The 72,089-nt window shown below is 34.2% G+C and overlaps 1 protein-coding gene across 1 annotated transcript; it reads left to right on the top strand.

Annotated features, from left to right (window-relative positions):
- The first annotated feature begins 47,651 nt into the window (after positions 1-47,651).
- Positions 47,652-51,757, top strand: LOC149167609 (aldehyde dehydrogenase family 2 member B4, mitochondrial-like). The gene is made up of 10 exons (XM_089431560.1): positions 47,652-47,754; positions 47,848-47,990; positions 48,198-48,351; positions 48,915-49,144; positions 49,362-49,451; positions 49,571-49,744; positions 49,834-49,971; positions 50,884-51,021; positions 51,139-51,200; positions 51,447-51,757. Exons 1-10 carry the CDS (start codon positions 47,652-47,654, stop codon positions 51,718-51,720), a joined length of 1,506 nt encoding a protein of 501 aa, XP_089287686.1. The 3' UTR covers positions 51,721-51,757.
- Positions 51,758-72,089: the final 20,332 nt, after the last annotated feature.

The following is a 72,089-nucleotide window of genomic DNA, read 5'->3' as shown; positions in this document are numbered from 1 at the left end:
AATAATAGATAGGATGTTCAATTCCATCGACTTCTTGAACTAAAACCATCGCAATGGTCGTATCCGCTGCAGCCAGATACAGGTTAAAATCTCTTTGATAGTCTGGGGCATACATTAATGATGCTTTTACTAGACAATATTTCAGAGCATCAAAGGAAGCTTGCGCCACCTGGTCCCAGACAAAAGGTATATCCTTTTTCAAAAGACGAGTATAACCCTTAGCAAGTTCTGCGTAATTTGGAATGAACCTCCTCAGAAAGTTTTCTTTCTCTTGGAGTTTCTGAATCTGAAGTAAATTTGAAGGTGGAGGAAAATTAATGATTGTCTGAACCTTACAGGGGTCGAGACGAATCCCATCTTTAGAGACTACAAAGCCAAGTAAACGACCAGAACCGATGCAAAACACACATTTGTGCGGATTGAGTCTTATCTTGTAGTGTCGGCAACGTAGAAATATCGCTCTTAAATGCTGCGGATGATCAGTCCGCTTTCGCGAATGAGCCGGAAGATTGTCGAGATAAGGTTGAACAATGTTCTTGATGTCATGGAAGGCATAATTCATCGCCTTCTGAAACGTCGCCCCTGCGTTCTTTAAACCAAAGGGTAATTTTTGATAAGCGAATGTGCCCCATGGACAAATAAATGCAGTCTTTGACTGGTCCTATGGGCGGATATTTATTTGATTATACCCAGAAAATCCATCCATAAATGAAAAGATTTCACATCCGGCGCATTCATCAATTATCTGGTCGATGAAGGGTGTAGGGTAGTTGTCCTTAGGACAAGCTTGGTTTACATCCCTATAATCGACACACACTCTAATCGTCCCTTGTTTCTTCATAACAGGGACAATATTCGATACCCAATCGGTTAGAGGAACCGGGTAGATGAATCCAGCATGGAGGAGTTTTTCAACTTCCGCCTTAATGGCAGCAACTTTTTTCGGGTGCACTTGCCGAAGTCGTTGCCTTACTGGTTTGACATCAGGAAACATTTTAATTTCATGTTCAACGATACTCGAGTCAATGCCTGGCATTTCATCATATGACCAAGCAAAGACATCTCTAAATTCGCGAAAAAGAGCGTTATATATTTCCAGTTCTGAAGGGGAACAACCTTTGCCGACATAAATATTCTCTACAACATCTGTTTTAGTCGAGATATTTATTGCTATAGTCTCTTCAATATTGGATAGGTTTCGCTCGGAATCCACCGTGTTTACAGTATTTGTTAGGAATTCGAATACTGAAGGGTGATAAAGGTCACTTTGAGTATCTTCGTCATATTCCGGAAGAAGGGAACGATGGTGGTGATCATTCCATGGTGCCTCCTCAATCATTGATTGTAAGATTCCTTCGTCAGTCCCATGTACTTTCGACCAAGGATCTAATGGGGTTCCATATTCTCTAGACCTATCTACCCAAACGCTTGACGAGCGTTGATTCGGGTTCGCCTCCCATGCTTGAAACATTGATTGCTACAATATTTCTAAAGGGCTTGGGGGCAAAACCATTGAATGATCCATGTTGACCTTCGTGGAAGATATCATGTTGCAAGTTGCTACAAACGGTACATTTCCTGTTGGAGGTGGTAGCGCGAAAGTTCCCATCAATGTGGGGTCTTTCAATAATCCTACTCCGATATCTTGAATTGAATGGTTGCTCTCATGGATCATGGGAATGCTTCCTGTAACTTGTGAACCATTAGGGAGGAAATTCTGTTGGTCGACGATCGTAATCCCTCCTTCAAACGGGAATGCGATCTTCCTAAAATAAGTCGACACGACAGCTGCCATGGCATAAATCCATGGTCTACCCAGTAGGATGTTATAGTCAAGATTTCCATCAATGACTTCCACATCAATTTCTACTGTTTTTCCTCCTAGTTCAACTTTCAAGTTATTAAGGATACCGTATGGGGTATAAGTCCTTCCGTCGAAAGCTTTTAATGTCGTCGAAGATCGTGACAAGGTTGGAGATCCTAAAGTTTTCCAGCAACTCATTGACATAATACATGTCGAGGCTCCCTCATCAATTATTGTTCTGTGAACAGTTTTGTTGAGTGCTTTCACTTGAATAAGGAAAGCTAGCTGAGCTGGTAACTGAGGATCATATCCCTTGTGATCAAAGGATACAAGATTGGAATCCTTGGGATCAACCCCACCAATTGCCGATAACAATGCCTGCCTTTGGGTTGGACAATTTTGTAGTACTTCAAGAGTCGACATAGTGGACGGCGATTGGGCCAAATCTTCCACTATGTTGTAATGTTGCGCCACTCTGGCGCGAGGATTAAATGTCGACTTGTGTACTACACCCTTTGGCGGTTTTATTGTTAATTCAGGGATGGTGGGTGTTACAACTTCTGTCGAAGTTGTTGTCGAACTACTTGGTTGATCTTTACCTTTTTTGTTCGACAGCTGAGGATTCCCATAATCTTTGTTCCTTGTCGAAATCAAAGCATCATTCTGCTGTTTCGAAACCGACAACATAAGGACTTGCGACGGGGAAGCATTTCCACTATCAACCAGATTTTGACCTGGGTTGGGAAATGGATCAGTTAACACAGCTAATGTTTGGGAACTTTTAAAGAACCTCTTTAACTCAGCTTTGAATGGGCAATTATTTGTGCCATGATCCTTATCATCACATATTAGACATGGATAATTTTGTTTCCCTTTCCCAGGAGGGTTTGAAGAATTTTTTCCAGGGGATGACTCACCCTGTTTCTTCTTCTTCCCTTTGTTTTGTTTCTTCTTGCTTCCTGGTTGATTGGTTTCTTTGCCTTTATCTTCTGATACGGCATTTACTTCCGAAGCAAGAATTTCTTCTTTTGCATTTTGATCCGAATTCTTACGGGCTTTCTTTGACAAAGCCTTTATCGATTTCGCGTTTGTTGTGCCAATCACGCCATCACCGGCATGAGAGTCACTATTTGATTTAGGAGGGGGAGGAATTGAAAATTCCGGTCTAGGGGCGTCAGGTATTTTGTCATAGAGCGTGCCAGACTGAGTATATAATAAGTCCAAATACTGCGCACGAGCAATACTTTGCTCCTCTGTTACGACTCCCCCCTTGGCCACATCTTCCGTAATAGCCGGAAGTAACGACTTTATAAACCATTCAGCTAATAGCTGATCGGGAACATATGTTTTCACCATCCTACGACGACGACGCCACTCATGTATATGATCAGATATATGGGTAGCAGTTGTCTGTTTGAAGTTGGTTAATATTTCTGTTCCCGTTTCATACCTTATTGGTAATTGAAAATGGGTTAAGAAAGTCGTGGCTAGGGAACTAAAATTGTCGAAAGAGGCTCTTGGCAATTCAATATACCATTTAGCCGCTGGACCTGTCAATGTCCTCTGAAAAAGGCGAAGCCTTATCGAGTCGTCGTTAAGGGTGTTCGACGAACACCACAGATGGAAAGTCATCACGTGATTCGACGGGTCTTCACCTGGATTTCCATTGAATTTAGGAATGTCAGATGGAAGTTTATGAGGAATCGCTGGCCACCAAGGGGCATAAGCAATCGGATCGTTCGTTAACCGATGTAAATCAGGTAACTCTAAAGTTGCCACAAATGGTAACTGTTGGTTCAGGTTAGGCGAAGCGTAACCAGGGTACGATGGAATCGCTTGAGCAGTGGGTCTTTGCATACCAGCATAATGTAATTGATGTTGGTATGACTGATACGGTTGGTGGACTTGACCACTGTAAAGTGGTTGGTTTTGACCGTTTTGGATATACGGTTGTCCACTGTTCACAAAGATCTGCTGCTCAGAACCTTGGTACACTTACTGGAATTGCGGTTGTTGGTATTGTACAAGCCATGGTTGTGACGCCATGTTCTGTTGCGCCATGCTAACCATTCGACCAAGGTGTGGGGTAATTGTACCCATTTGTACTTGTGTCGTCCCACCAGTTGGCGATTGTGGTTGTGACCCATGGTCAAGCGACTGTTGCATTACAACCTGAGAAATCTGAGGTTGACATGTAACAGGTATCTCTTGAACTTGCGACACGGTTACAATAGCTGGTGTGGTTGGGATGTTCGTCACAGGTACACACTGTTGCATAGAATATACAATCCTTGGTTGTTGAGGTAGCATACGTACCCAACTACTTGATGCAATTCCAGTATAACCTGAACATTGTTGTGAACTCACGTATGGGTACCCTCCCGGAGGGGGTAATGAAAGGGCATACTGCCCCCCATACGGTATCAATCTAGAACTCAAGGGGATTGATGGCCCAGATTGACCTCCAAATGGATCAATTTGGCCAGTTTCAACATAAGAATTACCGGGTATTACTCCGGATGAACAAACTGGAACAGACCATATTGTCGAAATAGTCCCTTGGTGGACTCCTTCTAGCGGTTGAGAGCTAGTTGGGACAGCTGGTATGCCGGCAAACATCGTCGGAATGACGGCAGGGACTTCTGTTGTTGCTGTGTCATTTGACACAGTCCTAGATGATGACGGTTGTTCAGACATCTTAAGTCTATCCAATAGATTGCCTAGCGATTCTACAGGAACTTCCACTTGTGGTGGATTAACTTCTGATGAAGGAAATAGAGTGACCCCGACTCCAAAATGAGTTGGAGTACTTGCTTGCGGATCCTCTGCAATTTCCTCTATCGCAATCAAACCTGGTGGAAGAGGAAGACCGTCAGGTCCATAAAATATTTCTGGTGCCGAAGAAGTGGTTGCTTCGACAGCGACAGTTGTTTGAGGAACAAAACTTTCTGGACCGGTTACAGATGGAACTGGTTCAGTTACACAAGTATTTGCCCCCAGACTAGGATCAGTATTACTGTCCTTCTGTGGCTGTTGAACTTCTTCTATAGAGGCAGGGTTTCCAGAAATGTTAGGAGTAACCGGAACCTCAGATGCAGTTGGAACACTTGTTCTAACTTTCAAAGGAGATTTTGAACCGGTTAAACGAGTTTGCTTTGCCCGTATTGTTTTCGATTCCGGAGACAAAGACGGTTGACTCGTAAGCCTCCGCGAACGACGGGGTTTCAATTGACTGTCTTCCACAATTGCGGATTACTCGATCAACTAAAATATTAAAAGGGGAAATTTGTGTTTCCGAATTGAATGAATTTTATTAAACGCTTTTAGACACAACTTGCTTTTTCACTTTTTAAGAGTCGAGAAAAAGCTAAAGATAACTCTAGTCTCCTTCGATGTATTAACGAGCCCGAAGTGACAAATGCTCGGTCAGAATTTTTTAGTTATAGAGTTTGAAAAAGGCCAAAAGAAACTGCTCTGGAGATCTAGGCAGAGGGTGTGCCAAACCTTTCGCAAAACCACAGAATACGTTTTACGGTAAGAGTGGTCGATCTTCGTGAATGCTGTGTTCACTGCATTGCAATCAGTAGGGCGGCCAACACGGCTTCGTATGGATAAAGGATTTATTCCTATAGGGGTCTCCCAATATATACGCGATGGTACGTGGGAGCACTATTCCGTATTAGTGCCACTGACTCTCAGGAGGAATCACCCACCTTCGTCGAGATCAACAGTCACTACGTTTAACGACGCCGGAACACGTCTCTAGCTTAGACCTCTAGATGTTTGCGTTATGTTTCAAAGCGTTGTTAGGTTCATTCAATATATTTTAAGTTGATCTTTTTAAAGTTTGCCTTTCAAGTTTCACCACGAGATGTATTGATACAAATTCCTAAATGCAGCCTAAGATGAGAAGCAAGCTTTTTCAATCTTTTCGACTTATGAAAATCTTAACTACTGAGGGAAAAGAGAGACAAAATCTTTTCACACAGATCAAAGAGCACTTGCTAATGCACTTTTTCCCTAAATCAACATACAAACTTATATGCAAAATGCAAAAATGCAGGTATTTCTTTTCTCTTTCTTAATGTTTGTGCGACACAAAAAGAAAGCTTTTGTATAATTTCGAATTCAATTTCAAGCGAAAGCAAACAAGCTAGTCCAAAATCAAAAGACACCTTAAGATTTACTTGTTTCGACACTAGAAATATATAAACTCAAACCATATGACGAAAGAAAAAGCTCAATCAGCTATGAACAGGAAACAAACTAACTCTTAAGATCAGAACGACACTTTATCACAGGTCTAGATCTAAGAGGCCACAACAAGACTAGTTCACTTTCGTTATGGGAAACTGTAAATGATGCAAGAAATACACAAACAACAAACACAGTTTCTTTATACAACCGAGGTGGAATAGTGGTAAGGAAAGTTGGTTTTAGATAGGCACATTGACTGGTAACAGGCAGCAAAAACAAGAGTGAAAACAGGGCAAGAAACAGCAGGAAACCCCAGTAGCACTAGGCAAGACTGGTCCAGCGCAGGTGGTACACAGGCAGTTTGACCTTCAGCACAGGTAGCCACTTCGGGAACTGCGCTGAAATGCAGACAGCCTTCACACAGCCTGCACTGAAGAACGAAACTTTCGTTTCTCTTGGTTTCCGGGTCACAGATTGCTCAAAAATTCATAGTTTTTGGCCAAATTAGAAGCTATCAGTCAAGGACACACTAAGGGATGACAAGGAGGATGAAAAGCTATCACTAAGAGCTTATTAGAGTCCTTGTGGATCAGCTCTTCAAATCATAAACTTGCCCAGAAACTGAGCTAGAGTAGCTGCCCTCTACTTTGCATTTGAAAGATTCAAATACAGTTCGATTCGGTACTCCCTTTGTTTATGAAATGAATAGCAAAAACACAAACAACCAACAAGATACGATCCCCAGTGGAGTCGGCAATTTGTTGTTGGGAAAAGTATACAATACGGAATGACCCTATCCCACTCTAAGGGTGATAGTACCTCAGCAACAACCGAATGCAAAGCTATTCAAGATTACTTCTTTATGAGATGTAAGAGAGAGGAGAAAGAGATCCACTAACTATTATCTTCCGCTAATGATTGATCCAATCTTCCCTCTTTGCTGCTTGCCCCCAGCTCCTTGCTCTTTCACTGGCCCAGCTACACAAAGATCCTGCAAAATCACAAGAAAAGGAAACTACAAGAAGCATACATCCATAATTGATTCAAGGATTAGAATAAATCAAATATACAAGCATCAATACGCCACAGAGACACATGCATATAGAAGAACCTCAAATGCTTTATTAATGGAAGAAGTAAAGTTCTGAGAGTGTTACAACCATAAGCGGCCCAATCCAGCAACACCTCCCAGCAGAAAGAAATCTCCTCTTCACCTCCTTCAAAGAAATCACCCAATAGTTCTATGCACAAACCAACAGCACCTCCTTACATTCACAAGATTCCAGCCTCCCTAGACCTCATGAGAGAGCTCTATATATAGGAGTTTTGGAGAAATGATGAGTCAGCTTGAGCTTGGCATGAAGCTGACTAGTGTCCTCTCCCACTTCAGTTATACTTCAGTTCTTGAGTCCACTTGGAGTTTCTTGCTTCCACTTGGAGATCTAGATCCTCTTACTCATCACAAGGCGAATTCCCTGATCCAAGTGTCATTTTGGAAGCTTCCTGGGCATTTGACACCTTGCAGAATGACTGTGCCACTTGGCCAATCTCGCCCAGCGCAGGTAGCCTTCATTAGATTTGACATTCAGCGCAGGTACAGAGTGGAGCAGTTGACATTCAGCGCAGATGCTCAGTGGAGCAGTTGACATGATCCAGAATTAGCTTGTTTTTGAGTGTTTTCAGGTGGAGAACTGACTTTCAGTGCTGTGGTTTGCTGACCTTGTTCCTCTAGGGGTAGGAACAACATGTTTAGGGACTTTGGATCCCTCAGATTATTGACATTTCATGCTTCATGCTGTAAGGCACAAAAATGTCTATAACATTGTGCTTTGAAAAAATTCACTAGGCCTTCCATTTATGAGGGGGGCAATCCATAGGGTAAAGATACATGCCTGAATGACTTCTATTATTTCTCTTGAGAATCCAAGTTTCTTGAGGACAACCATTAGATATGGATGTCTAACCCTGTCAAATGCATTTGCCATATCTAATTTGATTATGATGCCTTTTTCTTTCCTTAGTATACTAGAATGTACAACTTCGTGTACAATAATTACATTATTTATGATTTGTCTGTTGGGCACAAATCCTCCTTGATTTTCAGATATGATTACTGGAAGCACTTCCTTGATTCTATTTGCAATTATTTCTTTTTATGATCTTATATGAAGAATTGCAAAGAGAGAGGGGCTGAAACATATTGAAAGTGGAGGGATTTGACTCTTTTGGGACTAGAGCAAGGTAGGAGGATTTTGTATTGCTTCTTATCTTTTTTTTTTGAAGACATTCTTCACCATTCTTAAGAAATCCTTTCTAATCGTATACCAATAGAATCTATAGAATGCTATTGTAAAACCATCTGGCCCCGGGGCTTTATCTAGATGTAGGCTCCATATAGCCGCCACTACCTCTTCTTCTATGATTTCTTTGCACATTTATGCGTTTTGATCTCCTTTGATTTTTTTTTTTTTTTTGTGTGATATAGGAAATTTTCATATTCAACTGTTTCTTCTTTTGCTGAAAGTAAATTTTTGAAGTGCTTGTGGGCTGCTTTTTTTAATTGCTCCACACCTTTGACCTTTTGACCTTCGGCTTGTATTTTTTCTATATGGTTTCTTGCTCTTCTTATCTTCATAGTGTCGTGGAAAAATGATGTATTTTTATCTCCTACCTTGAGCCATAGACTTCTAGATTTCAGTTTGGCCTCTTCTTCTTCTTCCTGTTTTCCCTATATATTTCTAAAAAAAATTCCTTCTCTCTTAGATAATCTTGCTTTCCTTCTTCTTTTGATTCTTTTTCGATTTACATGCTATCCATTTTCTATTGTAACTCTTCTTTTTTCTTTCATTTACTCTTGCCCATTCCTCTAGCTTGGCTCTTACATTTTTTAATTTTGTCTCCCAAATATACTGTGGTGATCCTGATACTCTTGGCTCCCATGCTTCCTTGACTAATTCACTAGTTTCTATATTGTTGTCCCATATTGAGCTATATCTAAATGGGAGCGGTCCTTGATTTTCCATTTTGCCCGTGACTATTGCCACTGGTTTATGGTCAGATGTCAGGATGTGTATAATTTTTTATTTGATGGAGCTATGCACTACTGCTATGTTTTCTTGTATCGGGATTCTATCCAACCTTTCTTTAATGTTGCTTTTGCCCACTCTTTTATTGCCCCAGGTGTATTTCCCATTGTTTGGAGGGATGTCTATTAAGTTGTGTTGTTCCATTATTTCTTCTAAAGCATCCCTAGATGGGTCTGTGTGATATGTTCCTCCAAAATTTTCTTCTGTACTTCTTACCAAATTTAAATCTCCTCCTAAGATTATTTTCCCAGCTTGTGTTTCTTTTAATGCTTCTTTTATGGTGGCCCAACATTGCTCTTTTTCCTTGTAGTGATTGGGGGCTTATATGTTTATGACACTATAATTCTCTTTTGTACTTATTTGCATTAGATCCGTTTGTATCCAGTGCTGATCTTTTTTTTGTTGTATCAATTCCCAAATTCCCTTCTTCCATATTGTACAGATACCACATGATGCTCCTGTTGCTTGTATTGCTTCCCTTCCATAACTTTTTATTTATTTTTTGATATTTTCAATTTCCTAGCTATTTGTTTTGGTCTCCTGAATCATAAGAATGTCTGGGTTTTCTTTTGCCAGAATGTCTCTTGTGGCATTTTCTTTAAAGGATGATCCCATTCCTCGGCAATTCCAGGAGACCACTATCATGATTTGCTTGTTGGGTGGTGCAAGGGTCCTTTCCCTCTTTCCTAGATTTTTCTTTGTTTCCTGTGCTCCTTCCTAAGAAGGTTTCCATAGGTTGTTGCGTTCCTAATTCCATTTCCTTTGGTGCTGCTTCATCCCTCAGCTCTGTGTTTGACTTTCTTCCTGCATTTTTTTGGTATTCTACATTTGGGAGTGCTTCCTTTGACTAGTTTCTTGTTAGGATTATGTCTACTGGGGGGGTGGAGTATGGGTGTTTGAGACCAAAGGGGGTGAAGGGGGGTTGAGTGTATGGTGGGGGGATTTGGATCTGGGTTCGGGGGATCTAGTGGCTCAAAAGTATTAAGACTAGCAAGAGGATTGTTTTCTGCTTTTGGTGATAGAGGGTGGAGATCAGAGGATATGGTGGGCTGCGTAGAAGAATGAGTGGGTTGTTTATTGGTTGTCTTCTTTATTTTAACCTGTTCCCATTTTTTTCTAGATCTTCAATCTTTTCATTTTCATTTTCTTTTTTTTTGTACATCTATTAGCAAAATGGTCATATTCGTGACATAACTTGCATTTGAAGGGGATTTGTTCAATCTAGCTATTGTATATGCATCCACCGATCCACTTTGATTTTGATGGCTTCAGGAAGCCCTTTCCCTAGATCCACTTCTACATAGATTCTGGCGCATGCATGCATGTTTTCCTTTGGCTCACACCTGTCTATGTATTTCCCAACTGCATTTCCTATGGCATTAACTAAATCATATCCCCAGCAGTGGAGGGGAAGATGTGGCAACCTGACCCAAATGGGGACAACATTGGGTACATCCATTTCTGGATCAAAGTCTGGTGTCCATTTGTTTAAATATAGTCCCTTTGTATCCATAAAGTAAGGGCCATTTCTAAATATCAGATCTCGATCCTCGGTTTCAAAGTGAAAGGTGTAGTACCCTCTTCCACAAAACCTGATTGAAATTTCCCATTTATTGACACAATCTAGTTCCTTTATACCCATTTTAGACAGTTTTGGGCAACGGCCATAACCCAGTAAACTGCCCGACTAATCCGTGCTCCGCCAAGGATAGTGCTGCTTTACGATGAAGGATAGGAGGGAGTGAGATTTCAGGGATGTCTTCTAATCTTTTAACAAACTTGTTGACTGATGGTCAGTTCTTTGTCGGACACATTGTAGAAATGAGAGGCGCGAAAGCTTTTGCTATTCCTTCATTTTCTTGTTGGTGATCTGAGAGAGGATCTCCGTCTCTGATGAGTCCATGTTGCTCGATCCTCAGTAGTAGGAGGCTGCTGAGGGGAAGCTGTGTGATGTGTGTTGTGTTTTTTGGCTACCTTAGTGGCTGTAGCAGCATGACTTTTTTAATGGGTTCACTACTATTATTGGCTCATTGCACCCTCCCACTTCAAAGGGCATTCCAGGTGCTCTCTTACCAAGAGCCACCCTGAACACCCATCAATCACCTATGGTATTGTTGATCTAACCATTCCACAATTGAGATTTGTTTGCGTAAGATCTACGATATATAAACAAACTAGGGTTTGAGGATTTTTTATGACTACCCCACTTACCAAACCCTCATTCAACTCTTGTGACTATGTTCGCCACTTATGTTCAATTTTTATTAATTTTTATTATTATTAAAATTTATTTATTTGTAAGGTGATTGGTTGAGTGGTCTTATTATGGGTTATTTAGTAACTAACATTTGTATTAGTTACTATTTTTTTGTTTTTTGTTTTATTTCCTTTTTATTTAACTTTTTGATTTTTTTTTTCTATTTCTATTATTTCAATTTTCATCAATTATAATTTTTTTCACCATATTTTCAATTTAAGGTGATTTATTATTATATTAAAAACATATTTTAATAAATTTAATTATAGACAATTATATATATATTAATAAAAATAAAACACAGACACATATAGATATGGAGTTGTATTTAGTGCGACTTTTTTGACTTTCTGATGCTGAAATTCCGCGGAAAAAATTGAGGTGAAATCTTGATTTGTGTTATTTAAACTAGTTTTTTCACTGTATATATGGATTCAGCACCCAGGAAAACCCTTAGGGCACTTTGATTATGCAGGGGTTACCCATCAAGCTTTTGATTTCAATAAATTCCTACTGGATTTTAGAGAAATTAGATCGGAAAAAGCCACTAGAAAAGCTTCCAAAAAATCTCACTAAAAATGACTCGAATCAATTATAAATTCCCGTTGGATTTTAGAGAAATTAGACCTGAAAAGGCCATCAAAAAAACTTCCAAAAAATCTCACTAAAAACAACTTGAATATGCCATTAAATCTCGCACTTACAACAAGGCCCTATTATCTATATTTCCAATAAGAAACATTATCATTTTCGATTTAGATTTTTGTTTTCATCTATCTTTACAAAGCATTAGCGATATTATTGGCCTTATCCTATACATAATAAAAAATTAAGAAATAAATGAATCAATTGAAAAAATTATCTCTTTGTAAATTTCAACGAAATATTAAGCATCAAACGGAGAATATATCTTTAAAAATTAAACTTTATTTATTTATAAATTTAAATAAATTTCATTCGATAATAAAGCGTTCAATAATACAGAAATCAAATGAAATTACAATTAAATAGAAATTTGTCAATAAATCTATTCATACAATAATACAGAAATAAAATGAAAGTACAATCAAATAGAAATTTGTCCATAAATCTATTTATACGAGTCATTCCATAAAAAGGTATTAATGGATCATATCTAAATTATGATCGTTCATAAAGAAGTTGCAAGTGGGGCGTCCATCTAAGTTGTCCCAATTTTTTTTTGGATTTTAGCTTAAATTTCCATGTTTTCTTTTAATTGGGATGTACTCTAAAGTAAGTTGTGTATTTTAAAAGATATTTTATTGAATTAGATGTTATAGGGATGCATTAGATTTGCTGACTTAAAAGAATAACTATGTTTTGAATATTTATATAACAATCTAATTATTTTATAAATAATTTTTTATCACTATTATAAACCAAAAAATATAATTTTCCTGAAATTGATATTTTTTTATCTCTTTTTTTTCAAATTTTTTATATGAGATTCAATATATTTAACCAATGTCATTTTATTTTTTAATATATGTACATCTTTTGAATCTGGATGCATATGATATTGAAATATCTTTATTAAAAATTTTAATAACGTTCACAAAACATTGACTAGGTCATCATTATTTTTTTTTTCCAAAGAAAAAAGTGAACTTTTTATTAAAATAAAAAGTTACAAGCATATGCAAAAAGCATTCAGTTTAGCTGTGTGGGGAAAGGTCACACAGCCTGCAATATACAACACTGCCAAAAGGCAGGGAAAAAGAGAGCTGCTCCAATGCAGCCCAAAAAGAAAGCCCAGCTGGCCTAAGTCTTCCTGCCCTCCTTCTTCTCCACTTTTTGCCAACCATCCATGTTGGGAGGGGAGTAAAAAACGGCTAGCTGGTTTTCCATCGTACACATTGGTTGCTCCTTATCTGAATCTGATCCTTCAGGGCTGTGACTTCGTTTATTACCACCTGTTTCCTTCTAGGTCTCTTGTTCCTTTTCCTCATTAATCTCCTTATCCTTGTTGTCCTGATTTTTATCCTTTGCTGTATTTTGTTCTTCTTTCTTTGCTGTAGTTGCTTTCTTATATACTGCATCTATATTTTGCCATCCTTTCGGCTTCCTTTGTTGTTGCTTGCTCTTATTGTGGTTTGGACATGCATTGTACATATGACCTGTTTGTTGACATCCCCGACATCTGAAGGCAGTATTCTCATAGTCCAAGGGTTGTTTCCACTGAGTATTATTGAAATTTAGAATGATGCTCTCAGGTAGTCCTTAGCTGAGATCTACCTCAACGCATATTCTGGCAAAAGTAAATATTCCTTTTATGTATCGATCTCCGTCTATCTTTAACATTCTCCCCAAGGTATTTCCAATTGCTATTAGAACCTTTGAATGCCAAAAATGTAAAGGGAGATTATGCAACCTAACCCGTACTGGCATCCTTGATACCACCATGGTATTGGCATCGAAATCAGGAAACCAAGGGATAATAAAAAGTCCAGCACTGCCCCAGAACCATGGCCCTTGGTTGAGAACTGTTTCCTTTTCTTCTTCTGTCTCAAAGCATACTATAAAAAACCCTTTTGGGTATAGGTAGATTTGGCAGTTTTTTGTCCAAACCGAGTAGATCCATTGATACAATGCACCAGTTCTAGGCCAAAAACCATTAAATCTACAAATAACTGCTTTTTTCTGTAAATCTGAATGTATTTCTTTTACCTCTGGTATTTCGATGGAGATAACTGGGCTCTCCTATATTTGATCTACAATGTACTGCCCTGGAGGTTCAGAGACAACAGTGGGGTTTTTTCCTTTGCCCTTCACTGCTTCCTTAAAAGACCCTTTGTTTTGCGAGCTAGTTCCAACGCTTTCAGCTCCTCCTCTTAATCTCATATTGAGAATGATTGTGGAGCCAGGTTTGATGTTGTATTCTTGCATGGTTCTGCATTCCTGCAACGATCTGCCCTCATTTAACAGGTGTTGTTCCTCACGCGGGTAGCCAGTCTGATCGGCGATATTGTTCTTCAGATCTGAAACCCTGTCGCTGTCATAAGTCCAGATCACGCTTGTGGTTCCTTTTGGCATTTTTACAAAAATTTGAAATCCTGTCCTGGCAGTCTGGGATGGCTCGATCTTAGTCAGATCTGACTCATCCGGCTCCATATTCGAGAGATTGATTTCCGGATCGGGTAGATCCATGCCAGATCTGGGATTTTTGAATCTATTTCCAGTGGGGGGAAGTAGATCCGCTTCATGCAGCCCTCCTCCGTTTATTTCAGCACTGATTCCGATTGGAGATGATTCCTCTGCTTCAACAATGAAAGAAAGGCTGAGTCTGATCATTAGGACGCGGATATCGTGTTCATGCAGAGCCCCATCGTCGTCAATAAACCCTTCGCTCAGCATCGCCCTTTGCTCTGTATCCGTTAGGGAATCCAACCCTAACAGACCTGATTTTCCTTTCAGGCTCTCCAAGGTTATCAAACGCAGCTGGGGATCTGACGAAGGATGGAAGCTATTGCAGGGCTCCGCCATGAATTCGCGCTCTCCCAATTCCTCTGTCATCATTTCTTTCCAGATCCGCCAGGAATGTTGAGTAGCTAGTTCATTTCCTTCCCCTGCGGTAATGAAAACGGAGGAGGCCAGGTTCAAGGTCGACACAAGAGCTTTGGGCCTTCTGCGGCCCACATGCAGCGCAGAGAGCATGGACGCCGTGGAAGCCATGAAGCGGCAGGTTATCAGTTCAAATCCGAGTTGAGCCGCCCTCGGGAACTCTTGAACGACTATATGCCTAAGTCTCCTTATCTTCGACTAGGTCATCATTATGCAAATGTTTTCTATCCAAATAAAATAATCCCAACTTATTTTAAACTATTTAATAATCTATTCAACACCAAATATTCCAATAATCGTTATTAATATTTTGTAACTTCAATGACATACTATTTAAGCTTCTAACACATAAAATGTAAATTAATCTAAATTAATAGAAACATTTTATCAAAAAATATATATCTGTAAAATTTTATGGCTAAAATTATTTATTTATATATATATATATATATATATATATATATATATATATATATAATCACTTTTTAGTCAAAAATAGATTGAATTTTACTTAGTTGTTTCAAATATAAAAATTTTACTATGGTTTTATATAATTTTAGATGAAAACAAAACAAAAAAATTAATTTAAACTACGTGAACATTTAATTATACTCTTACTATTTAAAACTACCCTTTTTTTTTAAATCACATTTTAAATCTACAATTTTGTAGACAAGTAAATATACACAATTTTTTACTACCTATAATTATTTCCACTTCTGCTATCAAATACTTTTTGACATAATAAAAAAGTACTAAACAACAAGGTTGTATATTACACTTGTTTTATAACGTATAATGATATTGATTTACATTTTTGTCCATATCATTTGCATTTCGTTAAGGAAATTATATTTAAATTACACTTATTTTAATTATATATAAAAGAAATGTCATAAATGCATTTCATCACATATCATAAAACTTAATGCATTTTAATTTCGTCTTGGTATTGCATTATTATGTTTGGTTATATTATAAAGAAAATATTTGCATTATTATGTTTGGTTATATTATAAAGAAAATATTAGTATTATTATGTTTCTTTATATTATAAAGAAAATATTAGTAGAAGTTATTCATTTGTAAAAAAATAAGTGGATGTTTTTACAAGGTGGCAAGTAAAAAACTTTAAAAAAAAATCAATTGTAACGCATTAAGTTTAAATACATAGATCAAAAAACTTAATACATAAGAGTAATGATGTTCCATAATCACATGTGCATTAGAGTGACATCATATGCTAAAAGGAAATTAATTCTCTACTTTGGTTTACTTGCATCATTTCTCCGCATTGTTATGGGTGCATCGGTGCTCTAAGATTGATTTGCATCATTTCTCCGCATTGTTATGGGTGCATCGGTGCTCTAAGATTGATGCACACCATAATGCCAATAACTCAAAAATATATTAATGCTCCACTTATTTCTAAGTACATTGGTATTCCACATTGATGTGGAGCATCAATATTCTATTCCCATGTTTATTTAAAGGGAAATAAAACAAAAACTCTTAGCACTCTATATCTATTTAAAGGTATCAATAGAAAGTATCAATGTTCCTTGGTTGTTTGGTGCATATTTTCTCCCTTTTAGTATTAAAAGACCATTTTCCCATTTGGTTGAGGTCAACCAATGTTCTTAATATACAAAAGAACCAAACAATAATTCATATTATTTTGTAACTTAATAAAATAAGTGAGAAAAATTATTAGATCACTTTTAAAAGAGGAAAAAATGAGAGCTTGTTTCATTTCATATGTAACAAGATCAACTGGCATTGCGGTAGTCCCTGCCACGTGTAATTTTAGTGGGTTGTGAAGCAATTTTGCAATATGAACCAATTTGCAATCTTAAAATAGCTTGGTTAGCAATTACAGTTCTCACTAAGAATAAGATTCTAACAGTTTTATATGTTTTGCATGTAACTGTCTCCCCACCCCACCAAGGCCTCGAATAAACTGTCCACATAAAGTGTAATGAAACACGCCACAATTATTTGATATCTGGTTGGATGCCAATAGCAGAAAACCCATAATAGATGTAATGAAACTACATCTAAGGTCTTGTGCAGAGGATTTGATCACAACATTTAAAATCTGTCAGAAATAGAGCATCCGATCAAGGACGTGGAAAAATGAATTTCAAGTGACTTTTCTACATTGAAAAGTAGTGGGTACGTGATTGGAGAAAGCATAAGCAATGGCTCTCTCACATTTGATTGAACCCTGTTGTCTCATTTGCAGTTTTGCATGAACTTCTTCAAGGGTTCCTTGGCTATCACACCATTCCTTGTGAAACAAGGAATGCACTTCTGAAACAAAACCAACTTAAAATCCATTACTAGTGCTTCTCCCAAAAAGCTAAAATACTGCGCAGTATCACATTGTTCCTCGTGAAACAAGGAATGCATTTCTGAAACAAAACAAACTTAAAATCCATTACTGGTGCTTCTCCTAAAAAGCTAAAATACTGCGCAATGTTGATTTGTATTGATTTAAGAACATTGTTGCGTTGTCAGTGCATATAAAAATAAATAAACAACCTTGAATGCCAACAAGAGACATTGGTTCATTTCATATAAAATTAAACAACCTTGAATGCCAACAACAGACATTGGTTCATTGGTTCATTCATGTTGTGGCAACTTGCATTGTGTTTGGTCACTGACAATGTGTTGAAGTTATGTCAATTGCAGTTTTTTGGAATCTGATGGTCGGAGAGGTGATGGTGAGAGAAGTGAGGTGAGGAGAAGTTAAATAATTGACTTTTCTAATTATTAATTATTCAGAATTTCTCTAGTAACTATCAAATTTAAGAATATTATAGGATATTCCAAAAATATGCTAACCACTACACATATAATTCCCCATCTCTTATGATATGAATGAAGTGATTGGAATCCTCTGACAGTAAACATCTAAATATTTCTCGACGCATCACTATTTCCAAATATAAGATAGATGTGGTTCATGGCAGAGCAAATGTTCTTGGCATAGGAACCATGATTGAAAAAACACACAGTTTTGTTGACATACATATAAAAAACAAAAGAAGTCGCATGTTGTCATCCGGTGCACAATGAAATCAAAGAATGAACAATGCAATGAGAATAAAATTACTACAATTTGCACTCTTTCCACATAATATTTAAATTTCAAAATATGTTCCCATCAATTGAAAAGATATTGCTAAATCTGATGAAGAAAAAAGTACAGTATTAATGTGAACTAAAAAAAATTGACGTTACAACTGAAAAGCCGCGATTTTTTTTTTTTATCTTTTTCAATTTCCTTATATTATAATATATTATATGTACAATCCAGATGAAATCAACGCCAATATTTCATTGCTATCATATACACCACAAGCAATTTATAAATAGTGCATAATTGGCTTCTTAAAACTACTTCCAAAATGAAATAGTTGTATATTTATTTGGCAAATAACATGAGTGTTTTCGAAATAACGTGGATAAAAGTAAATTCTAAATACCTATATGTAACACCTGACCAAGTAGGATAAACGGGACAGACTATATGTTACAATAAAATTGGTGCATTTTCAACCTCCCTAACTACATATTTGACTAAATCAGCTATGTAAATACCCAAAGATAAACTGAGACTTGCCAAACCCAAGGTTAGTTATGAAATAGATTAAACTTAAGCTATGTTGGTGAGAGGAATATGCATGTAACTTTAACCTTCTTAGAACTGATTGATTGTCATTCGATGTCGGTTACTTGAATTTCGAGAAGAATGAAGTCGACTACAGTTAGTGTAGATTCTGGATGTACAAGTCTTTGTTCCCCTAAGGCCAGTATAAACATATATTGTTTACGAACCCCATAAAGCAGTTCCTGGGCGAAGATACTCTTCCTTCAAGGTGATGTGGGGTATAAAATATTCAAAATAAGGGTAAACCATACAAGTCTCATCGTCTCATTCAACACTAAAGGTTTGGTGAAGTGGAGGGGCACACAACAAAGAAACTCCTACTCAAAGGTGAGGTGAGTTACCCAAGAAGTGGTCTTCGGTCGATCACAACCTACGACGTTGATGTGACACTCTACATAGAGTCAGATGGAGCAGTTAGGCCCATCAAGGAAAACACTTAGAGAACTTAACTAGAGGTTAACTCTAGGGCTAGCCAAAGAATTCAGAGCCTAAAAAAGTCTTGGGTTTCACAGGGCACATAGACTTTTCAAAATGGGGGGAGGAAGGCAATGCAACAAAGCAAGCAAATGTTGGTGTTCTTCATCTACATGGATGCCAATATTGATAAAGCAAGAAGATATCTTTGGCAAAAATCAATTTTTATGGATTAGCATATAGAGGTTCACTAGAGACTTTGTGATAACAATTAACAGCGCTGCTACTGCAATACCATAGTTGCATTGAAGCAATACCATAGTGGATCAAAGCTGAATTTTGAATACAATCCAAATCCCTGAAAGATGAAACCAAGCACCACAAACCCCAAGAAGGCCTGCACACCAATGAAGATGTCCATGAATTAGAACAAAATGTCAGACCTGCACCAACCTCCAACATGATCTATAAAATCTATAGTCCCATAAAAGATGCTTCAAGGATTCTAAATGATGACAAAAGGGGCATAAACTATATGACAACCTACTTTTGGCAAGGTGAACTTTGGAGGGCATCCCTTAAACTAACAACGAAAAAAGGACCCAGACATTGTAGCTCAACATCACTCACATGTAATAACATAATTAAAAACAAAGCACACCCATAAGAACATTGCACCACATGTTAATAAAATGACCGAATATATTACCTTGGGTTGCAGCTTCTTCCATTCGATTTAGGTCCTATAGTTAAAAAAAGAGTTATAGGGCTTGACAGAGGAAGCAAATGTTATAGATTGTACAAAATAGTTTCTTGAAATGTGCAAGTGAGTTTATCATATGTCCTATATATAATTTTTTTTTACAAAATAGAATCTACTATATTTTGTCATATCAAGAAGGTTCAGGACCTCCTGGGTTCTACTTGTTATACCTCGAACCACTGATAGATGAGAAGCATCCTTTTTTGTTATACCTGGGACCACTGATAGCTCAGAAGCATCCTTTGAGGACTTGAGATTTTATCTGCAAACTGTGACTGGCTAGCAGGAAGGAGATGGCCATCAGTAACAGGATAATAATTCCATAAGCCCACTCGACTCTGGAATTTACTAGTGAGCATCATTATTAAAACTAACTATAATAAACTAGAAATTCAAATTCATAATGAGGCATGTGTAAGCCATGCACACATTATATATGCTTTGTGGAAATAATTTCAAACCAAAATTTTAAACTGTGACTTCCATGGGCTGTGGACACCACTTGAGGGCCATGTGTCTTACCACCCCATTATCCAAAACAACCATGCAAGACTTTGATGATGCCACGTGAAGTTGTAGCACGCCAACATACTGGTGCTACTCTTCCCTTGCTTATGGTGTTACCTTAGGTCTTGGTTTATATGCCGCTGTAGGGTCATTTTCTTAATCTACTGAATACACATAGGAGTTACTCTTGATCCTGCTACCATTACCATTGTTTTCTTCAGTATATGATAGGTAGATTACATTAGATTACAAAAGGTGCGTAACAATTTTTCAACAACTTCCTTGGCATGGGTGGTAGGTAGTTCTAAATCTATGCAGTGAAATGAAAACAATTGACTATATGGGAACATGTAGCAGAGTCGGTACCAGAAGTTTTCCCTGAGCTAATTCGGAAAGAAAATGTAAACAGTTCAGGAACATAAAGCACTATGGATCCAGGTACAAATTCCAACTTTCTTTTACAAGCAATATTCCTTACAAGTAATTTTCCTTGGGTTTGTTCTAATCTCGTGGAATTCGCAGGTCGAGGTTCCCGTTGAATGGCTATGTCACCCTATTTTCCTAATTAGGGGTTTTCAAAACTGTCTCATTTTATCGCCATTATTAATAAAAACTGTCTCATTTTATCAACCTCATTCATCCGAGGTATGCGTATTTTTTTTAAAATTCTCTGAAAAAGTTTTATTAATCGAAACAACCCTAACATAATTATGTTTTGTGCTCTAGGGCTGCGGTCAGAGCTCCTCTATTCATTGATTTGCCTCGGAATCATACCACTCCAACAATCATTTCTAAGGGTTTAGGAGGAACCCATACTAGCGACATACCATTAGTTTTTTGAAACATTCATAGGTTACTGTAAGAGTAAGCAAACTCCTCCCAAAAGCCCTAGCAATGAACTACATACCAATACGGCTCTTCCTTGTCATTCAATACTAAGTATATTATTTTGTATGTAGGTTGTGTAAATCATGGTTGTTCCATATTCCTACTCATAAGTAATAATGTTATTTCCTTGTTGCACTTATTTCCTTCCATAATAATATCCTTTGTAAAAACTCGCTATTAATGGGATTTCTTGTTCAAGTATTAACCACTACCTTAGTGTATTGCACTTGCAGAAAAGGAACTGCTGAAATGCAGAAAACAAGCGGGCGAAATTGTATCTAGTATTTTGAGATGCACCTGGAACTGAGCGAACTTTCATGAACCTCAACAATAGCTTTCCTCGTTTCAGTCCACAACCCTTATCCCAATTGCAGATTCACTTAACATACTTACGTGGCTGTTTGGACCCACCTTTCTCTCTTCATTTATATAGACAGAGGTTGATATTCACTATCGGAATTGTTTATCTCGGAAAACTTTTGCAACCAGAAGCTTGTGTTATGTGTGACATCTGTCGTTGTCTCAGCGTCGTCTAGCCGACAGCTCCATGCATGGAATTAAATTCAAAAGTATAGGGCTACAACACTCACCGATGCCAGCTTGTGCAATGGAATAAATTTACAACACCCGCCGATTCTAGCTTGTGCAATGGAAAGAAAGAAAGAAATTATTTTAATGTTCACGAGGCTAAAGATAGCCTATGGGAAAAATTGCTTCTTCATTTGCTTGATGCATTCGACCCTTTTTCTGTGAAGCTTCATAATAACTACTCCCAGCTTCTCGACAAACCCCTCGCTAAATAGATTATCCCAAGAGCTAACTACCAACATATCTGCATAGCTTTCCCTATTGTCTTTGAAGGCCTCACATTCTAAAATGAAATGTTTTTCTGTTTCCACTTTTCCGGAAGAACAAAAACTGCATACCCTTTCCTCCCACACTTCCTTTGGCCTTTTTGAGTGCCATATTTTACAATGGAGTTGATGAGAATTAGTCCTTAATTGAGCAATAATAATTTTGGCTCTCCAAGAGATATTAGCCTCTATGTATGCTTTTGGTTGATGGTTATGAGTGGGATTAAACACTTCAATATAGTAATTTTTCTTTCTTCCTAGCTCCTTATCCCAAGTACGTTTGTGGGACTTGTCCATGACAAAAGCTTTTATCTCTTTGTTGTTTATGGGACACGCGTTCAAGAAAATACCCCATTTACTAAACCATTTTTTATTTTGTTGCATCCAAGTGTTTTTTCTCTTGCACAATCTATCATTAAAGACAACCTTAGGCCATATACCCTCTTCCATTTGCTCAATTTTTTTTAAATACCTTATGACTCGCACCATATCAATTGCTTCAATAGGAGCAGTCCCTGTTTCACTTAACAAGATATCATAAGGAGCTGCACTTTTAATCTTAAATTTGTTTGTAATCAAACGCTTTGAATTTTCTCAATTTGTCTCCACTGCATGTCGGAGGTACTGCTAGCCCATAGTTCACAACCATAGAGAATCACCAAAATCACTAGAAGCCCAAAAAGAGTTTGAGTGGTCTTCCAGTCCCATAACTCTGCGTATCTACACCTGTTTTGAAAAGCATAAAATTCTTTCCAACCCCTCAAAGTTCTTTTCTTTCTACAACCATTCCAACTTAGATTTTCGTTGAAGTTAATCCCGAGGTATTTGCAATCCACAACTTCTTCCAGAATGTTGCCTTCAAAGTAGAACTTAAGTTGGTTATGTTTTTCTTTCTTAGAGAAGACCACTACTTTGGTTTTGCTGATATTGACTTGCATCCCCACACTTCTACAAAAATGATCAAGGGATAGTCAGTGCTCTTGCAAACCAAGAGCTGATTTAGCAATCAAAATAGGGTCATATGCATACAAAATAAGCCTTATAACAAACTTGCACAAATAGATACCATCACCCCCTTGCGAATTTAACCGCTCCTCAAGCTTGTCGATATATAAACCAAAAAGGGTAGGAAACAGTGGGCAACCTTGCTTGACCCCGATATCGCTTCTAAAACTTTTAGAAATGCCTGCTGAAGTTCTAATCTTGACTTTCACGTCTTCATACAGCCTATGCACAACTGCTCTCAAATGTTTAGGAACACCAAGTTCCTCCATTCTCTGCCAAAGTTTATCCCTAGGAACCGAGTCAAACGCTTTTCTGAAATCAACAAAGCAACAAAAGACTTTTTCCTTTTTCTCCCAAACTTTTTCAATGATGTGCCTTAAAGTTATGCAGTGATCAACTGTGGAATGTTTAGGTCTAAAACCTACTTGCCCTTTAGCATGCTTATATCTTTCTTCTGCCCACTTGCTAATTTTGTTTTCTAGCATGCTTCCAAATAGCTTTGCAAACAAAGGGTTTATCATGATTTTCCTATAATTGGAGGGATTATTGACGTCACCGCTCTTGAAAAGAGGTAGAGCTAGACTAGTTCACCAATATGTGGGGAACCCTTGTTGTATGATGTTGTTGAAGATTTTTGTAATGTGAGGGGCAAGAATCTTTGAGCCCCACTTTAGATATTCTGCTTGGAATAAATGCACAAGAAAAGGGTTAACGCATTGAAATTACCTAAAAAAAATTAAGGTGTTGCCTCATTCACCACACTGCATTCAAATCAATTAATTTGTTTTTAATTATTACAATTTCTATTAAAATTTAAATAACCATTAATATTAAATATTGATTTATGGAAAATCTATATTTAAAAATAAAATTATAATATTAGTATTATTTACCAATGTAATTGTTATTAATATTATAATTCTTTTAGAAATTTTTTTTTCTCGTTAAAACTATTCTATTATTTACATAATCGGAGAACAATTACATCGTTAATAACAAAAAGAACCTCCCTGGAGGTAATGGCAGCCTCGAACAGCAGAGACCGCAGTCTCAGAGGACTAACCAGACCAAAAAACCAGCCCATGCAGGGGCGCTAGTGGAACAACAAACTAATCCCGTGCAGGGGAGCCAAAAACTTTCCCAGCCACAGAGAAAAAATTCCAAAACCCAAACATAGACAAATTGCCATCAGCATTGACACAGAGATAGTAACACCACAGCGTTGATACAAGAGCATATCCGAAAACAACAAAAGTGACTGAATGCCCTCACTAACGGGCCACAGAGACCTGGTAAGAAGTCGCGTCTAGTCTTCAGGATCCTCCTCCACTACCCTGCACCACCCGAATTCCGCCACCTCCATCGCTGTCAGAACAGGCTCCATCTTGACATCTTCATTCTGGCTGATTTTTGCCTCCTGAGCTCCCGAGGGACCATCAAAAGGGATTTCCGAAACATTCATAGGATCTGCAAAGGGAGTCTCCATGGCTCTCGCGGAGCCATCAGCTGGCATCGTCCCTCGATTGTCTCTAGAATCGTTTTCATCAGGGGTCTCCACAATGAAGAGCACCGAAACATGGGCGTTGATTTGGGGGCGGTTCAAAGAACTGTTGAATTTGAAAATGGCAGAGCCAAAGGCGGGCGAGGAAGAGGATTCAGGATCGCTGGTATCCAGGAATTGACTGGACCAAAGGGGGTTTGCACCTTAAGTGCGATGGCAATGGCAATGGCAGCAATGGGGAGAGTCTTCGTCGACAGGGGGCGCAAAGATCCTCCACGGGAGGTGCCTCGATGACTGAGCATTCGCTGTCAAGGTCGAACCATGATTGTAGGGCCAAATTGAATAGAGCTCAACGCTAGCTTGAATACCAGAACAGTCACGGGAAGACCATATGCAGGAGGGGGATTAGCCCAAACAGAAAGGCAAACACTTGGAGCAGTGTGCAGCTCCAGAGGCTGCATAAAAAAATGGAGCAGGCCTTGAATTTGCCCTGTGAATCCCATCCCACAGCCATAACTAACACACGTGCCTGTGCCTCGAGGCCCTCCCGCCATTACTATGCCATTCATGGGAGCCGAGGAGCTGGACCCTGCCTTGTGTGCAGATGTGAACGGAGCAATTAAGCTCCCCTCCTAAATGCCATTAATCCCAATTCTGCGCAGCTGATAGTGGCCCTGCCCCCATGTGTGAATTGCTCCTTTGCGCATCGCTGGCAGGTGGTCGCGGGTGATTGCCCATCCTATCCCTTCAATCACCCGCATCCAGGGTTTCTTTTAGAAATTTTATTTAAATAGTTTTATATTTTTAAAATTTATTAGAAGAATTAATTTAAAAAGAGGTAATATTATTTTTTATTAATTTTTTTTGTTTTTTTATTTTTTTTTATTTTTTATAAGTTAGTGTTGAACAATATTTTACATTTAAGAAATGTGTGATTATTTTTCTTTAAAAAAACATATTTTCTAAATAAAAAACAATGTTAACCATAATTCAAAACAAAAATAAATATATTTATTTGGTTTTGGTTAGTATTAATTAACAACATTATTGCCAAATACTTTTTATTTCAACTTAAGGTGGATGAGGATCTTTCGATTTTATTTTTTTTAATTGAGGGCCTAGATTTAATCTAAGGAAATGTGCTCAATATATTCTTAGACTTAATGCTTATCAATTTGAGTTTATTCCTATTCCAATAAGTTCCTCCATGATAAATTTCTCATTATTATTTATAACATTCATTTATATACATGTAAATTTTATTTTGCAAAATGGTCCATTACTTTTAATAAATTAAAAAAATTATATTCGTGCCACATGGCTCCCCACCCACCAATTTGTTAGTGATTTGAGATTATTCCACTTTTAATAAGTTCATCCATGTAAGTTCCCCATTATTATCTATAACATTCATTTATAATTTTTTTTTTTTTTTAAGTTAAAGTTGACCCATAACCCTTTTATACATGGTTAATCAGGTAAATGTGTAACATTCTGTGTTGTAATAGTTTTTTGGTTTCATTTATGAAGCCTTAGGCTATATTAATATTTGTGATGTGGTTGTACTAGTAAAATACAAATAATCCCACTCTCCTTGTGCTTGTTCAGTTTGTGTGGATATTACAACTAAGAAGATGTGGTAAGAATATGTCACTCTCTCTCAATCATAAATAAAATATTCCAACGTTCATGTGAAATAACATGACTTTCTATAAACTTAAAAAAAATAATAAAAGTAATTAAAAGCAAAAAAAAATATAAATATAAATGAAATATTTTCTAAATAAAAACTAATGTCAACTACAACTAAAAATAAAAATGAATATACCTATTTGATTACTTTAAATTACATTACAACTTAGAAGATGTAAAAATATTTCGCTCCCACACTCAACTATAAATAAAATATTTAGATGTTAATGTCAAATAATAAAATTTTATATCAATTTTAAAAAATAAAATAATTAAAATATAGAAAATAAATATATTTCCAGTTTTAAATGTGGAAGATGTATAATTTTTATACTTGTTAAAAATATTTCAATACAAGATTATATATATATATATATATATAAAACAATTATTTTTTAACAAGAATTCCTTATAAAAATAATAAAAGGAAGGTGTGCAATTCTTTCAATTCTTTATATAATATTAATATGTGGCATTTAAAAAATATTTATAAAAAATAAAAAAAATAGATTATAAATAAAATATTTCAATCATTTTGGCTCTACTATAAAATAAATGTAAATATGGGAAAAATCTTTTTAGATTTGAACATTTGACCTCCAAAAAAAAAAAAAATGTCCCTAACCATTAGTTAATTTTTTCTTATTTCAAAAAATATAATATACTTAAGATATGTTATTAGATTTATGATCATAATTTAATAAATGAGTATTGTGTAACAATAGTCATATGACAATTATTATGTAATATAATCATTAATATGTAATATTGATTAGTTATAGAACAATTATTACATGATATTTATTTAATGCATTATATAATATTTTTTATAATATACCTTAGGTATAGTACATAAACCTTCTTCAAATTTAAGAAGATTACTTAAATTTGATGAGATTTTTTAAATCACTAGGAAAAAATAGTCCTTTTGTAGTTCTTTCAATTAAAAAGTGTTTATTATCAGGGATATGCCTTTTACTAAGATTTTATTCTTAAATTTTGAATGGGTTCCTATATTTTCAAAAGTCTATCCACATAAAATCTGAGGAACCTTAAATTTGATTTAACCATTGGGTTGTCATCTATCACTATATGTCTAGGAATTCAAGGCATCACCTAATAGACTAGGTCCTTCTTAAAAGCTTGTGCATTTCTCTAGATTTTAACTAAATAATTATGCATCTAAAAGATGAATAACAGATTGCAAGAGTCATCATTCCCATTGGATAATAGATGCTCTTTTGTGAAATTCCTTGGGTGCAACCTAAGTAAGATATATGCATCCTCCTAAATGTAACAATAATAGAAGAAAGTAGAAACAAAGACATGAAGATGATTCGTAACAAAAAAGCTATTGATGAAATGAAATAACTAACTCCACATCCAATGTATGAACAAAAAGGAAATAATCCTACAGTAAACACATAGGAGAAAGCAACATCAAGAGAAACCCACAACAATTAAAAATGCTAAGTGCCAAAAAGCAGGAGGCCCAACCAAAAAATGGATCAGGTGAAGAGTTAGTAAGTGATTTGTCCCAAGTGAAGAAGAGAGCCTGAGATGAATTTTTGGAAGTGGATCGAGCCCAACAAGGTAGAACATCCACTTTTGGACAAAATTTTAGCTTCCTTGTTGTGCTCACGATAGATGTGAGAGAAAGAAATTTGAAGGAATGATTGAGATAGAGTTTTGATCCGTTATTGCTAGGAGAGAAGATTCGGATTCTGAAGTTTACATCGGTTGTTAGCCCATTTGATAATAACTTTAGAGTCCCCAAAGATGGCATTGCTTGTCAATCCAATCCATGAAGCACAATAGAGAGTGCCCCATAAGGCCAGAAGCTCTGCCCTAGAATTAAACCCCTTTCCACCAAACCAAAGGAATCTGAAGAGATGATCAGGTTCTAGATTAATGATCATTCTAAAACCACATGACCCAAAGGAACTAACCCCATTAAAGAATTCAAATGGAAAGGAAGACCAAAGATAAAAGGATGAGCGAGAGGGGCGAGAAGGGAAGGGCTCAAGAGAAAATTCTTTAAAGTATGCCATGATCAAAGACCTGGTTCTATGGATAGAAGGTTGGGAGGAATCAAATATTAGTGCATTACGTGCTCTCTAGATGACCAATAAGATAAAAATTGAAGGGTCTTGATGGATTTATGCACAACAAACCAATGATGGAGGTAGTTAGGGTTGTGATCCGAGATCGAGACAACTGTAGATTCCAGGAAACTAAGGAATTCAAATACATATTTGTAAAACATAAAGATTCAACTGACTTAAATGAATTGTTCTGTGTTCCCTTTAACATACATAAAATTGTCCAGAGGTGAGAATCCATCCCAGTAGAGTGCGTTAAAGCAAAATGGAACCATATATTTCTTCGTCATTTTTTAATAGTTGATTCTATTCTAATTTTATTATAATTGGTTGTATTTTTATAAAAGGAAAACCCTTATCTTGATTGCATGTTCTCTGAACCTACATACATTTTGCTCGGGCCCACTGTTTATGTCACTCTTTGAATAGATGAAAGTTGGTGTTATTACAAGAATTATTTATTGTCAGAAAACTTTAAAAATAGATAACTCCATTTAATGCAGAGTTCAAGACATTGAATTTGGACTATCCATAAGTATTATGTAGACACACAAATCCAGGATGGAGCAAGTTAGGTTGGAGTATGTTATTTTGCGAGTGTTAACAAAGTGTAAACCCTATTACAATGTAAAACAATGGTTTAAGTTTCTATGAAATGGGAATCTCAATGCATATGATATTGTCCACTTAGAAAAATAACCAAAAAATATATATATACATATACATATATATAATTTTAAAGGTATCAAGGAAAGTCATGTAAATTTTATATATATATATATATATATATATATATATATATATATATATATATATATATATATAGTGGATTAAAGAAGTTATAAGTTGGTGAGTATGCAATATTGACTTCCAATATGTGATTAAGATGTAGTACAGTTCATGACTATAATAATAATAGTTGTAACAATTTTTAAGTTTTGTTGTGTGCGTGTCTATATATATATATATAATTGATTTGAGATTTTATTGTATAATAATATATTATTATTTTATAAATTAAAGTAATTATTTGTTATTAAATATAGAGAAATGAATATCTATTTTAATATTTGAATTTTAAATTGTTTAATTATAATCTTTTAATATATATATGATTTGAGATTTTATTTTATATTAATATATTATTATGTTATAAATTAAAATAATTATTTGTTATAAAATATAGAGAAATGAATATATATTTTAATCTTTGAATTTTAAATTGTTTAATTATAATTTTTTAATAATACATAATTAATTATTATTTATAATTTGTCTTTACCAAAAACATTACTCCAGTTGTTTATCTAGTACAAGTTAATATATTTTTAAAAATGTATAATTTAATAAATTTTATTTTATTAAGGTTATTTTGGATTTTAAATATTTTCATTATAACTATTGACTTATATAAAATAATTGAAAATTTGTTTAAATAAATTATAAATATTATGTCATTATTTCTAGTTAATAATTAAATTATATGTTTTTAATTTCTTGAAAATTTAGGATTTACAAATTAGTTAAATTTATTATAAATTAATGATAACTATTGTTAAAGTAATAATCTACAGATAAATTACTAGTAATATGAAATTTTAAAAAATAAAAGATTAATTATAGAGTTTTTAAATTATTATATATAAAAATAAAAATAAGAATTTATGGTACTATTATAATAATATTAAGAGGAGTGAAATGATATTTTGGATGTATAATGATGATGAATATGATGATTGATGCCCACTAAGGCTTATATAGTCTATCGGACCTTAAGTAGGTAATAGATTAAATAGGATTCTTTAACATTTTATTTACATGCTCAAAAAGAAGTGAGAGAAATCTTAAGAAGGTTGTTAAAGGACAATAGCTATAGTGGTAGCTAGCGGGTTTAATTCCCCATCCATCTGACTTCTATTATTTGAAGGCTTGCTAGATTGTGTGGAAAAAAATGAATAAGCTGAAATGTGCACGACTAGTAATTCCTATAAGCTTGAACGGGATCGAATGTGAGTATAAGGTGGACAATCTAAGAGAAAAAAAATTAATGTGACTATAAGATGGACAATGTAAGAGAAAGTGTTTTAATGTGAGTACAATATTCAACCCTCAGGCTTGGTGGCAAATTCTTTCATGTGAATATAAGATGGACAATCTAAGAGAAATTGTTTTTTATCTTCAACCCTCCTATTATTGGTGACAAAATCTTTCATCCCAAGGTGTTTTGAGAATTCACCAATTCCTACACAAGTGACAAACTCTTTCATCCCATGGTGTTTTGAGAATTCACCAATGCCTAATTTCACTATGAGCTCATGAGAATTAGTTCTAATATTGGAAATGTTCATTTTCATCTTAACACTAGTCAAGACATAGAGATAATTTGGGTTTTCGAGATGGGGGTTGATCATCTCCTTATAATATTGCACTTTCCTTTTTTCCTTCCAACTCTTTATTTTCCCACAATTTATCTTTAAGTTTGGAAGAGATATTATTTTTGATATTATCTGAATTCTACAAGATTATCTCCGATGGTCTAGCCAAGACTCTGTATCCTTATGCCACCCTCACTTCAGTTGAAGGTGGCGGTTTTCGCTAAAGTTAGAAGCAATTTTAGGAAACCCATTTGCATCCATATTGTATAACTTCTTCTTATAAATAAGATACCTAGTGATTAAATAAAATATTGAAGAAAAATTAAAAGAGGAAAATCAATTATTTATAAAGTGAATGAGTACCTTTTTATTTATCTCTTGTGATACATTTTCACTTGGTAATGTTCTTTTAATATTTTCCAATGATTATGATTTATATGTTTTCATGATACATTTGGTAAAGTATAATTTTTAATGTTTTGTGTTTTATTTTTATTTTCATTTAACTAATAATATTTTTAAATGAGATTTATTTTATTTCTATTTTTATTTAATTTGCAATGTCTTTATATGATATTTGTTAGGATATAATTTAGTGTAATGTTTTTAACAAAATTTTAAAGTTAGAGAATTGCATATTCCACAATTCATAAGAATGATTAAAATGAATTCAAATATTCTATAACAAGTTCAAAAAAGTAAGACATGCAACACGTTAATATCTAAGAAGTTAATGTTTTCATATGATATTTTTGGAAACATATTACATTAATCTTTATTGTGATTTATATTTTTGTATAAATATTAATTTTAGTATTCTGGACTAAGTTATGATGAGGATAATTTGGTTAATATTGATAAATGTGTATAACCATTCAAAAAACAAAAGTAAATTGAAATTGTATGACTTCATGAATATGAGTAACGTTATGTGAATATAAAGCTTTGTTATTACATTTTAGACACAATGAGGTTTCTATAGTTAATTAAGGGAGGATAAAGGAGTTTGGAACCTTATTTAGTGCTACAAGCGCAATGGAATATAGATACGACGAATAAATAGTTGTAATGTGTGGGAAAATAAATTTTAGTAATTATTTCATGTATTATTTGTCTTTTATACTTGTCCTCATAATATAATCTTTTGTGTGATTAATGAGAGTAGCAACTTGGTAATCGTGGCCAATATTAACAACTATATTCTAACAATTATTTCCTTATATTAAAATATGATTTATTCAGTCAAATCTAATTGTTATATTATAACGACTAATTTTTTTCTCCATATATTTAACTCGATGCTAATATCTGGTTCTTTATCTTGTCCTAGTGATGAACCACACTAGATGGTTCGAAACACACCGACAAAAATCTGATGATGTGATTTTTACTGAAAGTTTTCTTAGTTTTCATGATCATGGCAGAGTCTGAAAATGCAATTCCAGTTGATATGAATGATGTGTTGAAATATAAAATGGATTCAAGATGATTGTTGATCCTAACTCCTAATTAATGGTTATTGGATTTTCTTGCTTTGAGGATGTTGCATTTTGAAGATAGGAAGAATGGAGATAAAAGCCTAACCATGGACATTAAGAAAAGGACATCAAAGATGATGTAACATACAATCACATAATATGTTAAACTGATCGACGTAACATGTGGTAGTAAAGAAGACACTATTCATTCAAGCAACATGTGGAGATGATCAGTAAATTATCATGGATATTCCATTGGAAGAATTCACCATAATAGATCTGACAAATACTGATTTTTTTACTGTGAATATTAATTCCTTTTAGATCTCAGATTCTTTATTTATTGTTTGTATGCTTAAATATAAATTAGCTGAAATTCAAGAAATATAGAGTGAAAATAAATACACACACTAACCAAAATAAGCACAATTTTTCCCTTGGGAAACCCTTATGGGAGAAACCTATCTAGAAGGTGAGGTTGCTTTGATCTCTATTCTCTAGTATGGAAAAATGTGTAGATACAAAGAAAGAGGTACTTTTTATAGAGTTACCTGAGACCTATGGCTTATAAAGTTTCTAGAAAATATCAAGCCCTTTTTATTCTCTCTAACATTCCACTCCCAATTTCTTTGCTCAAATATGGAAGATAATATAATAACATGAAATGTAACCCCTACTCCTCCTAGTGGCCTAGTATTTAACATAACCCAATAGCTAACTATATGAAATGTTTGACTCCCTCAAACCTCAACTAGAGTTACGATTTTGGACCTTCTAGAGTACATTTTAAATTCCACATATGGCCAGCCCCATATGCATGGGTAACGGGGATTAACATGGCATTGACTTGTACCATGGTGTTCAGTATGGTATATCAACTTGCTAGAGGCATAGATTTTGTATAAAAACTTCAAGTACCAGATGGTATCGCACAAACGATATTTTTTACCATAGACAAAATAGTTTAATGCCTCAAAATGCCTATGGAAGAATTCATACATAAATTTTTCAAATCAGGACCCATTAATAAAAAAATACCATACAAGTTGATTCATTTAATTCTTCCACTCTAAAAGAATTGAGATAGATGAAGAACACTATAATAATTGAATATGAAACAAGAGAAATTATAAATGAGAAATAGTATCGCAATTTCCTAAATTAAATATGAATGAAGTCAAAATTGGAACTAACTTACCCCTCAAAGAATACAAACCTATGAGAAGATAGAAAAATAAGTATAAAGAAATGGGGTTTTAAGAAATGAATGATGATAACCTATTGCAATGCTCATAACCATGATGAATCTATAATGATGAGATAAACATAAAAGAGTAATATATAGATATATAAAATTAAATATGCGGAAGTTTCTCAAACAAGTGTAAGAAATCAACCAAAACATGATGGAGGCTTTTGTAATTAGGGAATGGTCATGATGAAATAACTTAGCACTCTATTTTTATATTGTCAATAAGCATGTGGCAAGTGGTTGTGGAATCACATATGTGATAAAAGAAAGAAACTATGTAAACTAATGAGAAAACACTTAGCATGAAGTGTATGAAGGAATGTTGTGAGAAATTCTATAATGAGAGTTTGAGAAGGATTATGCACAATTGACAAAACTAGTGATTACCTAGAATTGGAAATGGGGCTATCATGAGAAACACATGCCCACAGTAATGTGTGCTAGTTCTTAGGATTTCACACATGTTCCTTGTTGTCTAGGCTCTGTAAGGCCCAAGCTACCAACTAGGACCCCAACGAGGCTACATGATTAGCATTGCTCAAAAGTGTGTGTGCATTATTAGGAAATATAATTATGTTAGTCTTATGCACTATGAAAACCTTAGTTTTGTGGAATTTGAAAACCCTACCAATGTGGAATGTGGACACTCCAACATAGTGAGTTCAAATTTGAGTGCATAATTAAAAAATCTGAGTAAACACACCATATTGACCATGCATCACAAGTTGGTGATGTTTTTTGATGTATATTGAAGTGAAATTTGAAGACATTACTTTTGTGCAATTTGAAAAAACTGCTTTTATGGAATTTGAAAACCCTCATATTGTGGAATTTGATTGAATGGAATCATATGGATGTAATTGTTGTTTATATCATTACGACTAATTTATTGCCAACACTCTCTCTCTTTATTCCCATTTACACATCTTCTAGTCTCTCTCTCTATTTATATTTCCCTCCCTCTCAATTTGTAACGCGAACTTCATCGACTCTCATTGAATAAATTTTATGAGCTTTCTTATCATTGGGATCTCTAACCAATAGAAAATACGACTGACAAGAACTATGACCATACTAACTATGACATACAAGAACTATGAACTTGAGATCTTTAACCCTTAGGAACTATGATGCATAGTAACTATGACCTTGAGAACTTTGACCCTCATGAACTATGAATTCAGAAATCATTCCTTTGTTGTTCATAGTTCCCTTGTCAATTAGGAACTATGACTTTATTTTACAAGAATCATGACCATAAATTTGTCTTAATTTTTTATTTGTTGAGATCACACATAGCACATGAGAAACAACATTTGTATACCAAGAATAATATAGAAAATTTAAAATATTATCTTAATAAAAAAATGACATATTCAAAGAATATATCTCAAATAATTTACAACTAAAAGTAACCTTACTAGCATAATGGAACAATGAGCTTATCCTAAAAAGCCATATAAATACCAAAACCTAAGAAACATTTTTATTAATAAAGTATCCCACACAATGTGAATGTATTAACCAACCACTCACATAGCCAAATAAAATATCATAATACTTAATTGAGAACCCTATTACAATGTAAAAACATGGTTTAAGTTTCTATGAAATGAGAATCTCAATGCATATGATATTGTCCACTTAGAAAAATAACCAGGAAAATAACCATCTATATATATATATATATATATATATATATATATATAGATATACATATACATATACATATAACGGTATCAAGGAAAGTCATGTAAATTATATATATATATTTTGTGGATTAAAGAAGTTATAAGTTGGTGAGTATGCAATATTGACTTCCAATATGTGATTAAGATGTAGTACAGTTCATGACTATAATAATAATAGTTGTAACAATTTTTAAGTTTTGCCGTGTGTGTGTGTATATATATATATATATATATATATATATATATATATATATATATATATATATATATATCTATCTATCTATCTATCTATCTATATAATTGATTTGAGATTTTATTGTATAATAATATATTATTATTTTATAAATTAAAGTAATTATTTGTTATTAAATATAGAGAAATGAATATCTATTTTAATATTTAAATTTTAAATTGTTTAATTATAATTAATTATTATTTATAATTTGTCTTTACCAAAAACGTTACTCCAGTTGTTTATCTAGTACAAGTTAATATATTTAAAAAAATACATAATTTAATAAATTTTATTTTATTAAGGGTATTTTGGATTTTAAATATTTTCATTATAACTATTGACTTATATAAAATAATTGAAAATTTGTTTAAATAAATTATAAATATTATGTCATTATTTCTAGTTAATAATTAAATTATATGTTTTTAATTTCTTGAAAATTTAGGATTTACAAATTAGTTAAATTTATTATAAATTAATGATAACTATTGTTAAAGTAATAATCTACAGATAAATTACTAGTAATATGAAATTTTAAAAAATAAAAGATTAATTATAGAGTTCTTGAATTATTATATATAAAAATAAAAATAAAAATAAAAATTTATGGTATTATTATAATAATATTAAGAGAAGTGAAATGATAATTTGGATGTATAATGATGATGAATATGATGGTTGATGCCCACTAAGGCTTATATAGTCTATCAGACCTTAAGAAGGTAATAGATTAAATAGGATTTTTTAACATTTTATTTACATCCTCAAAAAGAAGTGAGAGAAATCTTAAGAAGGTTGTTAAAGGACAATAGCTATAGTGGTAGCTAGCGGGTTTAATTCCCCATCCATCTGAGTTCTATTATTTGAAGGCTTGCTAGATTGTGTGGAAAAAAATGAAGAAGCTGAAATGTGCACGACTAGTAATTCGTATAAGCGTGAATGGGATCGAATGTGAGTATAAGGTGGACAATCTAAGAGAAAAAAAAATTAATGTGACTATAAGATGGACAATGTAAGAGAAAGTGTTTTAATGTTAGTACAATATTCAACCCTCAGGCTTGGTGGAAAATTCTTTCATGTGAATATAAGATGGACAATCTAAGAGAAATTGTTTTTTATCTTCAACCCTCCTATTATTGGTGACAAAATATTTCATCCCAAGGTGTTTTGAGAATTCACCAATTCCTACACAAGTGACAAACTCTTTCATCCCATGGTGTTTTGAGAATTCACCAATGCCTAATTTCACTATGAAGCTCATGAGAATTAGTTCTAATATTGGAAATGTTCATTTTCATCTTAACACTAGTCAAGACATAGAGATCATTTTGGTTTTCGAGATGGGGGTTGATCACCTCCTTATAATATTGCACTTTCCTTTTTTCCTTCCAACTCTTTATTTTCCCACAATTTATCTTTAAATTTGGAAGCAATATTATTTTTGATATTATCTGAATTCTACAAGATGATCTCCTCTTTATTCTTCGATGGTCTAGCCAAGACTCCATATCCTTATGCCACCCTCACTTCAGTTGAAGGTGGCAGTTTTCGCTAAAGTTAGAAGCAATTTTAGGAAACCCATTTGCATCCATATTATATAACTTCTTCTTATAAATGAGATACCTAGTGATTAAATAAAATATTGAAGAAAAATTAAAAGAGGAAAATCAATTATTTATAAAGTGAATGAGTACCTTTTTATTTATCTCTTGTGATACATTTTCACTTAGTAATGTTCTTTTAATATTTTCCAATGATTATGATTTATATGTTTTCATGATATATTTGATAAAGTATAATTTTTAAGGTTTTGTGTTTTATTTTTATTTTCATTTAACTAATAATATTTTTAAATGAGATTTATTTTATTTCTATTTTTATTTAATTGGCAATGTATTTATATGATATTTGTTAAGATACAATTTAGTGTAATGTTTTTAACAACATTTTAAAGTTAGAGAATTGCATATTCCACAATTCAGAAGAATGATTAAAATGAATTCAGATATTCTATAACAAGTTCAAAAAAGTAAGACATGCAACACGTTAATATCTAAGAAGTTAATGTTTTCATATGATATTTTTGGGAAACATTTTATGTTAATCTTTATTGTGATTTATATTTTTGTATAAATATTAATTTTACTATTATGGAATAAGTTATGATGAGGATAATTTGGTTAATATTGATAAATGTGTATAACCATTCGAAAAACAAAAGTAAATTGAAATTGTATGACTTCATGAATATGAGTAACATTATGTGAATATAAAGCTTTATTATTACATTTTAGACACAATGAGGTTTATATAGTTAATTAAGGGAGGATAAAGGAATTTGGAACCTTATTTAGTGCTACAAGGGCAATGGAATATAGATACGACGAATAAATAGTTGTAATGTGTGGGAAAATAAATTTTAGTGATTATTTTATGTATTATTTGTCTTTTATACTTGTCCTCATAATATAATCTTTTGTGTGATTAATGAGAGTAGCAACTTGGTAATCGTGGCCAATATTAACAACTATATTCTAACAATTATTTCTTTATATTAAAATATGATTTATTCAGTCAAATCTAATTGTTATATTATAACGACTAAATTTTTTCTCCATCTATTTAACTCGATGCTAATATCTAGTCCTTTATATTGTCCTAGTGATGAACAACACTAGATGGTTCGAAACATGCCGAAAAAACTCTGATGATGCGATTTTTACTGAAAGTTTTCTTAGTTTTCATGATCATGGCAGAGTCTGAAAATGCAATTCCAGTTGATATGAATGATGTGTTGAAATATAAAATGGATTCAAGATGGTTGTTGATCCTAACTCCTAATTAATGGTTATTGGATTTTCTTTCTTTGAGGATGTTGCATTTTGAAGATAGGAAGAATGGAGATAAAAGCCTAAACATGGACATTAAGAAAAGGACATCAAAGATGATGTAACATACAATCACATAATATGTTAAACTGATCGACGTAACATGTGGTAGTAAAGAAGACACTATTCATTCAAGTAACATGTGGAGATGATCAGTAAATTATCATGGATATTCCATTGGAAGAATTCACCATAATAGATCTAACAAATACTGATTTTTTTACTGCGAATATTAATTCCTTTTAGATGTCAGATTCTTTATTTATTGTTTGTATGCTTAAATATAAATTAGCTGAAATTCAAGAAATATAGAGTGAAAATAAATACATACAATAACCAAAATAAGCACAATTTTTCCCTTGGGAAACCCTTATGGGAGAAACCTATCTAGAAGGTGAGGTTGCTTTGATTTCTATTCTCTAGTATTGGGAAAAAGTGTAGATACAAAGAAAGAGGTACTCTTTATAGAGTTACCTGAGACCTATGGCTTATAAAGTTTCTACAAAATATCAAGCCCTTTTTATTCTCTCTAACATCCCACTCCCAATTTCTTTGCTCAAATATGGAAGATAATATAATAACATGAAATGTAACCCCTACTCCTCCTACTGGCCTAGTATTTAACATAACCCAATAACTAACTATATGAAATGTTTGACTCCCTCAAACCTCAACTAGAGTTACGATTTTGGACCTTCTAGAGTCCTTTTTAAATTCCACACATGGCCAGCCCCATATGCATGGGTAACGGGGATTAACATGGCATTGAATTGTACCATGGTGGTCAGTATGGTATATCAACTTGCTAGAGGCATACATTTTGTATAAAAACTTCAAGTACCCAATGGTATCGCAGAAACGATATTTTTTACCATAGACAAAATAGTTTAATGCCTCAAAATTCCTCTGGAAGAATTCGTACATAAATTTTTCAAATCAGGACCCATTAATAAAAAAATACCATACAAGTTGATTCATTTCATTCTTCCACTCTGAAAGAATTGAGATAGATGAAGAACACTATAATAATTGAATATGAAATAAGAGAAATTATAAATGAGAAATAGTATCGCAATTCTCTAAATTACATATGAATGAAGTCAAAATTAGAACAAACTTACCCCTCAAAGAATACAAACCTATGAGAAGATAGAAAAATAAGTATAAAGAAATGGGGTTTTAAGAAACGAATGATGATAACCTATTGCAATGCTCATAACCATGAAAAATCTATAATGATGAGATAAACATAAAAGAGTAATATATAGATATATAAAATTAAATATGCGGAAGTTTCTCAAACAAGTGTAAGAAATCAACCAAAACATGATGGAGGCTTTTGTAGTTAGGGAATGGTCATGATGAAATAACTTAGCACTCTATTTTTATATTGTCAATAAGCATGTGGCAAGTGGTTGTGGAATCACATATGTGATAAAAGAAAGAAACTATGTAAACTAATGAGAAAACACTTAGCATGAAGTGTATGAAGGAATGTTGTGAGAAATTCTATAATGAGAGTTTGAGAAGGATTATGCACAATTGACAAAACTAGTGATTACCTAGAATTGGAAATGGGGCTATCATGAGGAACACATGCCCACAATAATGTGTGCTTGTTCTTATGAGTTCACACATGTTCCTTGTTGTCTAGGCTCTGTAAGGCCCAAGCTACCAACTAGGACCCCAACGAGGCTACATGATTAGCATTGCTCAAAAGTGTGTGTGCATTATTAGGAAATATAATTATGTTAGTCTTATGCACTATCAAAACCTTAGTTTTGTGGAATTTGAAAACCCTACCAATGTGGAATGTGGAAACTCCAACATAGTGAGTTCAAATTTGAGTGCATAATTAAAAAATCTGAGTAAACACACCATATTGACCATGCACCACAAGTTGGTGATGTTTTTTGATGTATATTGAAGTGAAATTTGAAGACATTACTTTTGTGCAATTTGAAAACACTGCTTTTATGGAATTTGAAAACCCTCGTATTGTGGAATTTGATGGAATGGAATCATATGGATGTAATTGTTTATATCATTATGACTAATTTGTTGCCAACACTCTCTATCTCTTTATTCCCATTTACACATTTTCTAGTCTCTCTCTCTCTATTTATATTTCCCTCCCTCTCAATGTGTAACGAGAACTTCATCGACTCTCATTGAATAAATTTAATGAGCTTTCTTATCATTGGAATCTCTAACCAATAGAAAATACGACTGACAAGAACTATGACCATAGTAACTATGACATACAAGAACTATGAACTTGAGATCTTTAACCCTTAGGAACTATGATGCATAGTAACTATGACCTTGAGAACTTTGACCCTCATGAACTATGAACTCAGAAATCATTCCTTTGTTGTTCATTGTTCCCTTGTCAATTAGGAACTATGACTTTATTTTACAAGAATCATGACCATAAATTTGTCTTTATTTTTTATTTGCTGAGATCACACATAGCACACGAGAAACAACATTTGTATACCAAGAATAAAATAGAAAATTTAAAATATTATCTTAATAAAAAAATGACATATTCAAAGAATATATCTCAAAGAATTTACAACTAAAAGTAACCTTATTAACATAATGGAACAATGAGCTTATCCTAAAAAGCCATATAAATACCAAAACCTAAGAAACATTTTTACTAATAAAGTATTCCACACAATGTGAATGTATTAACCAACCACTCACATAGCCAAATCAAATATCATAATACTTAATTGAAAACCCTATTACAATGTAAAAACATGGTTTAAGTTTCTATCAAATGGGAATCTCAATGCATATGATATTGTCCACTTAGAAAAATAACCATCTATATATATATATATATATATATAGTGGATTAAAGAAGTTATAAGTTGGTGAGTATGCAATATTGACATCCAATATGTGATTAAGATGTAGTACAGTTCATGACTATAATAATAATAGTTGTAACAAGTTTTAAGTTTTGCCATGTGTGTGTGTCTATATATATATATATATATATATATATATATATATATAATTGATTTGAGATTTTATTGTATAATAATATATTATTATTTTATAAATTAAAGTAATTGTTTGTTATTAAATATAGAGAAATGAATATCTATTTTAATATTTGAATTTAAATTGTTTAATTATAATATTTTAATATATATATATATATATATATATATATATATATATATATATAATTGATTTGAGATTTTATTTTATATTAATATATTATTATGTTATAAATTAAAATAATTATTTGTTATTAAATATAGAGAAATGAATATCTATTTTAATATTTGAATTTTAAATTGTTTAATTATAATTTTTTAATAGTATATAATTAATTATTATTTATAATTTGTCTTTACCAAAAATGTTACTCCACTTGTTTATCTAGTACAAGTTAATATATTTAAAAAAATGTATAATTTAATAAATTTTATTTTATTAAGGTTATTTTGGATTTTAAATATTTTCATTATAATTATTGACTTATATAAAATAATTGAAAATTTGTTTAAATAAATTATAAATATTATGTCATTATTTCTAGTTAATAATTAAATTAAATGTTTTTAATTTCTTGAAAATTTAGGATTTACAAATTAGTTAAATTTATTATAAATTAATGATAGCTATTGTTAAAGTAATAATCTACAGATAAATTACTAGTAATATGAAATTTTAAAAAATAAAAGATTAATTATAGAGTTTTTGAATTATTATATATAAAAATAAAAATAAAAATTTATGGTATTATTATAATAATATTAAGAGGAGTGAAATGATCTTTTGGATGTATAATGATGATGAATATGATGATTGATGCCCACTAAGGCTTATATAGTCTATCAGACCTTACGAAGGTAATAGATTAAATAGGATTCTTTAACATTTTATTTACATGCTCAAAAAGAAGTGAGAGAAACCTCAAGAAGGTTGTTAAAGGACAATAGCTATAGTGGTAGCTAGCGGGTTTAATTCCCCATCCATCTGAGTTCTATTATTTGAAGGCTTGCTAGATTGTGTGGAAAAAAATGAATAAGCTGAAATGTGCACGACTAGTAATTCGTATAAGCTTGAAAGGGATCGAATGTGAGTATAAGGTGGACAATCTAAGAGAAAAAAATTAATGTGACTATAAGATGGACAATCTAAGAGAAAGTGTTTTAATGTGAGTACAATATTCAACCCTCAGGCTTGGTGGCAAATTCTTTCATGTGAATATAAGATGGACAATCTAAGAGAAATTGTTTTTTATCTTCAACCCTCCTATTATTGGTGACAAAATCTTTCATCCCAAGGTGTTTTGAGAATTCATCAGTTCCTACACAAGTGACAAGCTCTTTCATCCCATGGTGTTTCGAGAATTCACCAATGCCTAATTTCACTATGAAACACATGAGAATTAGTTCTAATATTGGAAATGTTCATTTTCATCTTAACACTAGTCAAGACATAGAGATAATTTTGGTTTTCGAGATGGGCGTTGATCACCTCCTTATAATATTGCACTTTCGTTTTTTCCTTCCAACTCTTTATTTTCCCACAATTTATCTTTAAATTTGGAAGCAATATTATTTTTGATATTATCTAAATTATACAAGATGATCTCCTCTTTATTCTCCGATGGTCTAGCCAAGACTCCGTATCCTTATGCCACCCTCACTTCAGTTGAAGGTGGCGGTTTTCGCTAAAGTTAGAAGCAATTTTAGGAAACCCATTTGCATCCATACTATATAACTTCTTCTTATAAATAAGATACCTAGTGATTAAATCAAATATTGAAGAAAAATTAAAAGAGGAAAATAAATTATTTATAAAGTGAATGAGTACCTTTTTATTGATCTCTTGTGATACATTTTCACTTGGTAATGTTCTTTTAATATTTTCCAATGATTATGATTTATATGTTTTCATGATACATTTGGTAAAGTATAATTTTTAATGTTTTGTGTTTTATTTTTATTTTCATTTAACTAATAATATTTTCAAATGAGATTTATTTTATTTCTATTTTTATTTAATTGGCAATGTATTTATATGATATTTGTTAAGATATAATTTAGTGTAATGTTTTTAACAACATTTTAAAGTTAGAGAATTGCATATTCCACAATTCAGAAGAATGATTAAAATGAATTCAAATATTCTATAACAAGTTCAAAAAAGTAAGACATGCAACACGTTAATATCTAAGAAGTTAATGTTTTCATATGATATTTTTGGGAAACATTTTACATTAATCTTTATTGTGATTTATATTTTTGTATAAATATTAATTTTACTATTCTGGACTAAGTTATGATGAGGATAATTTGGTTAATATTGATAAATGTGTATAACCATTCAAAAAACAAAAGTAAATTGAAATTGTATGACTTCATGAATATGAGTAACGTTATGTGAATATAAAGCTTTATTATTACATTTTAGACACAATGAGGTTTATATAGTTAATTAAGGGAGGATAAAGGAATTTGGAACCTTATTTAGTGCTACAAGGGCAATGGAATATAGATACGACGAAAAGATAGTTTTAATGTGTGGGAAAATAAATTTTAGTAATTATTTTATGTATTATTTGTCTTTTATACTTGTCCTCATAATATAATCTTTTGTGTGATTAATGAGAGTAGCAACTTGGTAATCGTGGCCAATATTAACAACTATATTCTAACAATTATTTCCTTATATTAAAATATGATTTATTCAGTCAAATCTAATTGTTATATTATAACGACTAAATTTTTTCTCCATCTATTTAACTCGATGCTAATATCTGGTTCTTTATCTTGTCCTAGTGATGAACCACACTAGATGGTTCGAAACACGCCGACAAAACTCTGATGATGCGATTTTTACTGAAAGTTTTCTTAGTTTTCATAATCATGGCAGAGTCTGAAAATGCAATTCCAGTTGATATGAATGATGTGTTGAAATATAAAATGGATTCAAGATGGTTGTTGATCCTAACTCCTAATTAATGGTTATTGGATTTTCTTGCTTTGAGGATATTGCATTTTGAAGATAGGAAGAATGGAGATAAAAACCTAACCATGGACATTAAGAAAAGGACATCAAAGATGATGTAACATACAATCACATAATATGTTAAACTAATCGACGTAACATGTGGTAGTAAAAAAGACACTATTCATTCAAGTAACATGTGGAGATGATCAGTAAATTATCATGGATATTCCATTGGAAGAATTCACCATAATAGATCTAACAAATACTGATTTTTTTACTGCGAATATTAATTCCTTTTAGATATCAGATTCTTTATTTATTGTTTGTATGCTTAAATATAAATTAGCTGAAATTCAAGAAATATAGAGTGAAAATAAATACACACACTAACCAAAATAAGCACAAGTTTTTCCCTTGGGAAACCCTTATGGGAGAGACCTATCTAGAAGGTGAGGTTGCTTTGATCTCTATTCTCTAGTATGGAAAAAGGTGTAGATACAAAGAAAGAGGTACTCTTTATAGAGTTACCTAAGACCTATGGCTTATAAAGTTTCTAAAAAATATCACATCGTTTTTATTATCTCTAACATCCCACTCCCAATTTCTTTGCTCAAATATGGAAGATAATATAATAACATGAAATGTAACCCCTACTCCTCCTAGTGGCCTAGTATTTAACATAACCCAATAGCTAACTATATGAAATGTTTGACTCCCTCAAACCTCAACTAGAGTTACGATTTGGACCTTCTAGAGTCCTTTTTAAATTTCACACATGGCAATCCCCATATGCATGGGTAACGGGGATTAACATGGCATTGACTTGTACCATGGTGGTCAGTATGGTATATCAACCTGCTAGAGGCATACATTTTGTATAAAAACTTCAAGTACCAGATGGTATCGCAGAAACGATATTTTTTACCATAGACAAAATAGTTTAATGCCTCAAAATGCCTCTGGAAGAATTCATACATAAATTTTTCAAATCAGGACCCATTAATAAAAAAATACCATACAAGTTGATTCATTTAATTCTTCCACTCTGAAAGAATTGAGATAGATGAAGAACACTATAACAATTGAATATGAAATAAGAGAAATTATAAATGAGAAATAGTATCGTAATTCCCTAAATTACATATGAATGAAGTCAAAATTGGAACAAACTTACCCCTCAAAGAATACAAACCTATGAGAAGATAGAAAAATAAGTATAAAGAAATGGGGTTTTAAGAAATGAATGATGATAACCTATTGCAATGCTCATAACCATGAAAAATCTATAATGATGAGATAAACATAAAAGAGTAATATATAGATATATAAAATTAAATATGCGGAAGTTTCTCAAACAAGTGTAAGAAATCAACCAAAACATGATGGAGGCTTTTGTAATTAGGGAATGGTCATGATGAAATAACTTAGCACTCTATTTTTATATTGTCAATAAGCATGTGGCAAGTGGTTGTGGAATCACATATGTGATAAAAGAAAAAAACTATGTAAACTAATGAGAAAACACTTAGCATGAAGTGTATGAAGGAATGTTGTGAGAAATTCTATAATGAGAGTTTGAAAAGGATTATGCACAATTGACAAAACTAGTGATTACATAGAATTGGAAATGGGGCTATCATGAGGAACACATGCCCACAATAATGTGTGCTTGTTCTTAGTCGTTCACACATGTTCCCTGTTGTCTAGGCTCTGTAAGGCCCAAGCTACCAACTAGGACCCCAACGAGGCTACATGATTAGCATTGCTCAAAAGTGTGTGTGCATTATTAGGAAATATAATTATGTTAGTCTTATGCACTATGAAAACCTTATTTTTGTGGAATTTGAAAACCCTACCAATGTGGAATGTGGAAACTCCAACATAGTGAGTTCAAATTTGAGTGCATAATTAAAAAATCTGAGTAAACACACCATATTGACCATGCATCACAAGTTGGTGATGTTTTTTGATGTATATTGAAGTGAAATTTGAAGACATTACTTTTGTGCAATTTGAAAAAAAACTGCTTTTATGGAATTTGAAAACCCTCGTATTGTGGAATTTGATGGAATGGAGTCATATGGATGTAATTGTTGTTTATATCATTATGACTAATTTATTGCCAACACTCTCTATCTTTTTATTCCAATTTACAGATTTTCTAGTCTCTCTCTCTCTCTATTTATATTTCCCTCCCTCTCAATTTTTAACGACAACTTCATTGACTCTCATTGAATAAATTTTATGAGCTTTCTTATCATTGGGATCTCTAAAAATAGAAAATACGACTGACAAGAACTATGACCATACTAACTATGACATACAAGAACTATGAACTTGAGATCTTTAACCCTTAGGAACTATGATGCATAGTAACTATGACCTGGACAACTTTGACCCTCATGAACTATGAACTCAGAAATCATTCCTTTGTTGTTCATAGTTCCCTTGTCAATTAGGAACTATCACTTTATTTTACAAGAATCATGACCATAAATTTGTCTTTATTTTTTATTTGCTGAGATCACACATAGCACACGAGAAACAACATTTGTATACCAAGAATAAAATAGAAAATTTAAAATATTATCTTAATAAAAAAATGACATATTCAAAGAATATATCTCAAAGAATTTACAACTAAAAGTAACCTTATTAACATAATGGAACAATGAGCTTATCCTAAAAAGCCATATAAATACCAAAACCTAAGAAACATTTTTATTAATAAAGTATTCCACACAATGTGAATGTATTAACCAACCACTCACATAGCCAAATCAAATATCATAATACTTAATTGAAAACCCTATTACAATGTAAAAACATGGTTTAAGTTTCTATGAAATGGGAATCTCAATGCATATAATATTGTCCACTTAGAAAAATAACCAAAAAAATAATCATCTATATATATATATATACATATACATATACATATAATTTTAACGGTATCAGGGAAAGTCATGTAAATTTTATATATATATATATATATATAGTGGATTAAAGAAGTTATAATTATGTATATATATATATATATTGTGGATTAAAGAAATTATATATATATATATATATATATATATATATATATATTTTAATTTGATATTCTATTGCTTTTATAATTATGTTGAGGATCAAAGTTGACTCATTTATCTCTAGTGCTTCTTTATAATTACGATGAATATAAAAAATGATAAATTTAATTTGATGCAGCATATCCTATTGCCTTTTTATAATTATGATCAACATCAAAGTAATAAAATTAATCTAGTGCAAGGTTTATCAATGTTACCTCTTTGAGGTTAACAAGGACCGAGGCTCCATGATTATGGTTATATATTATGGTAAGGAGGGCCACGGTATGCAACGTTCGATTATCATTCCGAGCCTCTTTCTGCCCGAAAAGAAACTCCGAGATGGCGTCCCTTTCTTCCCAATCGAATGCCACCGTTTGCCCCCCAGTTACAGTGAAGTATATGAAGCTCTTCATCAATGGAGAGTTTGTAGATTCAGTTTCAGGTATTTAATTTCTTGATCCATTGTACAGTATTTTAAAGTCAAATCAAGATTTGTGTTTAGATCTTTAGGGCTGATTTATTTGTATTGTTGCAGGGAAAAAGTTCGAGACTTTGGATCCTCGAACAGGGGAAGTGATAGCGAGCGTATCAGAGGCCAGGCAAGAAGATCTGGATTTGGCTGTAAAAGCCGCTCGCGCAGCATTTGATCACGGGCCATGGCCTCGCATGTCTGGCTATGTAATAACTGTTATTAATACTGTTCCAACTTTCGCTGCATTATGTTGCTTTCTGGTTTCTTTTCTGCGTTTTTTTCTCTTTTCCCTTTCTTTATCAATATTGTTCATCTTTTGCTATATTATGTTGTTTTCTGGTTTCTTTTCTGCATTTTTTCCTCTTTTCCCCTTTCTTTTCTTCTCTTAATGGATTAGCTTGCTGCCGGTTCAGCAAAGAGGGTGCATTCTTCACAAGTTCGCGGATCTGGTGTTGCAACACAGTGAGCAGCTCGCAGTTCTCGAAACGTTCGACAATGGGAAGCCACTGGATATGGCTAGGATGATGGATTTACCTGCCTGTATCGAGATTCTACGATATAATGCTGGTGAAATATCCTGAATTAAAAGCTATGAACTTATTTGTGTGTTTGTTTTTTTCTAAGTTGGGGAGCCCTGAGCTCAACTGAATTGCGACAATATTTTAGAATCATTTAACTAGATTATTGATTTTGGGAATATTTTAGAATATTTAATACATTTTTTTGGAATATTTTGGTATAGTAAATTAATTTTAATTTTTTTAGAATATTTTGGGATTAGATATAATAAGCCAATTTTTTTAACACACTTTAGAATTCCAAAATATCCCTAAAATCCATAAAAATATTGAAAATTACCAAATTTATAAACTTCTTAAATCACCTTACCTTTTCTCAGTATTTTGAAATTCACTAATCTAAATTTGAATAATGTAAAAATGTAATAGTGCTAAATTTAAATAATCTCTTTTCAGTGTTTTGAATTCATTGATCTAAATTTGAATAATGTAATGGTACTAAATTTAAATAATGTAATGGTAATTGATATTCACACATCTAGGTTTGGATCATGTTGTGATGCATTTGGCTTTTAAAGATCTTGATAATTTTGGATCTATGAATATGTGCAGGATCAGCTGACAAGATCCATGGACTAACGTTGAAGATGAGTGGACCTTATCAGGCCTATACTTTACATGAACCCATCGGAGTTGTTGGCCAGATTATACCATGGAACTTTCCATTGCTGATGTTTTTCGCTAAGGTCGCTCCTGCATTGGCCTGCGGATGTACAGTGGTTATCAAATCTGCAGAGCAGACTCCTTTAACTGCACTTTATTGTGCACAATTAGCCAGCGAGGTATTTATATTATCATTTTAATAAGATCAAGATATTGTGGATCCAATCCAATAACTGTTTAATTGGAGTTGGTCTGTCCATAATTTGTAATTCAATTAGCCAGCGAGGTATTTATATTATCATTTTTATATTATCATTTTAATAAGATCAAGATATTGTGGATCCAATCCAATAACTGTTTAATTGGAGTTGGTCTGTCCATAATTTGTAATTGTAGGCAGGAATGCCCCCTGGGGCTCTTAATGTGCTCTCTGGCTTTGGTGAAACTGCTGGTGCTGCCATGAGCAGCCACATGGATATTGATAAGGTAAGCTCATACATTGATGGCAAATGCTATAATTTTTTCATTTAGGGATCATTGGTTCATGAAATGAATACGGTGAAAGAGTATGAAGGGTTTGTAACTCCCTGTTGGATTGTACTCAGATATCATTTACAGGGTCAACTCAAGTTGGGCGACTTATTATGGAGGCTGCTGCAAAGAGCAACTTGAAGCCTGTGACATTAGAATTGGGTGGAAAATCCCCTCTCATTGTTATGGAGGACGCTGATATTGATGAAGCTGTGGAACTTGCCCATCTAGCAGTATTTACCAACATGGTGACTATACAAAAATATTAGATTGAGCAAATGGTATTGCATTGCATCAAGTATGTTGTTTTGATATTTATGTCATCAAATTTGTGCAGGGACAACTCTGCGTGGCAGGTTCACGGGTGTTTGTTCAAGAAAGCATTTATGATGAATTTGTGAAGAAAGCAGTGGAAAGAGCAAAGAAGCAAGTGGTCGGAGACCCTTTTAAGTCTGGTGTCCATCAAGGCCCTCAGGTAAGCAATGCATGCACCTTTCTCATAGATTGCAATGTGTAGAAACTTGCAGTACACTTCGGTCGTGTGAGTTTGTCTGGTCAAAGGTTCAACTCCAATGTCTTGTGCTTTCACCTTTCTCAGCTACTTGAGAAGCCCATCCACTAAGATTGAATATTTTGTAGTTTTCTTTTTTTCGAATATAGATTCTAGAATATTATGTCAAGTAATTTAAGAGTGTAACTTGCTCCCACTTTAAAATAGTTTTCTTAGTAAATTTGATAAACACCCAATTCTAGGTTAAAGAACTAGTTTATATTTTATTTTATTTTTACAATAAATTATTAATTTGACTTTTATTATAATATTTAAAAATATATATATTTTAGATATTTTTATAAAAATAATATAAATTATTAATTAATTAATAATAATAATAATAATATGATTTGAAATGGTCAATCTAGATGTTCAACGCTGGTATCGATGCTCAAATATACTTCTATTAATATTCCATTTCATGACATTATTTGGGGAGAACCAACAAAATCTGACTATTAAGCTAAATGGAATAAATAAAAAAGACAGTGGCGTGATTTCATATATGTGCTTTGGTTTGGAATAAGAACACAAATAGAGTATCTCATCTTCCGCCAATTCTCTCTCTTAATAATTATTAACTTATTTCCATGTCTATGTCTATATTCTATATAGGATGGTTATGGAATAAATTATAGTAACTTTATGATAAACTATAGTAACTTTATGGAGGACCACTTGGCAAAGTAATTTATTTTCTGAGCGGGATAACTTTGGACAGCCTGTATTTACTTCTTATAAGAAGTTTAAATATTTTTATTGGGTGTATTTTATGGTTTCGAAAGATGACACTTACACGATTTATATGTGATAACTTTTATTTTTTCTTTTCAGATCGACCAGTTGCAATTTGAAAAAGTGCTGAAATATATTCAATATGGAAAAGATGAAGGAGCTAATTTAGTGACTGGAGGTAGCTGTTTAGGTGGTCCAGGATTTTATATTGAAACTACAATATTCTCTGATGTTCAGGTGACTTGAATTTAATTTATATTCAATCAATATTTATATAAAAATATTATATTATAAATATATTTTTATATTATGAATATAGTTTCTAGATATTTATTATTTTAAAATATTTTGCAGGATGATATGAAGATTGCACAAGATGAAATTTTTGGACCAGTGATGTCTATTTTGAAATTCAAGTAAGAATTCAGATTTTTTGTTTTTATCTTTACTGATGAATACATTACATGATATATAATAAAATAATTTACAATTTTGAATCTTTTTATATGTTTCAAAGATTAATTTGTATATATTATTATTAATTTATATAAAAGTTTATAATATTTTTATTTTTATTATTTTTTAAAAAATAATTAATATATATTATATAGTATATATCTGTAATTTTGAAATTAATAAAGTTATTGATTTGTGTAATGCAGGACTATAGATGAAGCCATAGAAAGAGGAAATAAAACAATTTATGGTTTGGGAGCTGGAATTGTTACTAAAAACATAAATGTGGCTAATAGATTTACTAGATCTTTGCGTGCTGGAATGGTATGGATCAATTGTTACCTTCTAGGGAGTGGAGACTGTCCAATTGGTGGATACAAGATGAGCGGAATTGGGAGAGAATATGGATCTAATGGCCTTGAAAATTATTTACAAGTCAAATGCATCATTACTCCACTTCAAGAATCTCCTTGGTTATAAGAGCTTCTTATGACTTTTTATGTTATTTTATATTATTGTGTGGTATATAACTATTGCAATTTTAAACTTGTTTCTGATTTTAAATAAATTTATAAAATTACATGTTTTTATTGTTTTACTTTTTTTATCTTATTGAAAATTTTCTATGTAACTTATACATTTATAATTTTATAATTTTACTAGTTGTATTTATATTTTAAAAAAAATTATAATTTGTTTTTATAAGTGTATTGATCATATTTTAATGTTTGTGTATTTTAAAACTATATGTGAGCTTTGTCTATTCTCTATTTGAGTGCATTCAACCATAACTAGCATCAACATTCAAAAGCATGTCAACTCTTCTACTATGATAGCATTCTTCAATGAAAAGGAAATATACTGAATAAAATCCAATTCCATGACGCTAAGTGTCATTTCTATGTGTGCCCATTTACTCATTTAAGAAAGAAGTAAGAATGTCCATGGTTATACAATAAGAAGTGGATTTGAATCTATTGTTGTGGGCATGAGGTTTGTAAACATGTATGTAAAATGTGTGGGGTTTTAACATCCACCATAAATTGTCTTAAAGAATGCGTAAATGAAATATTATATAATGGAATGAAAACATTGTGTTATATGGCTTTGCACATATTCCTTTGCTTGATGAATGTAGTCTTGAGGTTGGTGTCACACCTATAACCATCACTCTTTTATCAAATGTCTATTATTTTCCTTTAACAATGGTAATTACAATATGTTTATATATTTTTACATAGATGGTATTGGACAACATTGCATGAAAAACATGGAGTATAATCATGGGAATGTCAAAATAAATGCTAAAATCAGTGATAATGAGATTATTGGTGAAATATATTTAGGCCTATTACCATTCCTATAATGATTTTACATAGCCCATGCTTTCATAACTATGTGAGAATATTTTCCGACCAACCTTTTGCATGCACCCAATGATTGGTTTAAAAATTTAAAGGAGGAAGGTGGCTTTATTTAAGGAATATGATGGAAAATGGAAGAGTTCTAAGGGTGACACTCGGTAATGCAATTACCAAGATACGTGCACTTTTCTCATTCCATTTGGTGGAATCATAACCCTTCCCATGCTCTAATGATATAAAATACCATGGATATTCCATTCGAACAATTAGTCAAAATAGATTCACTATGTTGATTAATTTTCCCTTTAGATTTAAAATTTAGCTATTAATTGATTTTGTACTTAAATAAACAAGACAATTGAAATCAAATAAATAGAGAATACAAAGAAATACACACACCATCTACAATAAGCACAAGTTTTACACTAGGAAACCCTTACAGGTGAAAACCTTGCTAGAAGGTGAGGTTGCTCTACTCTCTTTTATCTAGTATGAAAATGGTGCAAGTTCAAGGAAAGAGGTACTTATATGGGGCTATCTAAGACCTGTCACCTATAATGTTGTTATAGAATCATAAGCCCCTATAATATGCTTTCTAACTTCATACTCCTAGTTTCTTTTCTCAACTATGGAATATAATACATTAGCATAGAATGGAACCCCTACTCCTAGTGGCATGATATTTAACCTAGCTTGATAGCCAACTATGTGTAAGGTTTGACTCCCCAACCTCAAATAGAGTCTTATTAAAAGTACATATGTGGCTAACCCCATATACATGAGTAACGGAGTTTGACGTGGCATCCACTCATACCATGGTGGTCAATATGATAAGTTAACTTGCAAGAGGAATAAATTTTTCATACAAACTTTGTCTGTGATTCTTGCATTGTTGGAAATGTCTCTGAGTTTAGAATAGCTATAGAGGGTAAGGAATAATAGAGATCTTTGGGATAAAAAAAAACCTTTTAATTCCTCAAAATCACTCTAGAAGGTTTCATAGCCCAATTCTCCAAACAAGGACCACACAATGAAAATGACCTTGCAAATTGATTCCTCAAATGTTTCCACTCTGAAAGCATCAATATAGATGAAAAATAATATAATGATATAATATAAATCATCTACACAACCATTTTGGACCAATATATATTATATTCCATAAAAAATATTTGCATAGACTTAATCCATAATATCTTTCTTAACGCATGGCCCATATATGTATATTTACATCATGCATTCTTAGTCATTCACTAGTTAGGCATCAGCTTTGATATCCACTTTAATAATATAATATTTACATCAATTACATAATGTAATCCAATACATTATGAGAGTCAAAACTCGAGCATTAAATTTCTTACCCCTTGGTATAGTCATATCTTAGTGGTGCTAAAAATTAGAATAAAATGGGTATGTATCCTTCATGACACCCTCCAAATCCCATGTAGTCTCATAGGGACCAAAATGTTTCCATTGCAACCTTACCTATTTGATGGATCTATTTCTACGTAATGTTACTTTTCTATTAGTGATGCACAATGGCTTTTTTTAAAACTCTCTTATGGTTTCATCTAGATAACATATCAATCAATCATATGTGTGTGGTCATCATTAACATATTTTAAGCAAGGAAACATGTAAAAACATCATTATATTTATGTTAGTAGGAAATGAAATTTTATGGAATATTCCCTATCCTATCAATTACTTCAAATGGCCTACAATATCTTAGTGTTAGATTGTCACAATTTCCAAGTTTTAAGGAACTCTTCTTTGGCTTTAGTTAGAGAAAAATATTATCCTTAACATGGAATTATCTATGCACTCTATTTTGATTTGGATATATTTATGTATATCTTGGGATTCCTTTAAATTTTACATAATTTTAGCAACTTCCTTATCCATTCCCTTAACAATTTCTAGCCTAAGCACTGATTATTGAATTATCCTAGATCATTGATGTCCTATATCTTCTACCATATAAAGATTAAAATGGGCTCATTTTCAATGATTCTTGATGCCCATTGTTATACGAGAACTCTACCAAGTGTAGATAGTATTCCTATGTATATGGTTTGTGCATCATATACATGATCTAAAATTAGTTCTTCAAGCTTCAATACTAATTCATTACATTTAAAAAGTCTCTCAATTTATCACACTTGCATAAATCAAATGTTCAAGAACAATAAACAACCAATTAAATAACCACAATACTCAACCAATTGATAATGGAATTCGCCAGAAGGCTATGTTTTTGGGTCTACATCAATCCACTAACCAACTTTAATGATTCTCCTTCAAAAAAAGGATTTTCCTTTTACAAAAAGGGATGAAGATTCACAATCAATCCTACAACTTACTTTCCCCCCTTTCCAAAGGAAAAATGGATTCATGAGAAAGCATTCCACATATTTTCTATCCTTTACACTGGGAAAGTGAATCCATAGGAAAGAATAAAATTTTCTTCCTCTCCTATTGTAACGTTGCCTCCTCTCACATCTACCCACTTTCACAGGCTTACCCAGGGTAAACATGAGATGCAGGGTTACTATGATATGACTCAACCTCCTAGATGACCTTAAAGAAATGGAGTTGACACAACTACACCTTACTAACCCTCCTCGGGTGCCACAGGATCCCCAGGAGTAACCCAACCCCTCCAAGTGTCCAATCCCTTAGAAAACTCACCTTTTCCCTAACCTAGAGCCCCAGTCGCTCCATTTCCAAGGCCTCCATCTGACTATGGGTTCCCATTTGCTCCCATAGGCCTGCATCGGTGCAACTGTAGCCTTTTTCTGCTAGTATTGAGCCAGCGACTATGAGAATTAAGGCTACTTTCTAAGGTTGGGGCTTAGCCTCTGCCCAGAAAGATATGAAACTTCCAAAACTCATAAAAGACATGAAGACAATACTTGCAAACAAAAACTAGAATTAGGACTTGACCTGACCATCCCCAACCAGGACTGTCATTTTGTCAAACACTTGGTCGATATGCCACCTTGATCAGGTGCTCAAAATTATGCTCAAAAATCAAAGTGTCAGAATCTTGTTAAATTTATCTTCAGATCGAAGAGCTCGTCATTCTAATTCCAACAGTGTGAACGACACTCAAATTCGAGTTCGTATGCAAAAGTTAGAGCAAGTCAATGTTCAGGTTTGACTTGCTCACATGGTAATATTGGATGATGTGGCAAGGTCCATCAGCGCATAAGGAGGCACCAAGTGGTAGGTCTCCATTGGCCCCCGCATTTCACAAATCGCAATTGCATGCGAGTCGACGTTAAAAGTCAACCCCCAAGGAGCGAAAGGTTGCGATGCGATAAGGTAGGTTGAAAGACATTCAAATATCGGACATAGGTGCAATGCGATGGATCACAATCGTAGATTGGTGAAGGGAAGACTTTACGAATAATCAGCCACCAACAGGTACTAGGTTGATATGTCATCACACATCACATATCGCACGACACTACATAGTTGGTCCTAACAGGTTCAGGTTGCTGCAAATCGCAACAGGGCAGAGTCTTACAGACCTTAAGACCATCGGAACTCTGCCGATTGCAATATCCTGGATGTGATAAGTTATGAGATGCAGTTTAATGTCCCGTTGGGTCCGCCAATATCCCAATCACACATTGCCGCTTTTTTCACAGATCATAAGCCTGTAGAACTCCGCTGATTGTGATTTGTGATGGGATTTCTGATTGCAATTTGCGATGTACAGTTGGCCGACACAATATGGCTAGCCACGTGGTGAAATTTTTGCTCAGTTAGAGCATTTTTGGGGCTAATTTGTAGGATCATGCAAGAAATGGGGCAATTTGTTGAGTGAGTAGTGGGAAAACTAGAAGAAGTCATAACTCCTTCAGTTATCCACCAAATTGGATGCAAAAAGAGGCTAGATGGCCATTTTTGAACATTCTGGGCTCATTGGAGTAGGTTTCAGAACCATTTGATCATTGTAAATACAAATTTTTACACTTTTGAGCATAATAGAGAGGCCTAAGCCATTGGAAGCTAGACCAAGGAGACGTAGCCCAGGAGGGGTGAACTCCTTTATCATGTGCTTGTTGTAATGTATTTTTGATGATGTTTTATACATGTTCATGTTGTTGTTCAGTTTGTGATTTATGTTAATTTGCTCATAAAATTAACATAAAAACTCTTCATTTCACTTGTAAAAATTAATGAATCCTTAAGTGAAATGAAAGCATTTGTTTATAATCTGAGAAAGATCTTAGCACTGCAAACTAATATTCTAAATCAGATCAATTTGCTATCAGACCACTAGGTTTTGCTTTGTGATAGAAGGACTTAATTGCTTGCAAGTTTATGTCATGCTTACAAGGTTAAAACACAAAAGAGGTAAAGGAAAGCTAGTTGGAAGCCCTAAAGTTGGGTCAAGGGGAAGAAGAGCAAGGATGCCACAATCTCCAACACCACGTCAACCTCAAGTTGCAGTTGACACTCCATAGATAATTTCTCATGAAGGAGAACCTACAAACATGACAGAAGATGAGAAGACCTTCAAAAAGGCTTTATTTGATATGACATAGATGGTAAAGGTCCTCTATGAAGAGAGGAATAGAAGGTTGCAAGGAGAAAGTTCCAAACCTCCTAAAGGAGAAGGTTCTTTAGGAGGAGGTAATGGAAAAGGAGGTAATGGGAATGGAGACAAACCTCCACCCTATCCACCATCTTCTTCATCTTCTTCTTCACAAGCATCTTCACACTCTTCCACTAATACAACCCTTACTCATACTCATCATCATTCTTCAAAAGGAACTGGTAAATCGGCTTTTTAAGAACTTGATGTTAAATTCAAGTTTCCCATTATAATGGTGAAGTGAATGCAGAGAAGCTTGATAATTGGATCTGTCTGTTGGAGGTCTATTACAGGATTCAAAACCTTCAAGACGATGACATAAAGACTTAGTTAGCTTCCTTTGAGAATGGAGGGTGCAGCACGAGTATGGTGGGAATCAAGGACCCAAGAAGAGACTAAAAAACATGTTAAGATCTCTATTTCCTGGAATGATTTCATTGCTGCAATTAAAAGGAAATTCTACCCTCTAGCTTATATGCAGAAAGTCATCATGAATTGGGAGAACTTTAGACATGTTAAAGGTCAAAATGTGCAAGATTGCACCCAAGAATTCAGAAAAAAGGTCTTTGATGTTAGGAATAGATCTGTAATCACATGACACTTTGCTAAAGCACATAGGGGGTTTACACAGTTACCATAGGCATACTATCTTAATGTTTAATCCCAGTAATATAGATTATGTGTGTGTGCAATCCACTCATCTTGAGGGAGGAGGGAAAAACACCCCAAAAGAGGGTAGTAAAAAACCATTTGAGGGTAAAGAGAAAGGAAAGGGTTTTAAGGGAAAGAAAAATGCATTCATTAAAAAGGAAGGAGAGAAAACAATCTGTAAACATTGTTCCAAAGAGGGTCATGATGAGGCTCACTATTGGAAGCTTCATCTCGAAATGAAACCAAAGAAATTCAACAACAAAGGAAAAGAAAAGGCAAATGCAATCACTCAAGAAGAGGATTTGAGATCTGAATCGGTTGATGAAACAAAAATCACAACCATGGGGTTTCAAGGAAAGGAATCCATTTCCAGCACTAGTTCTTCAAACTCACAAAATGAAACTCCAAACGAAAAGAGGAGAATAGAATTGTTTCACATAAGTGCAATATTGAGACATAAAAAAAATTGATACAATGTTTGATAGCGGCTCTCAAGCCAATCTTATCTCTGAAAACATTGTCAAGAGTTTAAATCTAGAAATTGTTCCACATGATAAATCGTATTCAGTTGGATGGGTATCTGACATTGTGCAATTGCAAGTTACGAGAAAGTGTAAACTGAAATTCGCAATCACTGCAAAATTCATAGATGAGGTGGAGCTTGAAGTTGTGACGTTAGATATCTATGGAATTGTTTTGAGTAGTTTGTACCTTTATGACAAAAAAGTTATTTTCCATTGACATGAAAACAAATATCACATATTCAAAAATGGAGTAGAATATATTGTGAGAGATCACACCAAAAAAACAAATCTTTTGATTGTTAATGCAGGGCAGATGAAAAGACTAGTGAATTCGAGCAAGAATTTTGTGCTTCTCATGATCAAACTCGAGAATGATATTGATTATGAAGTGTTTGATGGTTGTAATTTGAATTTGAAAATTGATTTGGTTGATGCTGTTAACCAATATGATGAAATGTTTCAGGAATCAAAGGGATTACTTCCTAAGAGGGGAATCCAACCTGAGATTCTATTATAGCAAAAGTGTCTTCTTCCTAAGATTGGCATGTACAGGATGTCAGTGATGGAAAGCACAGGAATTGAGATGCAAATCCAAATAGTTTTGAATAACAGGATCATTTGGCCTACTCCTTTACCATGTAGTGCACCTCTTGTTTTGGCACCCAAGAAGAATGGTAAGCATTTCCTTGAATGGGATTCAAGAAGTGGTTTTCATCAAAGTAGATTTGTTGAAGGAGATATAGGGAAGATGACATTCAAAACCAGGGAAGGTTTGTTTGAATGTATTGTTATTATTTTTGGTTTTTTCCATGCTCCTACTACTTTTACGCATATGAAGAAAGATGTGTTGAAGCCATTTCTAGACAAGATAGTCTATTTGGATGGAATTTTCATTTTTAGAAAATTTGAACATGTCATGTGTGAGAAAAAAATACTTGATTTCATATGTCAAGAATATTTGTTTCTGAAGATGTCAAAGTATATGTTGGATAAAGATTATTTTATGTACTTAAGTCATGAAATTGGTTCTTCCAAGTGTGTTCAGGTTCCCAAAGTATTTTGGTAGTTTGCGTGGGACGTGGAGAAGGTGAGATGAAGCTAGACGTCTCCAATATTGATGCCATAACAGTCTGTGGTGGTATTGGCTCAATTTTTGCAGACACAGGTGAAGGAATCATACATCCCCGCGAAGCCACAGATGCCTTTGCTCTGCTCATAATTTACGCAGGTAGGCTCAAGATATTCATTTGGATAAGAGGTTTTTTGGGAGCAGCACGATGTTGGAGGAGAAATTTTGTTAATTTTTCTTATATTGTAGTTCATTTTCATTCATTGGTAGTTGTGCAAAAGGTCTTCCAGTGGAGAGGCAAACAACAAGAGGCATTTGATGGTTTAAGACAAGAGATTGGTTTAGCCTTTACACTTTCTTTTCTAAACTTGAAAAATTCATTTAATTTTTAGGTTGTTGTATGTGACTATGCCATGGGCACAGTCTTTTTTCAATTTGGTAAGCCCATTTCTTTTCATTCATAAATTTTCAATGATAAAGTGTTTATGTTGTAGCGACAAAGGAACTTTCATTGGATGGGTATTCCACTTGGTTAAAAGGTATAAGAAAGGTATAAGTGACAAGTTTGTTGATGTACTTTCTTGGCCTATAGTTTGTATAACTATTTTCCTCAAGCATCATTTTGTTTTCAGAAAAATACATACTTTCAAGATGTATATTCAAGCTTGAGTCAAAGGAATCAATTAGAGGAATTTTTTTACCATTTGCATCATATTGTATTGTATCATATTGGTAAGAAGGATGTTACTACTGATAGTAACATGGACAAGGCCAAAGAGTTCATTGAATGAATCCAAATGGTACATCAAACAGTGTAAGAACAACTTGAAAAGGTTAAAGGCAAGTACACAGAAAGGCACAACAAGAATCGTGGAGATCACGAGTTCCAATTCAGTGATAAATGGATCGAGATTGGAAAGGTGAGGGAATTGTACCCTCACCTACAGGTCAATTGAAAGTGATATTTTTGGGTCCAAAGACTTCCTATTGGGGAGGAGTGATCAGGTGCTCAAAATTATGCTAAAAAATCAAAGTGTCAGAATCTTGTTAAATTTAGCCTCAGATCTAAGAGCTCGTCATTCTGATTCTAATGGTGCCAATGACACTCAAATCCGAGCTTGTATTCAGAAGTTAGAGCAAGTCAAAGTTCAGGTTTGACTTGCTCACATGGCAGGATTGGATGATGTGGTAAGGTCCTTTAGCGAATGAGGAGGTGCTAAGTGGCAAGTTGGCATTGGCCCTCACATTTCACAAATCGCAATCGCAGGCGGGTTGACATTAAAAATTGGCCCCCGAGTTGGGAAAGGTTGCGATTTGATAAGGCAGGAAGAAAGGCATTCAAAAATTGGTCGATGGTGCGATGCGATGGATCACAATCGTATATCAAAGGGAAGGCTTTACAGATAATCAGCCCCCAATAGGTATTGGGTTGCGATGCAATCGTACATCACATATCACACGTCACTACAGAATTGGCCCTGATAGGTTTGGGTTGCGATGCGATCTTGCAATTGCAAATCGCAACAGGGCAAAGTTTCGCATACCTTAAGACCACCAGAACTACGCTGATTTTAATAACTCACATGTGATAGGTTATGAGTTGTAGTTTAATGTCCCATCGGGTTTGCTGATATCGCAATCACACATTGCCGCTTTGTTCACAGACGATAAGCCCATAGAACTCCACCGATTATGATTTACGATGGGATTCCTGATTCCGATTTGCGATGAACAGTCGGTCGACAGAATATGGCCTGCCGCGCGGTGAAATTTTCGCCTAGTTAGCGTGTTTTAGGGGTTAATTTGTAGGATCATGCCGAAAATGGGGCAATTTGTGGAGCAAATAGTGGGAAAACTAGGAGAAGCCATAACTCCTTCAGTTATCCACCAAATTGGATGCAAAAAGAGGCTAAATGGAAATTTTTTAACATTTTGGACTCATTGGAGCAAGTTTCAGAAGCATTTGAGCATTGTAGACATAGATTTTTACAATTTTGAGCATAATATAGAGGCCCAAACCATTGGAAGCTGGACCAAGGAGACGTAGCCGAGGTGGGGTGAACTCCTTTATCATGTGCTTGTTGTAATGTATTTTTGATGATGTTTTGTACATGTTTATGTTGTTGTTCAGTTTTTTATTTATGTTAAATTTCTCATAAAATTAACATAAAAACTCTTCATTTCACTTGCAAAAATTGATGAATCCTTAAGCACAATGAAAGCATTTTGTTTATAATCTGAGGAGGATCTTAGCACTGCAAACTAATATTCTAAATCAGATCACACCTACAGGTCATGAATGCAAGTATGAACATAAGGGAGTGAAAAATTGTTTGAGGTTTATAAAGAAGGTTTTGTACCTTCTCACACTAGTTTTCATAACATCAATTAGGTCTTGCATTCATTGTTTATTCAGTTATGAGTGATAAGATGAAAAGAGCCATGAATGAGATATGTCATAAAACCAGGCTTATAACCAACATATAACCAGATAAATGTTGAATTTCCACGACCTTGGGTCTAAGTTAGAGTCTTAGAATCACTGACGCTACCAAAACAAGAATCTCAATTGTAAAAGACTTTGCACAATGGAAATATAAAGCAGTAAATCACATATGCACAAATATACAAACTTTTTAACAAAATTTTACAATATTGTACAATCTCAATATTCATTATATTAAACCAAATCTGAGTAATAAAACAGTCGATGGAATACAAAATACAATGACAAACTTCACTGCAACTTTTATGTCGTATCTTTTCCTGTCGGTCCTTCACTTCCGTACTGCTCACTAGTTGCCACTTATTCCTTCAAAGGACAACGCACCGAGACTGCAGAAGGGTTGCCACCTAACAATGTTGCATGTCACTTCTATTGCAAGTACACGGGCTCATTAATATACTCTATTGGTATGCCTAATTCCTGAGCTCCAATTTTCCTTCTAGTAGCCTCTTTCGTCCATCAAAGAGCTAATAATTAGGCTGCAATCTTCACCCAATCATGCACCAAATAATGTTCTTATTGTATGCTTCTCTAGGGCGAATTTGGGTAGCTAACACAATAAACTCCAATCATATCAATGGAAACCAATCCTACACTATCGATTATACTCCTAGGAAGACTTTTCACCCCCTCGGAAAGTCCTCCACATGATGCCAATAGGCTGCAAGTCAATCTGATCCAAACCGGTCACCTCTTGACCCAACATTCTTCCACAAAACATTGTTGTAAATTATGTTTCGACTTCGATCTTTGTGACAATCCTAGTTAGGGCATGTGTTGCAGCCCTAACTCCACCTAACAGTCATCAAACAAGCCCTTTAAGGGTGGCAGCACACCTTGGTAGGCTCCCTCCTTTGTGATATTGCCTCCTTAAGGCACTTATCACCTCTTGACAACCCTAAATCAAGCCTAGTTGTGTGCTATGGTCTGTGGCCTAGCACAACAACCCTCCTCCTATAGAAAATAGCCTCCAAATGTTACCTAATAGTCTCTAAATAACATCATATTTCTCCTCCGATACTAGGCCCAATAGTAAGCCTACTTGACCTTTAAAACAAAAAACTCAGTCCTCTTTTCTAGCGCAAATACAGTTTGCTCCCACTGCAACTCACTTAGCCTCTATAACAGAACTTAGACTGCCTTCTCCATGTTATCCTGATCTCTCCTTTGTTGCGGCTAGCGATAATTTCAGAGCTCCTTTTCCTTGGGTGATCCATATGGATGTTGGCGTCCACCCATATATCCCACTTGGCCCCCACAACTGCCTCTTTTAGTTTTTTAGTTTCCTTATTTTTAGCACAATTTACTATTTTTGGTAGCTTTTCGGGTCCTGAACTTCTGGAGCCATTTTGAGGCCCTAAACAACATTTTTTGGGAAAACTTGGAGCAAAATGGGTCCATCAAATGATGTTTCTCTTCCCAAAGTTGTAGTCCTTGGATAGATATTTCTAACGAGGTATTTTGCACATAAAACAAAGATAATATGTCAAAGTTACAACCCCGGGAAGTTGATGTACCAATTTACCCAAATGGGGCACATAGTTTGGCGTTTCATCTTCTAGGGTTAGGTTTTTGGATGTTTAGGGTTTTCCATTGTTTCTCGACAATAAATAGGCCTTCTAGCCTCATTGTAACACAATTCATAGGCATGTATCCACTACATCACTTCTCAGAGATAAGCTACCATTGCCCTAACAGGTTTATTTTCATTTCTGTTTGTAAGCATATTTTAGTATTTTACATTAATTTAATGAAATATTATTTCTACTGCATGTCTGTATTTATGGTTATATCTGTATTTTTTTGCATTCCTGTTTAAATATGGATCAGTGGTATCAGAGATGTCTACTCTTTCTCTGTCTTTCTTTGCATGTCCCCAACAAGGTCGAGATATAAGGAGTTAAGGCTTGAACTACTCGAACCTTTGCAAGACTAGCCTCGCAAACCCTGACGACCTCCCATGGTGGATGAAAAGAAAGATGAAGGGATAGGAGATCCTATCAAAATATTGCTCGAAGAAACTCTCGAGTGGCAGAGGAACGCGATGATGGAAAACTTTGCCTAGATCCTTTGGTGACTACCCATGGGCAACACATCTACTTCCAATAGCTATTGATCCAAAATGGATTCAATTTTGCCTCTAGATCAATGTCTTCAAATTTAGTTGGGAGTTGGATCAAATCGAAGTGCACGTCGATACAATTCCAACGGTGTGAAAGATGCGTAAATCTGAGTTCAAATGAAGAAATTATGGCCAGTCAAAGTTTTTGGGAAAAATTAGGGCAAATGGCAAAAAGTCAAAAAGTCAAAGTCAATAGGTCAAAGTCAAATTCAACGGTCAACACAAGGTGGCGTCAGTAGGACACATGGCATCTTGAGAACATTCCCCCCATCCTGGATGATGTCCGCAGGAGTAGTGATGTGGCGACACGTGATTAGATAGAATGGGCTAATCTAGTGCTGACACGTGTCAGCCCAGATTTCCCCATTGTTGGCATGAAATCTCAAAATTTTGCAATCAAGGGGAGTCAAACCCCTGACCTTGTGGAACTGTCAAGAATTCACTGGAATCCGCTCACCGGTCGAGCTACCGAGGTTCTTGTTAACGGATTTGTTGATTTTATATTTATGGTTGTGGGATTGAAGGCGTCGGAAAAAAAGGGCCGACAGCTAGGGTCAACCCCATGGCTACTGGACCCCTTATTTGGTTAGAAAATTATCCCACATCCACCACAACAGAAAACCATATATGGTATATATTACCATATATCAAATGTATAAGCGAAAAAAGCGTGGAGATACATGTCACCCAAAGTTTAATGCAGACATATGTTACTATATATGTATATCAATCCATATCAAAACGCTGGAGTGTCGGGCTGGGGTTTCGAACCACCGACCTCCAACATTGTAATATATACCACGCCTTTACACCTTTAGGCTAAGCAATATACCCATAGGTTCGGACTTGAAACAGAGCCAAACCAAAATCCTTTTAACCTGTTGCAGAGCCGAACCCACCAAATCTAGGGCACGTGGACCGAGGTGGTTTCCACAACACAGAGGACTATTTTTTTCAGCGGAATGTGGTTTTGCAGAAGGCAGAGGTGGTTTTGCACATTCTAGGGGGTTTGGAGGGCATAGAGGCCAAATATGGGCAAGTTTATACTCATTTGACTTGAAATTTTGCGCTGAACGCAATGGTGAGATCCTCTTTCTCATTTGAGTCTCTATTTTTGAGCTCATGTCTGTAAAAGCATTTTAAAGACTAATAAAGAAATCACACTAGAAGCTAAGGACCTAGAGAGGTAACCAGCAAGTCTAGTGAACTCTGCTTATGTTATTCGCAATCTTTTCAATCTGTTGCACTAAGTAACATAAGAAAACTTCACATAAAGTTGATAATACATTTTTACATTTTCGGATCAAGTTGGTATCAGAGAAGAAAGGTTTTTAAGGTTTGACAAGATTGTGTGAAGATTTGAATGCTTACTAGGTTGAGGCTCGAATGAGGTGAAGGTGAACTTGTTGAGGCGAATCTAGAGATTGGAAGGGTCTTTTCACAAAGAAGGATGATGGATGAAAACCCACTTCGATCAGAATCTCAATTCCTGGATAGTTTCATGACGATACGCGCAATGGTGGAAGAGTTGTATCGCGAGTTTAAGAAGGGAAAGGATGAAGGCACTTCATCACCCAAATCAGATAAAGGAAAGGGAGAAAAACCTCCTCCACCATCTCCTCCATCGACACCACCATCGCCATCATCATCATCTTCTTCTCATAAATCGAGTGCTTCTAAAAAGAATAAGAAGAATTCCTCTTTGATCAAATTAGATGTAAAGTTTGATTTCCCAATTTATGATGGAGAACTTAACGCTGAAAAACTTGACAATTGCATAGGACAAATTGAAGTTTATTGCAGGGTACAAAAAGTGGTTTCTGAAAGGAAGAAGATCCAACTTGCTAGCCTTCGACTTGGAGGAACATCACTTGTTTGGTGGGAAGGAAAGACACAAGCAAATATTAAGAAACATGGTAAAATTATCTCGACCTGGAATGAATTTATTTATGCTATTAAAAAGAAATTTTATCCATTGGATTATATGCAACAAGCAATGATGAGTTGGCAAACATTGCGTCAATTAAAAGGTCAAAGTGTTCAAAGTTATACTCAAGAATTCCGTAAGAGAGCTTTAACATTAGGCATATCATTGGACTCACCAGAGACATTGTTAAAATACATAGGTGGTCTTCATAGTTATTTGAGGCATATTATACTTATGTTTAATCCAACTAGCTTAGATGATGTATCAGTCCAAGCAACTCATCTAGAAGCTAGAGGAAAAAATGTAACCCATGATGTTGGGAAATCATCCAAACTTATTGAAAGCAAGAATAAAGACAAGAAGAAACTTAAGTGGAAGGAGAAGAAAGAAAACACCATGAAGAAAGATAAACCTTTGTGTACTCATTGTAAAAAGGAGGGCCATGATGAGGCACACTGCTGGTCATTGCATCCGGAATTGAAGCCTAAGAAGTTTGGGAGTAAGGAGCGGAAGAATGTTGCTGCTATTCAAAAGGACTTGGGATTAGATTCAAGTGACGAGACAATGATTACAGCTATAGGTATAAAAGGTAAAGATTCTAAAGCATCTACAAGTACTTCTTCACATTCTGTTGATAATGATAATGATGAGAGGAAAATAAATGAGCTATTTCACATTAGAGTCATTTCCAAGCATACTAAAATTGATACCTTATTTGATAGTGGTTCACAAGTTAATTTGATTTATGAAGCAATTGTAAAGAAATTGGGTATAGAAACTAAACCTCATAAAAATACATATCCATTAGGTTGGGTGTGTGATAAAACTAAGCTACAAGTTACGAAACAATGTAAACTTCATTTTTCTATTGGATCAAAGTTTGTAGATGAGGTAGAGTTAGACATAGTCCCATTGGACATATGTGGAATTGTGTTAGGAAGTCCATGATTGTACGATAGAAATGCTATCTTCTATCGAACTGAAAATAAGTATCAACTCACTAAGGATGGAATTGAATATATTGTAAGAGCTCATAAACTCAAAGATAACTTCTCTCTCATAGCTTTTGGATAGATGAAAAGAATTGTAAATGAAAGTAAACAATTTTTACTTATGATTGTAAAAGCAAAGGATATTGATAAATCCAATGCTTTCCAAGGCTGTAATCCTAAACAGAAAGCAGATCTAGTTAAAGTTGTTTCCGATTATGATATTCTGTTTCAAGAGCCTAAAGGGCTTCCACCCAAGTGGGAGATAGAACATGAAATTTATTTACAGCAAGATGCTCCACTACCTAACATTGGAATGTATAGGTTATCAACTCTAGAGAATGCATAGATAAAGAAGCAGGTACAAGAGTTGCTCGATCAAGGGTTTATTTGACCAAGCACATCACTGTGCGGTTCACCGATTGTGTTAGTGTGAAAGAAAGATGGTTCGTGGAGAATGTGCATTGATTTTATAGCACTAAATAAAATCACAATAAAGAATCATTATCCTCTTCCTCGCATTGATGATTTATTAGATCAATTAAAAGATGCAGTTTACTTCTCTAAATTGGACTTGTGAAGCGGCTACCATCAGATCAGAGTTTCAGAACAGGATGTATGGAAGACTGCTTTTAAAATGAAGCAAGGACTCTTTGAATGGATGGTTATGCCATTTGGCTTAACTAATGCTCCAACTACATTCATGTGAGTCATGGATGATATATTTAAACCATTCATTGATGAATTTGTAATAGTCTATTTAGATGATATTATTGTTTATAGTAGGACATGAGAAGAACACTTAAAGCATGTAAAGCAAGTTTTAGATGTTTAGAAAAGAGAAAATATCTATGTAAAACTGTCAAAATGTGAATTTGGCAAGACATATTTGAATTATTTGGGTTATATTGTAAGGGGTGGTAAATTGAAGATAGATCCCTCTAAGGTCGAAGTCATTGTAAATTGGCCTAAGCCCAATACTACTATAGAAGTCAGAAGTTTCTTAGGGGAAGCACAATATTGGAGGAAGTTTATTTCTAACTTTTCATTGATTGCAGCACCTCTACATGCTTTGAAAAGTGTGAAACAAGTGTTTCAGTGGGGAGGAAAACATTAGAAATCCTTCGATACACTTAAAGAAAGGATTAGTACAATGCCAGTACTAGCACTACCAGATATTCAACATCAATTTGAGATCAAGATAGATGCAAGTGAATATGCCATGGGGGTAGTGTTGATGCAGCACATAAAGCCCATATGCTTTCATTATGAGACATTTACATCAATAGTAGTTAACTGTCCCACGTATGATAAAGAATTATATGCATTAGCACAGAGTGTTAAAAAGTGGAAACATTACATAATGGGTAAAGAAACAATAATACATACATATCATTAGCCACTACAATACTTACACTCACAAACTAAATTGAAACAATCACGAAACTATAGATGGATGGGGTTTCTACAACAATTTCATTATTTTATCAGATATAATAAGGGAATACATAATAAGGTTGCAAACATGTTATCAATACCAATCATAAATGCATCCACTATAATTAAGCATAATTCAGTGATTCATGAAAGTTACATTGAACAATATGCTCAAGATACAGATTTTAAGTATGTATATGCAACATTAAGTCATGGTAAGCAGGTAGAAGAATTGGATTATTTCATAAATGACAAACTCTTATATCATTTGGGAAAGTTATGCATTCCACAAAATGAAAGAGTTAATATAATTCGAGAAGCACATACTTTTCTCATATCAGGTCATTTTGGTGTAAGTAAAATAGTTGCACAATTACAAAGATACTGCTATTGTCCACGATGAATGAAATAGTTTCTAGATACATTAAAGGATGTACTATGTGTGCTACAAGAAAGCCAAGTAATAGAAAATTAGGCTTGTATACTCCATTACCAATTCCTTCTCATCCTTGGGAAAGTGTTTCCATGGATTTTGTTGGGGGATTTCCAATGTCTAGAAAGGGTCATGACTATTTTTATGTAGTGGTGGATAGGTTCAGTAAGATGTGTATTTTGATACCATGTAATAAGCAAGTCATAGCTGAACAAACTGCAAAGTTGTTCTTTCAAATATCCGATCAAGATTCTTGATTTGTCGGGAAATTTTGGTCAAGACTATGGGAGTTAATGGACACTTGGTTAAAGAAGAGCACGATATTTCATCCGCAAACAGATGGTTAGATAGAAGTGGTCAATAGGACAGTGATATAGTTGCTTCGAGGATATTGCAACAATCATCCTAAGCTTTGGGATAAACATTTGTGTTATGTGCAACATGCTTACAACCATGCAAAACATTCTTCTATTTAGAGATCTCCTTTTGAGACTTGTTTGGGTACCAAAGTATTCCTTGGATTTTGTCTTGGTAAAGACATAGAAGTTGATGGACACAATGATGTGGACAAGGAAACAAATTTTATTGAACAAATCCAAGACATTCACCAGGCAGTACAAGAACATCTGGAAAGAAGCCAAGCAAAGTATAAAGCGTGGCATGAAAAGCATTATGTTGAGCATAATTTTCAAGGTGGTGATCAAGTTGGGTTGTACATCAGCAAAGAAAGGCTACAAGGAGAAGGTAAGAAGTTGAAACCAATTAGATATGGTCCTTTCAAAATACTTGATAAAATTGGCAAAAATGCTTTCCGCTTAGATCTACCAGCTTATATGTAGATCTATTCCATCGTAAATGTTGAAAACTTGAGATTGTATGAGACTTCATTGATTGAAGATCTTGAAGAGAAAAGCTAGTTACCTTCCATCGAAGATTTTTCACCCGAGTATCTCAATGAACTACAGGAGGACATAGTTCTTGACAGGAGGATAAGGACTTCGCGATGAGGAAATGTTTAGTATCTTCATGTTGGACTCAAAGGTACAAATCCAAGTAAAGCATGATGGATTGAGATTGGGAAAGTGAAGGAAATTTATCCTCACTTACTCGAAAGCTAAAACCAAACTTTTGGTGGTCCAAAAGCTTCCAGTGGGGAGGAGTGATCCAAAATGGATTCAATTTTGCCTCCAGATCAAAGTCTTCAAATGTAGTTGAAAGTTGAATCAAATCGAAGTGTTTTTCGATACAATTCCAACGGTGTGAACGACACATAAATCCGAGTTTATATGAAGTAGTCATGGCTAGTCAAAGTTTTTGGGAAAAATTAGGGCAAATACAAAAAAGACAAAAAGTCCAAGTCAACAGTTCAAAGTCAAATTCAACGGTCAAAGTAGGGTGACATCAGTAGGACACATGGCATCTCGGGAACACACCAATTGTCTCAGATGACATCAACAAGAGCAGCGATGTGGCGGCACATGATTGGACAGAATGGGCCAATCTGGTTCTAACACGTGTCAGCCCAGATTTTCCCAATGTTGGCATGAAATCCAAAAAATTTGGGGCCAAGGGGAGTAAAACCCCTGGCCTCACGGAATTGCCAAGAATTCACTAGAATCCACTCACCAATCGAGTTACCGAGGTGCTTGTTAACGGATTTGTTTATTTTATATTTATTGTTGCGGGATTGAAGGCATCGGAAAAAAAGGGCTAACGGTCGGGGTCAACCCCACGACCACCGAACTCCTTATTTGGTTATAGAATTATCCCACATCCACCGCAACGGACAACCATATATGGTATATATTACCATATATCCAATGTATAGGCCAACAGAGCATGGAGATACATGTCACCCAAATTTTAATGTGGATATATGTTACTATATATGTATATCAATCCATATCAAAATGCCAGAGTGTCGGGCAGGGGTTTCGACCCGCCGACCTCCAACATTGTAATATATACCATGCCTTTACACCTTCGAGCTAACCAATATGCCCATATGTTCAGACTTGAAACAAAGCCGAACCAAAATCCTTTTAACCTGTTGCAGAGCTGAACCTGCCAAATCTAGGGCGCATAGACCGAGGTGGTTTCCATAGCACAAAGGGCAGTTTTTGTTAGCGAAAAGTGGTTTTGTAGAAGGCAAAGGTGGTTTTGCACATTCCATGGGGTTTGGAGGGCACAGAGGACAAATACGAGCAAGTTTATACTCATTTGACTCGAAATTTTGAGTTGAACGCAATAGTGAGATCCTTTTTCTCATTTGAGTCTCTATTTTTGAGCTCATGTCTATAAAGGAATTTTGATGACTAATAAAGTGATCGCACTGGAAGCTAAGGACCCAGAGAGGTAGCCAAGAAATCTAGTGAACTCTGTTATCAAATTGTCATTGTGTTGATGCGTATGTTTATGTTTCAATTTTATTCTGTGTTTATGTTATTCACAATCTTTTCGATCCATTGCACTAAGTAACATAAGCAAACTTCACATAAAGTCTATAATACCTTTTTACATTTTCAGATCAACTACTCTGAAGCGCCACGCCCTTTAAGGTACAATTTAACTTTGAAATCCCCATATTCGAGGGTCATATAGATGTAGATGTCATAGATAAATGGTTAAATATGTTAGAAGGGTATTTTTCCGTTCATGATTTTTCCAGCTGGGAAAATATTACTTTTTCTCTTCTCAAAGCAGCCCCCCACATCAAGGACTGGTGGGAAACCTACTACGAGTAGAAGGATGAAAGTACAAACTCACTGTTTTCAGCCTCTCCCACTTAGAATTCATTCTGGGATGCTGTTAAGGAGCAGTACTACCTTGTCAAAAGCTATGAGGATAAATACATAAAGTGGACCACGCTGTGGCAGGGAAGGGACCAAGATGTGTCAGAGTTCACAAATATTTTTCATACCCTTCGCACAAAGTTGGGTATCAAGGATTCTGAGTTGCATTTGGTACTCAAATACCGCAGATTCCTACATAGGTAAATCCAAGACGAGATAGAGTTCCTAGACATCTCCTCGCTTGGCATGCCATACCGATACACTCTCAAAATCAAGCAAAAGTTTAAACATAAAAAGCGATACTTTGGATCCACGAATCCAAAGCAAGGGAAAGGCTTCCCCAAACCGCAGCACCAAGGACAAAGCCAAGATGGTGTGACCCAAGACAACTCGTCGAAGCTGCAAGAAAATAACAACACCATG

The sequence above is a fragment of the Pinus tabuliformis genome, chromosome 5_1, assembly GCF_031772625.1.
Source record: "Pinus tabuliformis cultivar Carrire ecotype Pingquan chromosome 5_1, CPIR1, whole genome shotgun sequence".
NCBI lineage: Eukaryota > Viridiplantae > Streptophyta > Pinopsida > Pinales > Pinaceae > Pinus > Pinus tabuliformis.
The sequence above is the reverse complement of the archived record's forward strand: the minus strand, read 5'-3'. Positions and strand labels throughout refer to the sequence as shown.

Bases quoted from the DNA above. Each gene is read 5' to 3' on its own strand.
- LOC149167609 (XM_089431560.1), top strand. From the start codon at position 47,652: ATGGCGTCCCTTTCTTCCCAATCGAATGCCACCGTTTGCCCCCCAGTT. The intron at 47,755-47,847 runs GTATTTAATTTC...GTATTGTTGCAG, and splicing joins GTTTGTAGATTCAGTTTCAG to GGAAAAAGTTCGAGACTTTG. The intron at 49,972-50,883 runs GTAAGCAATGCA...TTTTCTTTTCAG, and splicing joins GTGTCCATCAAGGCCCTCAG to ATCGACCAGTTGCAATTTGA.